This window comes from Eschscholzia californica, unplaced genomic scaffold, assembly GCF_041429995.1.
Source record: "Eschscholzia californica isolate CP2 unplaced genomic scaffold, dmEscCali1.0.p SCAF_3, whole genome shotgun sequence".
Classification (NCBI taxonomy): domain Eukaryota; kingdom Viridiplantae; phylum Streptophyta; class Magnoliopsida; order Ranunculales; family Papaveraceae; genus Eschscholzia; species Eschscholzia californica.
This window is the reverse complement of record NW_028238420.1, coordinates 9,170,302-9,228,572: the sequence shown is the minus strand read 5'-3', so window position 1 is coordinate 9,228,572 and position 58,271 is coordinate 9,170,302. Positions and strand designations below refer to the sequence as shown.

Sequence of the window (58,271 nt, the reverse complement as noted above, 5' to 3'; positions counted from 1 at the left end):
GAAGGGGAGGAGCCCCTTCGCCGGAATAACCAGACCTTCAAGGTCTGGTTAACGACCAGACTCGGTCTGGTTTGAAACCAGACCGGTATCTGGTTTCAACCAACCAGATCTCGGTCTGGCTGGTTGAAACCAGGAAATGAGAGAGAGAGATGGGAAAGAGAGAGAGAGAGAGAGAAATGAGAGAGAAAGATGGGAGTGAGAGAGAGAGAGAAATGAGAGAGAGATTAGTTAGAGAAAGATTTAAAAAAAAAAAAATTTGAAGGTTGCCGAAAAATTTGGCCGGCCGGCGACCTTCATCGGAGAAGATGATGAGGTGGCGAGATACATGATGTGGAGGAGAGAGGCGATGAGATGGAGGAGAGAGAGGGAGAGATGAGGTGTTTTCAAAAAAATTTTTATATGTATTCTATTTTGTCCCCCTAGTTTTTTCTAAAGTAGCTATAAGTTTTTGGAAATTGACCCAAATTCAAAAGGGGGTCAATTTTGAATTTTGAAATCATTCTTATAAGAAGGGTAAATATGGAAACAAAAAGATTAACCATAAAAGTTGACTAACGGTGTTAAGAAAAGGGGGCCATATTTGAATTTACGAAAAAAAAAGGGGGCCATAAAGGAAGCTGGTCACAAAGTAGGGGGCCATATAGGAATTAACTCTATTTTAAAGCAAAACAAAACACTTCTTCTTCATGGCTCCGACCACCAACACTCAATCCAACCACCACCAAAACCATTTCTCCCCTTTTTTTTCTTCTCTCCGTCCAACTCCACCTCCATTTCTCTCATTCTTCTTTCCCTACTCTTTTCTCACTCTCTCCTCAGTCCTCTCTATCTTCATCTAATCCGGTGAAGGGGATCTGGGGATCTCCCAAACCAACGCTTTTTCCAGACGAGATTTTCTCTCTAGAAAACGACTAAAGAGAGAGAGAGGGGGTGGGCTGGAGGAATGTAGAAAAAAAAATAATAGTGGTCATGGTGCATGGAAGAGAGGAGAAAGATCATAAAAACATTTGAAGGTTGCCAGCAATGGTCGTTTCCCGACGACCATTGCTGGAGCGGAAAAAAATAGTTGTGGACTAGTAGAGAACAAAAAATATAAGCATAAATATTACACTCAAAACTGTTTCCATCTAACAATTAGAAAAAAAAAAAATCAGTCAACTAAAGTTGACCACTTTTTTACAAAGTCTTTGCACCCTGATAAATTTTCTTATTTTCTCGAGCGTCGACCGTCAAAATAGAGACCCACTAAGTTTTTGTTGTCTGGAAATCTCTAAAATAACTCTACTTAATACACACGTCACTCTTAAATTCAATAGAAAAAAAGTAGTTAAAGAACAAAGTTTTCTATTGATTTAAGTTTTAGACTGGCATTTAAATTAGAGTGTCTATTTTGAGAGTCTCTATAATAAATGTTTGCACATCATCATGGAGGGTCTAAGAGCATCTCCAATAGAGCACTCTAAGAAAAACTCTAACGTCATGTTTGACACGTGAGAATCATGTGAAAATGTAATGTGATTCCTGGGAATTACAATCCTGATTATTGTTTGACTTGCGGGAATGCAGGGGGGAATAGGATTCCCTATAAATAGTGAAATAGCAAACCCAGGGTGAGGGTGGGTTTGTGATGCCCATTCACAAGAATGATTTGTTTTAATATTTATGAACAAAATTATCCTTCATAAAATGTCATATTAACTTATATAAAATCATTCTTCAAATAATAACACAACTAAGAAAAATAAAAACCTAGGATCTCAGGCCACCAGAGAATCTCCCTCGCTCGAATGTAACTCTCTCTAGTATTTTTTTCCTTCTCCCTCGTTCTTTTTTCTTTCCAATCGATTTTATTATGTTTAAAAAGAAAAAAAAATTAGTCGAGACCTTTATTTTTTTAAATAAATCTTTGAATACTACATAATTTTTTTTATGAAATTTGAATACTACATAATTGGTGTATCGCGTTACGATTTCATATTTACAACTTTAAATTGATAATATTGATTAAAATATATAACAAGTTGACATATAATTTCTGTAGTTTAAGTAAAATGATATAACATGACTTTTACAAAAATTTACATCCTATTCCCATACGAACCAAACACCAACTTAGGAATCTGTCTAGAATCGAATTCCTATTCCTGGTCAAATCAAACATCAAATTAAAATAATATGATTCTAATGAACCACGTTATGGGAATGTGATTCTCAGGAATCACGTCACAGGAATGCGATTCTCAATAATCATGTTACAGGAATGCGATTCGCAAAAATCACGTTACATGAATGCGATTCCCAAAAATCACATTCCATTCCCGCGCACCAAACATGGCCTAAAGTTTTAATTGTCAAGTGTGAATTAAGATTATCTTTCCGAAGTGTCAAAATAGAGACACTCCAAACTTTTTTTTTTGTCTCAGATGGAGATAGAGAGTAAAAAAAAAGACACTCTAATTTTAGCGTGACTCTCTTGACAGTCTCTATATGACATGCTCTACATCATAATAGAGTGTCAAATAGAGTATCCTATTGGAGAAGGTTTTTTGACAAAGTCTCAAAAATTCTAAGTGACACTCTAAGTTTTTAGATTTTTAGAGTTTTAGTGTCCTGTTGAAGATGCTCCAATAAAGTGTTCCATTCGAGAAGGTTTTTAGTATAATCTCTAAGAATCTTAAATGACACTTAAAATTCAGAATTTGAGTGTTCTATAAGAGATGCTCTAAGTTTTCTTAAGAGAGAGAAAGTGGCGTGAATCCAACAGTCAGATTGAGTTATTCACGCCCACTTTTTGCAGTAGTTTGGACATTTTTCAAGAATTAATTGTAATTTGTATACATTATTAGCCAACACTACATGGATGCATCCACACATTTGTAGAAGGCCGCTGCTTTGGGGAATAAAGAAAATTCTCTGGGGAATAAAGACTTTTCTGAAAACTAGTCAAATAAGATTGACATTTTATGTTTCTTTTTATTGCTAAGGGGCTTCTAATTTTAGAAGATGCTATAAAAAAGGTTCCTCCATCTCATCACCTCTCTCTGCCACTTCATCTTCTCGACACCTCATCATCTTCTCCGGCTAAAGTCGCCGGTTCCGGCCGGCGACCTTCAAACATAAAAGAAAGTAAGGAAGAGATCAAGCAATTTGAAGGTTCAACTAGGGTTTTCGTTCTTCCAACAAATCAATGGCTACCTCCGAATACAATTCCTTCATCATCCTCAAATAATCCTAACTCACTGAAATTCGTCAATTACTTGATTGGAACAATCCATCATCTTCGAGAATCTAGCAGGTTTTTGGGAGAAAATTTGTTAGAAATCGGTTTCCGAAGGTTTGTAACTTGATAGATTTTTATCATTATCTTGTACCAATTCTGATTAAAAGCAAACATCTTGCTTAAAGCTGTTTTATTGGAAGTTTCTTACGAGTTCTTAATTTGTAGTTTCAATCATGACAGAAACGGTTAAAACTAACAAGAGCGAATTTCTAGTCTGAACAAATCTTGAGTAGCTTCAATTTGGAAGAAAGGAAAGAAATTTGTTACCTTTCCTGCAATTTTAGTATGAGCTCCCTCCCACCCAAATCCCTAAAAATGATTATTTGTGTGCCAAATGATCCAATCTATGAGTGAATTTTATGGTGCCAAATTAGTTGCAATTTGACGGTAACTTGTTTGGTTTCACTGTGTAATCTAAGTTCAATACTTATCTTGATTTAGAAGAATCATCATTAGTTAGGGTTTTCATTTTGTTATGATTAAGTTACTTATTAGACTCTTCATCAAAAAAAAAAAGTTACTTATTAGACCAATATTGTTTTGATATTGCAAGTGAAAACATCAAATCTTAAACTTAAATATAAATTCATGCGAACAGACTTTCTCTCTCTCTCTAGATCTGTTCTAGAGAGAGAGAGAAAAGAAAAAAAATTAGAGAGAGAGATAGGAGAGAGAAAAATAAAAAAAAGTTTTTTTTTTTTATGTTTGAAGGTCGTCGGCCGGCCAATTTTCCGGCCGGCGACTTTCGCTGGAGAAGATGATGAGGTGTCGAGAAGATGAAGTGGCAGAGAGAACATATGAGATGGAGGAGAACTTTCAAAAAAATGTATTTTGTATTCCCCATAAAAATTTATTCCCCGGAGAATTTTCAAAAAAATCTGGATTCCCTCGAGAATTTATTCCCCGGAGAATTTTCTTTATTCCTCAAAGCCGCGACCTTGTAGAATGACATGTTTTATACATGTGCCCTTCATAAATTGACTTTTACCAACAAAATAAGCCTTTTAACTTCTTTAGCCTGACTCAAATGTGACGAGGAGCTTTCACATATTTGACATGTCTCTTTTGAAGTATGCCACATTTTGTCTCGTTATGCTATAGACTAGTTCTCATTCAACCACTAGTTGATGATCATTAGTTTTTTGACCTCTTATGATTTTTCTAAATGCAAAGTTTTTTTCTGCATCCACTGTTGTTTTAAACGCAAAGTTTTTTTTTACGACTTCCATATCCATTCAACTTCTAGTTGATGATCAATAATTTTAAGAGAGAGTAAGAGAGGCAGTTTGAAGTGAATAAATTTAGAGTAAATGGTCAGATTGGGAGAGGTAATGGGATATTGAAGATAGAGATGCGTTAGGGAGGGAGAGGAGATGAAGCGAGGCGTTACGGTATGGGGAAGATCAAGAGGAAGTTAAATTTATATAACAAAAAACCCGAGTTTTGGGTGAATTTGATCTGAGCCAGTGAATCATGGTTTAATGACGCAGATTAAGAAATAAAGTGGGGGTCTTTAACGGTCCATGGATCGAAATACGAAGTGTTAATATACAAGGACTCAGATTAGACGGAAGTTTATTTCAATCAGGCTGGTTCAATCCTGATTAAACGGTCCTAATTGATGGGAATCTGGGTGCTTTAGAGAAAACATGCAGAAACAGAGAGCTAAATGAAATAAATACTTAAACCCCTGAATAATATACATACATTATTATAAAAAATAAAAAAAAATGTTTGTCCCAGTCAGTCTTTTCCTTCTGTTTTATTATATAGTATATAATAATATTATTAGATATTATTAATAATCTATTTAATAAAATGATTAGTTTAATTAAGCATGAATTTTTTAAATAATTTTTGTTAGTTCTATGTAGCATATTGTGTGGGATCATGTGACCCTCTCTCTCTTAAACTAATGAGAACACTGAATAACAACAAAAATTATAAAATAATACTAGAAGAGAATATATAGCTAAAAGAATATTAAACATATTGGTCTTTAGGACTTCCAGATTGGTCTTTAGGACTTCTAGATTGGTCTGTAGGATTTTTCATATTAGTTTTTAGGATTTTGATCATCAAGATTCAGGCTATCATATTCACTATGACGGATACCAATTCAGAGATGTCAAATCAAGAGGATGAGTTTTTGGCTAAATTGGCGGCGCTAACTACAGAAGAACCGGTCATACATACGATTCAGGGGAGTCGGGAGGATATTGGGAGGTTTGATTACAAGCACTATTGTGTTATTAAGGTACTCTCTTACAAAAATCTATCTCTAGAGGTGGTGCATACCAGGGTGCAAGGGGCATGGAATCTTCCATATCCTATTGAAATAAATGAGCTACAAACCAACATGTTTCTCGTCAAAATGAGTACTGTGGGAGAAGTGGATTTGGTTTTATCTAAAGCCCCATGGATTATCAGAGAAGATATTTTCCTAATGGAACGTTGTTGTCCAAACAAAACCCCTTAGCAGCACAAGTTTGATAAAGCGTGGTTCTATGTTCATTTCCATGATATTCCTTATTATATGCGTACCGCCAAGACGGTGAACTTACTGGCAAGGGGAATTGGGGCTTTTGTCCCAATTACCGAGAAAGAAGTGGATAAGAGGTGCAACTATGGAAGAACGAAAGTAGAAGTTTCAATTTTAGACCCACTACCGAAATCCATTATGTTGCAGATTCAGGGAGGGGAAACAAAAGAAATTTATCTCCGGTTCGAACGACTGGGGAGATTTTGTTTCCATTGTGGATTTCTGGGGCATTCACTAGATTTCTGTCCGAAACGACTCAAACTACTGGAACTTCTATCAGATAAACTCACTCAAGCACAACAAGAAGCAGTAATGGGGAAGGCAAAACCAAATTATCCAGATGTGTTCAAAGTTCTACCAGCCTGGGAAAGCAATCGCCGGAGTAAACTTAGGATGCCGGAGATCATCGCCGGCGAAGAGGACATCCAGACGGAAACGGCTATTGGGAATTCAGGAGGACGGGAGAATCCATCGGTTACAAGAGAAAATGTCTCGAATCAGGAGGAGGAAATTGAAAGGCAAAATAAAGATCATTCAATTGACCCCAAAGGGGTGGGGCAGGTTTCCAATAGTCAGGCAAGTATAATTCAGCTGGAAATACCAAAGGTAATTAGGAAATTTAAGTCTGTGGCCAGGTTGGATAAACCTTCACGTAGGAACTTAGAAGGGCCCACTGGGCAGCTGGGTTTTCAACCGTCGGAAGTAGAAAAATCACTAGTTGTGGGGTATGGAATTAATGAAGAATCAAACCATCCATCTGCTAGCAAGGGAAATTTGAAACGTCTAGCAAGAGGTCACAATAATATGAATCTCACCAACCAAAAAATATCCAAAAATACTAATTTAGATGTGAAAGAACATGAAAGGGTCGTGGCGGCTGCTCCCGAAGAGCCGCAAGTCAAATGTTAGTCTTCTCATGGAATTGTCGTGGATTGGGGAACTCCTCGACAAAATTCACCCTAAATCAGTTCCTCCGGTCAGTTCAACCGAACATTTTATTTCTGGCCGAAACTAGACAAAACAACAACGACCAACCAATCGTACTTGATCAGTTCCAACTAACAAACAAAGTGACGGTCCCGGCAAATGGTAGAAGTAGCGGGTTGGCAGTTTATTGGAAACAGGATATGCATATTGAGGTAATTTCTAGAAACAAGAATTTAATCCATTTACATGTTGCGCCTACAGATAGTGAGAATCAATGGGACCTTTTGTGTGTGTATGGGCCCCCTACTCTATTGGAAAAGAAACCTTTTTGGGATAAGTTGTCGGATCTCGTCCTAACAATTCAGCACCCATACTGCGTCATTTGTGATTTGAATGTACTTAAATCAAGGGCTGAAAAATGTGGTGGTTCTTCGGATATGCCGTTTATGTCTGAATTTAATGAGTTTTTACATATCTCGGGTCTCATGGACTTGGGCTACAACGGTCCGGCATATACTTGGTCTAATAACCGGTCCCAAAATGCACTTACAAGAGAAAGACTAGACAGAGCACTGGCCTCAACGGATTGGGTCGACGTATTCCCAAATGCGGGGGTTTTTCACTTGCCAAGATACAATAGTGACCATTGCCCTATATTATTGAAAACAGAGATTCAAGGACCACCTGCTACTGTTCACAAAAACTTTGAATCTTTCTGGTTAAAACATGAGGGCTATCGAGCCCAACTGGACCAGGTGTGGTCAGGGGCAAGTACTGACATGTTCAATAAACTGCTTGAAGTAAAAAACAGCCTCAAGTCTTGGGGAAAGAAATGTTTTGGACATATTGAAGGAAGACTCACCAAACTCAGATCGCGTTTACAAGTTATCCAGTCAAAGCCCATCACGGAATGGACTATTCAAGAGGAGTCCAAAATCCAGGAAGATCTTATCTATTTGGAGGAAATTCAGAGGACAAAAATGGAGCAAAGAACAAGGAAATTGTGGGCTCTCAATGGGGACAGGAACACCAAAGCGTTCCATGTCGCAATGGCATCAAGAAGACGAAAAAACCGGATTCATATGTTAATTAATCAGGAGGGAATTCGGTTATCTTCGGAGGAGAGTATAGCTAGGGCTCTTGAAGCTCACTTTAGGAACTTATTTACAGAGGAACAGGTCCAACCAATCCCGACTGATGTCCTGCAACAATACTATCAAATTCCACAGGGTAGACTACAGGAATTGTCGATGGTACCTTCAGCGGAGGAGATCTCAGAAGTGGTATACAAAATGGGTGCCCTTAAGAGTCCTGGGCCTGACGGGTTCCCATGCCTATTTTACCAGAATGGATGGAATATAATCGGACCAGATATCATCAGGTTTATCCAAAATTGTTTCAGGCAAGGCCACTTCCCAACGGAACTGAATGATACCAATCTGGTTCTCATACCAAAATCCGACCATCCTACAATAGCTGCAGACTACCGCCCGATAGCATTATGCAATACCATCTATAAGTTCATTACAAAGATTATCGCCAACCGATTGAGGCCTCTACTAGATTCATGTATTGCCTGGAATCAAAATGCTTTCGTACCTAATAGGCAAATCATTGATAATATTGTTATTATCCAGGAATCAATGCACACAATGAAGCGTTCAAAATCCAAGAAAGGGGCTTTCACCCTTAAACTGGATATGGCAAAGGCGTACGACCGTGTGAACTGGGGCTTTCTCAAACAGGTATTAGCATCTATTGGGATTTCAGGTAACCTTTTAAATCTGATCATGAGCTGCGTTACGAGTCCAACTTTTAGTATTCTGGTGAACGGGAAACGGTATGGTCATTTTACTTCTACGAGAGGACTACGCCAAGGGTGTCCGTTATCTCCATATTTGTTCATTCTAGTGTCGCAATCTCTATCCCTACTATTTGATAAATTTGAAAGGGAATCCCTTTTCACAGGATACAGAGTCAATAATCGAGCTCCCAGGATATCACATCTATTATTTGCAGATGATCTCATTGTTATGGGAGAGGCTACTTTGAAAAACTTACAAGCTTTACAGAGTATTATGGAATGCTATTCGGGTTTTTCGGGTCAAGCTGTTAATTTCAACAAGTCGTCTATATACTTTAGTAGGGGTGTCCAGATGGCAACCAAGGAGGCTTTTGTGAATCAATTAAGAGCCCCCATCATGGTCAACTCAGTGAAGTACTTGGGGTCTCTGATCTTGAAACCAAACTCGAGAATTCAATCCTATGATTTTTTGGTACAAAAATTTCAATCGAGGTTGGCGGGGTGGAAGAGAAAATTCATTTCTCAGGCAGGTCGGACCACACTAATTAAAGTCGCATTAAGTCCAATTTGCACGTATTTTATGGGTCTTTCACTCCTCCCTATTGGTACAATAAACAAATTAGAAAAATTAGAAAGGGACTTTTGGTGGAACCACGACGAGGAAGGCAGAAAATTGCATTTCCTCCCATGGGAGATCCTTCAAAAACCAAAGGAACTGGGTGGAGTAGGGATTAGACATCTCGGGAGGGTCAACCACTCGCTGGTGGCTAAGCTAGCCTGGAGACTGCTGGTCCAACCTAATTCTATATGGGCACGTATCATTTCTGCTAAATATTACAAAATAGGTACATTTTGGAATGAAAGTAAGAACCTTGATGCTACCCCACTCTGGAACGCGTTAATGGAGGTGAAGGAAAAGCTTCGTGGGCAATGTTGTTGGCAAGTTGGAGATGGGTCTACACTTCAAATCGTTTCTGATCCATGGCTCCCAGATCTACCAAACTTTGTGCCGGAAATCATTGAACCACTCCCTGCAAATGTGTGTTGGGTGTCAGATTTAATTGATGCAAATACATGCACATGGAAAGTCGAAATTATTCAAAGACACTTCTCTCTACAGACGGTAGACGCAATACTGGGTATCAATATCTCTCGGTACAATATACTGGACAGACTATTATGGTTACCAACTAGTACTGGAGCTTTTACTTCAAAATCTTTTTTTAAAGGGATTTCCCCTTCTCATCCTAGCCCAAGAGCATCAGCAGACTTCCCATGGTCAAAGTTGTGGAAAATGGAAGGTATTGAACCTAAAGTGTTACATTTCATATGGAGATTGGTGAACAAGGGTTTACCTGTGTTGAATAGCATAGCAAAAAGGAATGGACAAATATCGCCCACATGCAGATTGTGTAACCAGGAAGAAGAAACATCAAACCACTTATTTGGGTCTTGTGAAAAGTTCAAGGACATGTGGAATCAAGCTCAAAGACATGAACAACACCAATATATGCAAAATCCAGAAGATTTGATCAGGAGTTTGATTGTAAGTAGAAAGGAAAACGAAAATAGATCAAAATTTTTTCTTTACCTTCTTTGGAATTTCTGGAAAGCAAGAAATGAGTTCCATTTCCAACACAAGCAGATCCATAACCCAAGCATAATAAGAAGAACGATTAAGAGCCTAAATGAAATGCAGGGACACCGATCTAATCCACAACTGATACTAGAGTCAGGGCAACAAGTAGAGCCAGTGGTTGAAGAGATTCCGACAGATGCTTATGTGGTTTACTTCGATGGAGCATACTGTTCTCGGGGAGCTTCGGTTGGAGTGGTAGTTCAAGATTATGAGGGGGAGGTGTTGGTTCAAGAGGGAAAAACTATCAACCCTAAGTCGGCGTTAGAAAGTGAGGCGCAAGCTTTGTTAATGGCCTCCAAGATGATAAATGATTTAGGGTTTAGAAAAGTTATATTTATAGGGGATTCCCAAGTCATTATACAGGCAGCAATCAACGGTGGAGATATGGTTCCATGGAGGGTTAGAGTTATTATGGCTGAGATTGAAGCACAGGTGGCGCAACTTCAGTGGATAAAGTTTATGGTTGTACCTCGCGTGGAAAACGCACGTGCCCATTTGGTGGTAGCTAATGTTCTCCCATCCCATGTGTCTTAACTATTAAGTTACTGTAATTCCCCTAATAGATGTTAAATCAGTTAGGGTTGCAGCTCTGACTTCATTACCTTGTAACCAGTCATTCTTATTAAATGAAGTCTTGTTCCCAAAAAAAAAAAAAATCTATTTAATTACAAATAAATATATTCTTTTGTTTAAAATGTACGAGAGCCCACACAAATTCCATCAAATGTCTCTAAAACTATAATGAAGTTGTCGCTCATGTGGATTAAAATCCACAAATTGTCCTTGGACTGTCTAATAACAATAAAAATGTTGAAAAATATTTATGGACTTGAAGTCCATGAAAATCCCCACCCACTATCACACCTCACAGCATCTTCATTTGGTGTTTTCTAGTATGACCCCCTATTGAACGGGATGGGTGGGCCCCCACTTTTGGTGTTTTATTTAGTCATTTTTTTCATTTTTTTTTTTGGTCCCTTTAGTCATTTTAATATTTGCGTTTGGTTCTTATAAAATATTTCTGTTTGGTCCCCATAAAATAACAAAATGTCGTATTAGTTTTAATTTGTAATTTAAGTCTTGTAATTTTAATTACTATTTTAATAAATTAATTGTTATCTTATTTTATTTTAACAGTGAGAGTTTAAATTGATAAAAATGAAATTTGGTGTGATGAGTTAGTGATTTGGAGATTTTTAAAATTTTGTCTTTGGAATCAAAAATCTGAAAACATCAAAAAAAATTGATGAAGATTCTTTTTTTGATGTGTCTATTTTCACAAACTAGAAATGCTCTTAAAAGTGTAACTGAAAATTTTAACTTCACATGGAGAACAAATAGAGATTTTTTAGATTTTGAGCAAACCGAGGGAGATAGCCTCTCTACGATGTGAAGTATCTAGGACTGGTAAAAAAGCCCCAAAACCTTTAACCCGTCACGGGTACCCGAAACCCGAAGGCGGATTCAGCCCGACCGACCCGAGCTCGAGTTTTGAAGTGTTACCCTACATCCTGCCCGAGCGTTAATGTTACCTGACATAACCCGCTTAATAATGTTATCCATTTACGATAATGCCTATATATTGTATGTATGTTTGTTTGTATATATTTATGTGTATATGTATCTATATAACAAAACAGAGTGGGGTTGTGCTGATTGGGACAAAATAAATGTTCCTTAATAGTGAGTTGGATGTTGACTGAGACAACCACTTAGATCCTTTTTTTTAATGCAAGCTGACTGGGACAAATTTAATGCATCATATTCAAATCCCATCCTTGTCAACTCTTGAACCGGAACCCTTAGACCCCTCTTCAATGGGTGAAACCTTGCATTAAATCATAATTGTTCCTACATCCTTTCACATTCTCCCTCGATTTTAATTTTGCTATGGATGCAAATGGTTGAGTAGTGGAATGTGGAATTTGGAAACAACGGGAGAAGGTCATCTGTGATTTATTGCTTATGAAATCTCTCATTAAATCATTATGTATGGTCTATTATTAATGGTGTTTCCCCACATCTCATCATTAAAGTTTATTAATTCTCCTTCAGTTTTCATGTATGGCCAGTTAAACTAATATCTTAACTAAGTCAAGATCTTTCCTATGTTTACTCATTCAAAGATTATTGATAAGAATGGTTGACTCATTCAAATCAGATTTTGTAAACAGTTGTAACAGCTCATTGCATGAGCTCTATATATTCATTGTAAAGCCTCAACGAAATATATTTTCTACATGGTATCAGCAGCCCAAAGTTCCTTCTTTTCAAAATTTTGAATTCTCTTTCTTTTCATGGCTTCCACTCTAGTAACTACTACTACCACTTCCTCTACCATCACTGCCCCATCCTCTTCCACTGCAACTACCGTCTCCCCTGCTCCACTCAATCTCAACTTCCTCATTCAATTCGTCTCTGTTAAGTTAGAAGCCGAAAACTACCTTGTATGGCGGAAACAGATGCTGCCTCTCATTCGCTCCCAAGATCTTTTTAATTTTGTTGACAGTACCTTTGTCCCTCCTCCTTCTCACATACTTCAACAGGACAGTGATACTTCTATTCCCAACCCTGAATTCCAACAATGGGACAGACTTGATCAGACACTCTTAACTTTTCTCCAAGCTACTCTTTCTGCCTCAGTTCTCTCTCAAATTCCCATTTTCAATTCTTCTCGTGATTTATATAATTACCTAGAGTCCTCATTCTCCTCTCAAATCACAGCTCGCACTCATCAGCTTACTCATCAGCTTCAAACGATTAAGCGAGACAACCTTTCTATCAATGAATACCTAGCTAAAATGAAATTTATTTCAGATTCTTTGGCGAACTCGGGCACTCCTGTTTCAGACGTTGTTCTAGTTCAGAATACTCTTAGGGGTCTTGGTCCTTCCTATAGTCAGTTTGTGACTGCCATTGAAACTCGAGAGACGCTTCCCACCTTTTCTCAATTGTTTCCGCTGCTTCACAACCAAGAAAAGCGTCTTCAACAAACTCAATCTACTAACCCAGAACCAGCAACAGCCTTTCTCGTTCCAACTCAAGGTTTTTCTTCAAATCAGAATCCAAATACCAAATCCAATAACTTCAAAGGATATTCATATTCAGGTAGAGGAAGAGGACGTGGTGGTTACTACCGAGGACGAGGCCGTGGAAATGGCAAACCAAATGGTTATCAAAATCACCAAGAATCTGTTCTTGGTCCATCACCCTCTAATGCTTCCCAATATGTTGTTTGTCAATTATGCAGGAAACTTGGACACCTTGCTACAAGTTGCCCATTATTTGCTTCACAAGTTCAGCCTTATGAAATGCCACAAAACTTTGCAGCAGTTCAGATGAATGCATTTCCACATGATACAACTCATTATTTGGATTCTAGTGCAACTAACCACATGACTGCGGATGCTACTCACTTGATGAATCGAACTCCATACTTGGGGACAGACCAAGTAACTGTTGGGGACGGTAATCTTCTTTCTATCTCTCATATGGGTAACCTCCAATTTAGAACTTCTAATAAGTCTATTTTTCTTGAACGTGTCCTTCAAGTTCTAAATATTACTCGTAATCTTATCTCCGTTCCTCAATTAACTCGCAATCTCAAATGTCTTGTTATTTTTTATGAATATGGTTTTGTTGTTCAGTGCAAGCGAACATGGATGCTACTGTTGTGCGGCACCAATGAAGGGGGATTGTATCGTTTACAAGAAACGCCATCTCTCCCATCTTCTCCCTCTTCTTACATTGTTGTTCGAACCTCCTCTGGTGTTTGGCACAAGCGGCTGGGGCATCCTCACTCTCAAGTTTTTCAGTTTTTAGTTTTGAATAAAAACATTTCCTTAGCAAATAAATTTGATAAGACTAAGGTGTGTGAAAGTTGTGCAATGTCAAAGCACCATCGTTTTCCATTTGATTTACGTAGTTCTCATTCAAATGTTCCCTTAGGTGTTATCCACTCTGACTTATGAGGTCCTTCACCTATTTCATCTACTTCAGGTTTAAAGTATCTTTTGTTATTTATCGATGATTATTTTCGGTTTACTTGGTCTTACTTTTTAACAGATAAAAGTCAGGTTTTCCAATGCTTTATAACTTTCAAATCCTTTGTTGAAAATAGGTTTCAAACAAAAATTCGAGTTTTCCAATCGGATGGTGGAGGAGAATATAATTTCAATAGTTTCAGAGATTTTTTGGCTCAACATGGTATATTGCATCAAAAATCGTGTCTGCATACTCCCCAACAATATGGAGTAGCGGAACGAAAGATTCACCATTTAGTCGAAACTGGTCTAACACTTTAGCACCATAGTAAACTTTCCAAAGCCTGTCTAGAAAACTCTTCCTCTCCTCATTTGCTCCAAATTATTATTCGGTTGCCAATTATGTGAAGGGAATTTTGTTACAATATTTAGACTCTTTTCATCTTCTTCCATAAATCTTTATAAATGTATTCTACAATATTGTTAGTGGAATCTAATTGTTATCTATCTTCCATTATAAGTATCGTCTTTCCTTTTTGTTACAATCATGTCATTTTTTCCCCCTTTGTTCTTTACATTTTATGATCTTGTCAAAGAAAAATAATTCTTCACGTTGTTTTCTATGTTAGATGACAATGATAATGGTATTAGTTTGATTGCTTCGCTATTAATCAATTCTTTCTATGTTACTCTTGGTTATACCAGCTCAAATTCCTTCATCTTTTTTTTAGTAATACCTATGTTTTTCTATCTATTTTGATTGTGGGGTTCCTCTTCCTCCTTTATCTGAACGACCTCTATATTCCGGTAAGTTGAATTCCTCATTTTTGCATTATTAGGAAAACGAAATATTTTATCATTTTTTTCCTTACTAAATCAAAAAATTTAGTTCTTTATGTGATCCTTTTGAAGGGGATTTTTCCATGTGAACTATAGTTCTTTATCATATTTACAAAAACTTTAATTGATCTCTCTAGTTGAAACCTGAATCTAATCGTAATGACCCCACTCAGAACTAAATGACAATTTCTACTTCAAATCAGAATCCAAATACCAAATCCAATAACTTCAAAGGATATTCATATTCAGGTAGAGGAAGAGGACGTGGTGGTTACTACCGAGGACGAGGCCGTGGAAATGGCAAACCAAATGGTTATCAAAATCACCAAGAATCTGTTCTTGGTCCATCACCCTCTAATGCTTCCCAATATGTTGTTTGTCAATTATGCAGGAAACTTGGACACCTTGCTACAAGTTGCCCATTATTTGCTTCACAAGTTCAGCCTTATGAAATGCCACAAAACTTTGCAGCAGTTCAGATGAATGCATTTCCACATGATACAACTCATTATTTGGATTCTAGTGCAACTAACCACATGACTGCGGATGCTACTCACTTGATGAATCGAACTCCATACTTGGGGACAGACCAAGTAACTGTTGGGGACGGTAATCTTCTTTCTATCTCTCATATGGGTAACCTCCAATTTAGAACTTCTAATAAGTCTATTTTTCTTGAACGTGTCCTTCAAGTTCTAAATATTACTCGTAATCTTATCTCCGTTCCTCAATTAACTCGCAATCTCAAATGTCTTGTTATTTTTTATGAATATGGTTTTGTTGTTCAGTGCAAGCGAACATGGATGCTACTGTTGTGCGGCACCAATGAAGGGGGATTGTATCGTTTACAAGAAACGCCATCTCTCCCATCTTCTCCCTCTTCTTACATTGTTGTTCGAACCTCCTCTGGTGTTTGGCACAAGCGGCTGGGGCATCCTCACTCTCAAGTTTTTCAGTTTTTAGTTTTGAATAAAAACATTTCCTTAGCAAATAAATTTGATAAGACTAAGGTGTGTGAAAGTTGTGCAATGTCAAAGCACCATCGTTTTCCATTTGATTTACGTAGTTCTCATTCAAATGTTCCCTTAGGTGTTATCCACTCTGACTTATGAGGTCCTTCACCTATTTCATCTACTTCAGGTTTAAAGTATCTTTTGTTATTTATCGATGATTATTTTCGGTTTACTTGGTCTTACTTTTTAACAGATAAAAGTCAGGTTTTCCAATGCTTTATAACTTTCAAATCCTTTGTTGAAAATAGGTTTCAAACAAAAATTCGAGTTTTCCAATCGGATGGTGGAGGAGAATATAATTTCAATAGTTTCAGAGATTTTTTGGCTCAACATGGTATATTGCATCAAAAATCGTGTCTGCATACTCCCCAACAATATGGAGTAGCGGAACGAAAGATTCACCATTTAGTCGAAACTGGTCTAACACTTTAGCACCATAGTAAACTTTCCAAAGCCTGTCTAGAAAACTCTTCCTCTCCTCATTTGCTCCAAATTATTATTCGGTTGCCAATTATGTGAAGGGAATTTTGTTACAATATTTAGACTCTTTTCATCTTCTTCCATAAATCTTTATAAATGTATTCTACAATATTGTTAGTGGAATCTAATTGTTATCTATCTTCCATTATAAGTATCGTCTTTCCTTTTTGTTACAATCATGTCATTTTTTCCCCCTTTGTTCTTTACATTTTATGATCTTGTCAAAGAAAAATAATTCTTCACGTTGTTTTCTATGTTAGATGACAATGATAATGGTATTAGTTTGATTGCTTCGCTATTAATCAATTCTTTCTATGTTACTCTTGGTTATACCAGCTCAAATTCCTTCATCTTTTTTTTAGTAATACCTATGTTTTTCTATCTATTTTGATTGTGGGGTTCCTCTTCCTCCTTTATCTGAACGACCTCTATATTCCGGTAAGTTGAATTCCTCATTTTTGCATTATTAGGAAAACGAAATATTTTATCATTTTTTTCCTTACTAAATCAAAAAATTTAGTTCTTTATGTGATCCTTTTGAAGGGGATTTTTCCATGTGAACTATAGTTCTTTATCATATTTACAAAAACTTTAATTGATCTCTCTAGTTGAAACCTGAATCTAATCGTAATGACCCCACTCAGAACTAAATGACAATTTCTACTTCAAATCAGAATCCAAATACCAAATCCAATAACTTCAAAGGATATTCATATTCAGGTAGAGGAAGAGGACGTGGTGGTTACTACCGAGGACGAGGCCGTGGAAATGGCAAACCAAATGGTTATCAAAATCACCAAGAATCTGTTCTTGGTCCATCACCCTCTAATGCTTCCCAATATGTTGTTTGTCAATTATGCAGGAAACTTGGACACCTTGCTACAAGTTGCCCATTATTTGCTTCACAAGTTCAGCCTTATGAAATGCCACAAAACTTTGCAGCAGTTCAGATGAATGCATTTCCACATGATACAACTCATTATTTGGATTCTAGTGCAACTAACCACATGACTGCGGATGCTACTCACTTGATGAATCGAACTCCATACTTGGGGACAGACCAAGTAACTGTTGGGGACGGTAATCTTCTTTCTATCTCTCATATGGGTAACCTCCAATTTAGAACTTCTAATAAGTCTATTTTTCTTGAACGTGTCCTTCAAGTTCTAAATATTACTCGTAATCTTATCTCCGTTCCTCAATTAACTCGCAATCTCAAATGTCTTGTTATTTTTTATGAATATGGTTTTGTTGTTCAGTGCAAGCGAACATGGATGCTACTGTTGTGCGGCACCAATGAAGGGGGATTGTATCGTTTACAAGAAACGCCATCTCTCCCATCTTCTCCCTCTTCTTACATTGTTGTTCGAACCTCCTCTGGTGTTTGGCACAAGCGGCTGGGGCATCCTCACTCTCAAGTTTTTCAGTTTTTAGTTTTGAATAAAAACATTTCCTTAGCAAATAAATTTGATAAGACTAAGGTGTGTGAAAGTTGTGCAATGTCAAAGCACCATCGTTTTCCATTTGATTTACGTAGTTCTCATTCAAATGTTCCCTTAGGTGTTATCCACTCTGACTTATGAGGTCCTTCACCTATTTCATCTACTTCAGGTTTAAAGTATCTTTTGTTATTTATCGATGATTATTTTCGGTTTACTTGGTCTTACTTTTTAACAGATAAAAGTCAGGTTTTCCAATGCTTTATAACTTTCAAATCCTTTGTTGAAAATAGGTTTCAAACAAAAATTCGAGTTTTCCAATCGGATGGTGGAGGAGAATATAATTTCAATAGTTTCAGAGATTTTTTGGCTCAACATGGTATATTGCATCAAAAATCGTGTCTGCATACTCCCCAACAATATGGAGTAGCGGAACGAAAGATTCACCATTTAGTCGAAACTGGTCTAACACTTTAGCACCATAGTAAACTTTCCAAAGCCTGTCTAGAAAACTCTTCCTCTCCTCATTTGCTCCAAATTATTATTCGGTTGCCAATTATGTGAAGGGAATTTTGTTACAATATTTAGACTCTTTTCATCTTCTTCCATAAATCTTTATAAATGTATTCTACAATATTGTTAGTGGAATCTAATTGTTATCTATCTTCCATTATAAGTATCGTCTTTCCTTTTTGTTACAATCATGTCATTTTTTCCCCCTTTGTTCTTTACATTTTATGATCTTGTCAAAGAAAAATAATTCTTCACGTTGTTTTCTATGTTAGATGACAATGATAATGGTATTAGTTTGATTGCTTCGCTATTAATCAATTCTTTCTATGTTACTCTTGGTTATACCAGCTCAAATTCCTTCATCTTTTTTTTAGTAATACCTATGTTTTTCTATCTATTTTGATTGTGGGGTTCCTCTTCCTCCTTTATCTGAACGACCTCTATATTCCGGTAAGTTGAATTCCTCATTTTTGCATTATTAGGAAAACGAAATATTTTATCATTTTTTTCCTTACTAAATCAAAAAATTTAGTTCTTTATGTGATCCTTTTGAAGGGGATTTTTCCATGTGAACTATAGTTCTTTATCATATTTACAAAAACTTTAATTGATCTCTCTAGTTGAAACCTGAATCTAATCGTAATGACCCCACTCAGAACTAAATGACAATTTCTATGAAAACTCAGCGATAACCCCAAAACGCTGCTCCAAATAATTGGTCATCATTGGTTTTATCACTAACATCAGTATTGGAATTCGACGCCAGATCGGATTTGTCTGGCTAGAAATATTAACGTTGGCTTTGAAAAACAAGGAAGTTTGGCCATCAGTGTTATCAGAAGTGGTGGTTGATATGCCCGAAATGGTCGTGTATGTCTCCATTGTTGCACCAACAATACTTCACATGGCGGGCTAGACTAATGGGTTGTAATGCTTCTAAAGTCCAATGTAAATCAGGGATTAAACTTCGAGCAGAAAATCGATATTTTTTTACTAGAATCGGCTTTTCATGAAGAAGATGGTGATGATTACTCGATTTATCACCATATTTGATTCGATTTAGGTACCTTCTGTAACTTTATTAACTATTAGAGTAGCAATAACTTTGGATGTTGTTAGTTTCACTCTCTCTGATTCATCACCATATTTGATTCGATTTTAGGTAGCTTATCTAATTTTATTAATTATTAGAGTAGCAATAACTTTGGATGTTGTTAGTTTCACTCACTTTGATTCATCACCATATTTGATTCGATTTTAGGTAGCTTATCTGATTTTATTAACTAATAGAGTAGCAATAACTTTCGGATGTTGTTAGTTACACTCTCTTTCATGTTTTTAGAATTTTCTTGGTGAAAAACCCCCTAAGAAAGATGGTAGAAACATGAGGGTGATGTCTTCTTTTATGATACAAAGGTAGATGTTCTCTAATTTGTTGAAGTAAAAAATAAATAATGTAGTATTAGTACAAGTTTTGGAGTTTTGAGCAAGTTCGAGGCAAAGAAAATAATTTAATTTTGCAATTCAATAATAAAGACACAAAGGTACTTCATATTGTACAGGGACTCAACCGGTTAAGAATGACAAAATAAATAATTTATTTTTCTATATCTATTTTCTTCACTTTGATCAAGTAAAATTAGATGACTGATTATATAAGTGAATGACAATTCTATATAAGAATTAAGCTAGATTACATAAAAAAAAAAAAAATGGAGTATATGAACAAGGAAAACTAAAAGGAGTTACATGTTCAAAAATATAGGTTAAATAATCATCTTTTCTGGAGAAGAAATTGCACCTTTGGTCACTTCACACGCAAACATTTATGTACTTGTGTATAATTATTTTCCTCGTATATCCCATTCCAAATTAATTTCTCTCAATCTTCTTGAAAAATACTACAAATACTGTGGGTGGTAGAGATGATCGTACTATAAGCGAAAGCAATGGAATGAGTGTTTGAACTGAAAAGTTTGGACTTGAGAAAGGGAGTCATAAAGATGGGCACGAAGTGCTTGAATTGTTTGTTGCACAGTATAGTATTCTCACTTTGAACAAAAATAAATAAGTTATAGTATTCTCAAGATTTGTATAGCCATTAATGTAACTATAACAATCTTAGAATTAGCATATTTGTGATCTTATAGTACCCAATCTTTTCAATTCAATGAGTTGCATAGAAACTAATTTCAATGTTTAAACTCAAACAAATTTAGTTGTAGATAAGTAGCTGCCTGTTGTAATGAAAGAACCCGGTATTTTGTCGATACGAGGAAAATAAAAGTTGGTTCCAATTAGCTGAATAGTTTGAGTAATTTCAACAATTAACAAGCATCTAAACATTATAGCCTAATGGTTGTACATAGCCTTCTTTACGAGGAGGTCTTCAGTTTGAATGGTTGAATGTCTCTATGATGGAGACCATCATCATGGGGCTCACACTCAAGTCATTGGGCCTCACGGCCGAGTCCATTAGGGTTAGATTTGAGAGTTTCGGGTTTAGAAGTTTCTATGTTTGAGTATCTTTGATATTTAGGAATCCTAGTTTGAGTCTATCTAGAAGTGTCTTAGTTCCTATAAAAGGAAGTCCAGTTTGTCTTGGTCATTCAGATCAGAGAATATTATGAATCAAGTTTATTGTTAATCAAGTTTATCGTTTTGTTCTTTACTTTATCAGTTTATTTACGTATTTTATCATTGTTATAATGGTGGATTCCATTACTTTTACGCTTCCGCAACAATCTACATCACTCTATATGCAACATTGTGATAATTAGAGTTACGACTTCTGTCAACTTTTCTTTTTTAAAACCGTGCCTTATAATGTTAGCATCTTACAACACTTGCAATTGCATAATATGTTCGACATACCTCATCGTGCTTGAGGCACGGGTCATACGTAGTACTTATATATAAAACACATAATTATACATTACTACATATAAGTATGATGGTGGATCGTGGATCTGACGGTTGTATGGTGATGGTGATCAAAATAACAAAATATGGTAGTGACCCGGTGAAATGATGTATAAAATAGATTAAATATACTTAATATTTTATATACATTTGTTGTCGTCCGAGGAGTCCTTTGACAAGACATTGTTAAGAGAAATTTAATTAAATTTCAGTTTCGATGGAAATTTCGATAAACACGAAATAGAAATATTTTGATCAGTTCGGTCGAGATATTTTGAAATTTTGGTGCAAAACCCAACTGTCTGATACCTGAGAAGTCCAAAAGATTTGACGAATTTTTTAAAATAACACGTCCGATTAAACCCGGTCGAGAATCCGAATGGAAAGATAGTTTCAAAGCCCAACCGGGCCGATCCAATGAACGATATGAACCCAGACCGGGCCGGACCCATTCCCACCTCTAGAAGTACCCCTTAAATCCATGGGCACGTGGTGTGATGGTAACTTCTCCACTTTCGTGTCTTTTCCCTTTCCAATTGAGGAACAAAACCATATTCACAAGAGAGAAAGAAGAGTAAGAGTTTTCTCACACAAGCACACACCCCTTAGGCCCTGACCCCCCTATTCTTTTTTCTTTTTTCTCTCTCTCTCTCTCTAAAAGAAAACAAACAATCACAGAGAACAAAGAAGAGACAAGTTGGGATTGGAATGAAAGAGAAGAAGAAGAGTCTACAATTTTGCATTTCTAGGGTTTTGTCTCTCTAGATCTTTTAACATTTGTTGTTTCAGTAACACAAGCAGAAAGAAGATATGCACCCAGCATTAAATCGAATATCAAGTAGTGGTCATAATACACCATCACCACCATCATCACCACTTAGGTCACCAAGATTAAGACATGTTAGAACCAAAGGAAGTGGAAGATTACAACCTAAAACTCTTCCTCAACGAATCGCTTGGATCATTCTTTCTCTTCTTCTTCGTCGTCAAGGCATTTTTCTATTTGCTCCTTTAATCTATATCTCTGGTATGCTTCTTTATATGGGTACTGTTTCTTTAGATGTTGTTGTTCCTGATATCAAGTCTCGTCCTCCTCCTGGCTCCGTTTATCGATCTCCTCAACTTTATCTTAAGCTTCGTCCTGAAATGGATTCTGATAATTCCTCATCTGATGCGGTATGTGTTTATCTTTTCATTGATTTGGTCTGGTTTTGAGATTTGGGTATTCATTTTGTTGCACCAAATGTTGAATCTTAATCAGTTTTTTTTTTGTATGTTCTGTTTCCCTTGTTCTATGAACTTTTTAGGGTTCTAGATAGATTGGGTAGAGATCTGATACTTGCTTAAGACAATGCCTGATTTTAGTAGGATCATGAAAAATGAAAAACTGAAAAACCTAATTATACATGTATCTACTTTTTGGGTAAGTAATTGAGCTTAATTCAGCTGAAGATGGATCTTATCAGATTACTTTGTCCTACTTTAATACTGTTAAACTCCTACAGACATTTACTGATGAATCATAATCCGTTACAATGATTATTGATTAGACTATATCTCATTCGAAGAAATTGATAGAATACATAATAAGTTCTGCTTGACCAATAGACATCTCATTCTCGACCTCGTAACATTAAACTGATTAGGGCCAACTGCTAGGGCTTGAACTGGTCGCGATTTGATATGGCTTAGGTTGGTTAAACTAATTTTCACAAATTTCAGCCACGCAAGATGCATCCAACCTTCTCTGGCAATGACATCTCTCTCCGTGATCAAGCTCTGCCACCATTTTTTTTTTGCAATGCATTATCCAACTTAGTCTTTTGTAACTTCTGCTGCATTGAGCTGGTTAAAGACTACTCCTTGCATTGTAACACTGGTTTGCTGCAATTGGAACTCACAGGCAACATTATCAGCAAATCATGGTTCTTACTTCTTAGGTCTAGATTTTTGGAGATGGGTCATTGGAGGTTTGGAGATAGATCTAGTTGATTTGTGTGATGGTGTACGGATGTACCAAGTTTGAGCCCTTGTTAGTCAAAAGCAAGGGGAAGATCAATTGGGGGCTCAAGCAACCAAGAGTGGGCCAGGTTGAATAAAATCAAGTTTGTGTTTGTTGACATGATTTCTGGATTATAGCTTCTGAATATACCTATATTCTAACTTTCGAGTTAGTTGTGCTTGGACTACAATCACGTGGCCATTTAATTTTTTTTGGTCCTGTTGGATTTGGAGACTGAAGTAATTCAACATATCCAAGAGTTGGTTTGATGTCCAACCAAGGGCGGAGCTATGTGGAGGCTGCTCCTAGCTGCAGCCAGGGGTTAAAGTTGTAGTTATAATATATAGGGAAGGGTTATTCATTACATGGGACACAGCTCAGTTGGTGTAGCACCCGTCCAACGCCCAACACATACCTAGTTCGAGTCCCCACTTCCTCAATTCCTTCTTTTCATTTCATTTTTCTGTATAGTTCCATATTGGCCCCTTATATCATATATACTTCGACTTTTAGTCCCACATTATGCTCTCTAATTTTGGACCGAATTCTATTTTGACCCTTGGTCTTTTTGCTAAGTCAAGTTTTAACGGTTTTGTTAGGTTCCATCCAAGCTATTTCTATTTATTTTTTTGTCTCCAAATTATCAATAATCACATACATTATAACTTGTTAATGGTTACGTTTTCTTAAGTTCTTTCTGTTTGAACTATTAACGAAATTTTGACGCATATCTTATTTATTCTAATGTGATGTTTTGGAATAACTTGTTTTGGATTGAAAATTAAGATATATGATAGAATTTTGATGGAAAAATATCATATTCGGCAAATAATTGGTTTTAAAATACTGCTTGTGAGCGCATATGCGTTGGAAATGAAAATTTTGCTCATTAAACAATTTTAGGCTAGTCCGGTCTAACTTAAAATTCTGGCTCCGCCCTTGTGTCCAACTGCTTTCATATAAAAGTGGGATGATGTTTTATCACACTACGCTATTGATGGTCATGAAACTTATGAGTTTTGAACCTTTTGTTGTAGCATCATTCTTTCATGTTCTTGTCTTGATGTCATTTTTTTGTTGAATTTCGTGCGTTCTTTAATTGCTTTGATTTCAGTTGATGTTGGGTTGTTAATTATTTCCGCATCTTTTGTGAACAAGTTTTATGTTGTTCTGTAGTTAACAACTGTGTGGAAGCACCCTTATAGAGGTGGGGAATGGAGGCCTTGTATAAGCAAGTCCGAAAGAGGTACGAACTTTCTGAAAAGTTTAAGCTTTTGAAGATTTTTAAGGGATTGCTTACCTGTTGGAAAATAGTATTAAGATTAATATGGCCGTTATTATGAAACTATGGTCAATATCATAAAGATTTAGAAAGAAAATTTAATCTTTTTTATCAGATATTGATAAGACTGACCAAAATAATACTCTATGCACCTTATTGAAATATATTTGGGGATTCACTCAGTATATCGTGCAATATAGCCATTGGAATTTTGCCCTTCCATTATCTCCGTGGTGCTTTTTTGAAAAGAAAAATCTGTCATATACTTATATTCCTTAGATATAACTTTTTCCATCTTTTATACATTAATTAGTGGTTTCTCATGAAACTATTTACTTTGCTCTGATTCACATTGAACGCTGCTCTCTCTAAAACTTTGAACATATTGACTAGTGACTACGACATATTGTGGATGCATTAGGCCAATCTATATATGTCCAGTGTTAACTGATACCTTTTCCTTCTTCCTCTTTGACAATGCCCCTGATTTCTGAACATCCTTATCGAATACAGGTTATCTATATACGTTAGCTTATGGCTGTTCATTTCTGATATGCAACATTTTTACGGCGATATGTTGTTTATCGTATAGGTTTGCCTGAATCGAATGGTTACATATATGTTGAGGCGAATGGTGGCTTAAATCAGCAAAGGACTTCGGTTGTTATTATTCCTTACAGATACTTCATTTTATTTAATTTTTCATTCTGTACATATCAAATTCTACAGAAAATGAATATTTCCTCTCGTGGCTTATATGTATAAACTGTCACTGTCTATGTTTCGTAGATAGGCAATGCAGTAGCTGTTGCAGGCTATTTGAATGCAACACTTGTAATTCCTAACTTCCATTACCATAGCATCTGGAGAGATCCTAGGTTTGTTATTCTATTGTTTCTGATGCTAGAATTTATGTGTACTAATTTGCTTACATAAAATAACATATTTTATGTGCTAAAACTGACTGATCATTGTTATTTTACAGCAAATTCACAGATATCTATGATGAGGAATATTTCATTACAACCTTAAATAATGATGTAAGGGTGGTCAATAAGCTACCCGGATATATCATGGAAAGATTCGATCACAACATGAGTAATGTTTATAATTTCAAAATAAAGGCATGGTCTTCCATTCGGTATTACAAAGAGTCCGTTCTACCAAGACTTCTTGAAGAACAGTAAGTTAAATATCCTGACTACTTGTTTATATCTTTTACCAAGTTATCTTAATTATGCCAATATAGAACTTGCAAACAATAAGCGCCTCTTTGGAGCTGGAATTGTCAGAACTCCAATTTGTCTGGACTCTGTAAGTTTTTTTCAATTAACAATAAAATAAATGGATCAAAGAGCTTAAACCTTTACCCAGCATTCAGCAATGTGATTTTTTCACCTCAATATTCGGAAGTGCGCAAAAGAGAGGGACGATAAAAGAGAAGCTCTTTACGAAGTAACTTATTAAGGCTGCCAGAATTTGATAATCATTGATAAAACTAGCGCTGACACCTAGATGACATTTAATACATTACTTTTTGCATCTATTACTCTCATAATGAAGCTGCCAATTTTCTCCATAATACCTTTTTTCTTCGATTTGTGGTGACCCTGTTAAACTGAAAGATAGTTGTTTATCTAAATGCATCAATCAGGTTAATAAGAATTTCTCCTTTTGCCAATCGATTATCATTTGATGCACCTCCAGCAGTTCAACGTCTTAGATGTTTGGCAAATTATGAAGCACTGAAGTTTTCAAATCCAATTGCAACACTGGCAGAAAGTTTGGTTGCAAGAATGAAAGAACATAGCGCGCATAATAATGGAAAGTATGTTGCAGTTCATCTCCGCTTTGAAGAGGTTAATTCTGCATACTTGATTAATATAAATTTTCTTTCTTTTGGAATCAGTAATGTTTGAACCTTTGCCCCCCCCCCCCCCCCCCCCAGTGGAGAGACCCACATGTTACGACTTAACCAAATAGAAATTTCTTAGATTTTGTTTATAGCTTACTTGTTATAATCTCCTGAGGAATCTGGTAGTAATCGTAATTCTGCTATTTTAACACCCAGGACATGGTTGCCTTCTCTTGTTGCATATTTGATGGCGGAGAGCAAGAAGTTACTGACATGAACGCAGCAAGGGAAAGAGGTTGGAGGGGAAAGTTCACTAAACCTGGCCGTGTCATCAGGCCCGGGTCAATCAGGATAAATGGAAAATGTCCACTTACTCCTTTGGAGGTAATTCTGCCCTTCCTTGTTGTGGGAAAGTTCTAGTATCTTCCTAACAAATGTCTATAAACAGATTTTAGGCCCCGGGGCAGATTGTTTTTTAAGTGGGATCATCAAGGAGCCTCAAGGCGTGTATGCAGTATTTAAGGGTCAAAAAACTTATAAATGTTACTTCAAAATCTTTTTGTTCATCTTGTTTACTGGTTGCGATAACAATATAATGGAAAACACGATAAACATGTAACAGCACAGGCAAGAGATTGCAAAAAAATGCAAAATGTATCAGTAGTTCTTTCATCATTGGGTAGTTCAAGTAGTCATAGAGAGGCTGTGGCAAAGGCGTTTAAAGTCGTATTAGATGGTCACAACAAAATGTTCATTTTTTTTTGTCACTTGCTCAACCATGATATAATTATAATTGCATTAGTAGGTGACAAAGAAATGTTGAATGGTCTTCGTTATGTGCTTTTATGATTTACTTGCCATAATTGCTTGGGGATGTAGAATTATTTTTATTTGTCACATACTCTTCAATTTGAACCAAGGAATGAAACTTCCCGAGATTTCACCGAAATTTCGCGAAACGTTTCCTAAAATTAGATTAGGTGCATAGTTTCCACCGACATGATCAATATTTCCACCGAAATGGTTGGAAATATTGAAATTTCCACCGAAATGGTTGGAAATATTGAAATTTCCACCGACATGATGGAAATTTCGACCGACGTAGTAGAAATCTAGCAAAAAACCTGGAGAAACTAATACTAGAAACATATCCCTTCCTTCGTCTTTTTCATCTTCATTTTTCTTAGATCTCTCTCGATTTTTATGTTATGTTTGTAATGGTTTTTAAACCTATTTGAATGATTTACGCCTTGACTTACTGCCTAAATTGTTTTTATCTTAGTAAGACCCCTGATATAACTGTGTAATTGACAATACCTTCTCAAACTAACATAGTTTGTTAACTATTACCTATTATCAGTAAGAATGTTAACTTTTGGGGTGTTATCGCCAAAAAGTTATTCAATTTACCCCATGGAAGTAACTGTCTAATTGTTAATACTCCCTCAAACTAATAGATAATGTTAAACATCATTTTTATGCTTAATTATGGTTTAATAATCTTGTTATACATAATTGCATCATATTTCTGTCATTACTGTAGATTTGTAAGATTTCCACACTGGCCGAAACGTTTCCACTTTTGGATTGACCGAAATTGCCACCGAACTGGAAATTTCATTCCTTGATTTGAACTGAAGGCAACGTATGCTACTGAGTTGTGCAGGTTATCAGGCCATGCCATTCTTCTAGGCCCGTTGTATAAATTTTATCTTCCATCGAGTTTTTATTTTGGTTTCCATTCTGTAGTGGTTTCTTGTTTTCGGTCCTGGGATGATATGTTCTTCATTCCCTTGTTACTGTCAGCTGACCTGACCAAATGTTTTTTATTTTGTTGAGGAAGTGTTTAATTGAGATCTTCCCTATCTAATATTAAATAACTCCTTGTGTATGGCATCAGGTTGGGTTGATGCTTAGGGGCATGGGTTTTGATAATAGCACATCCATTTATTTGGCTTCTGGAAAGATTTACAATGCTGAGAAAACTATGGCTCCACTTCTTGAAATGTTTCCTCTTCTGCAAACTAAAGAAATGCTTACTTCAGCTGAAGAACTTGCTCCATTTCAGGTTTTGTTTTCGTCTGCGCCTGTAGTTAAGAACATGAGATCATATGCAAGGGCTTGACTTTAGCTTCAATTTTCTGTTTCTAGAATTTTTCTTCCAGGATGGCTGCTATCGACTACACTGTTTGTCTTCACAGTGAAGTCTTTGTTACGACCCAAGGTGGAAATTTCCCTCATTTTCTCATGGGCCACAGAAGATACTTGTATGGTGGACACTCGAAAACAATTAGACCCGACAAGCGGAAACTGGCGTTGTTGTTTGATAATCCAAACATTGGGTAACTATTCAACACATCATTTTTTTTTCAGTTATATGCTTGAATACTGTTTTAAATTTGTTCCACATCCATCTTTTTTTGCTTGTCGAGATTGACTCTTCATCTATGTTAAAAAAAAATTGACATCAAAGTATATTCGAAAAGTATAACTGTTGCTTCTATCTAACACAAGTATATCTGACTTAACTTTAGAAGCACTTGCGTCTGTAATATATATAGCTCAGTGAAATTTTACTTGTGCAGATGGAAGACCTTCAAGCGTCAGATGCTGAATATGCGAAGTCACAGTGATTCAAAGGGCATTGAACTCAAGAGACCAAATGACTCCATTTATTCCTTCCCCTGTCCAGATTGTATGTGTCGGGTTAACAAAACAGACGATTCCAAATCACGACCCGGTCCGTGAAATTAGCTCGAGAGCATATTCAGATGACTCAGTGCCGTTGTTTCCGTAACCTGATCAATTTTGTTATTGATACCCATTTTTCCATTATTGTAATTCTTTCATTTTTTTTCTCCCATGGAAGCATTCCGCGATTTCGGAGCTTCAAGGGTTCTACGGAAACAACACAACAGTTTTTCATGGATAAGAAGGAAAACTCAAATTACGGATTAACGCAGAACTCATGGGGCATTTAACTGAGAACAATTGGCAACACTTCGACGGAGCTGCTGTATTATCTGGCAATTAAAATGAGAAATGCAATTTTGTGGTAATTGTATTATATTATTTAATTTACTTGGAAGTGTATCAGTGTTTGTGAAGACTGAAGAAGAATGGACCTGTGTATATGTAGTCACAACCAGGAATCCTTTTTCTATAGTTAAATGCCCCAACCATTTTTTGATGTGCAAGTTCTCTCTGTAGTTCTATTATTGATTAATCTATATATTTAAGTTTCCGAAGAGTTCTTTTATTCGGTTATCAACTGTTACTGTTCTCGAAGTGCATATTCAGCGCACAGAGAAACAATTGTTTTTCTTCATCATTAAATAATTGTTTTATCACAGGAATTCAGCTGTTACTGCTAAACCCTGGGCAGATCCTGGTTTCAGGCCAGACTGGGATTCAGGCTTAGACGGGCCGGCCTGGCCTGGAACTATCGGAACTGGGGGTTGGCTGACCGGCTAATAAGAAAGGGGTATATTAATCTTTTCACAGCGTTTCATACGGTGTGTACTCTTTGTGGTGCACTTCATTGTACAGATGGCTAATAAGAGAAAGGGGTGTATTGGTCTTTTTACAGTCGCTTCATAATGTGAAAAGACTAAAATATCACTCGTCCTAGGAGTGTACAGGCGAGTCCCCCTGTGAGAGTTGTTTCTTTTATTGTTTTTCAACCCTAAATTAAAAACATAGAACTCATGCAACTTCTGAGGTAATAACAATTACAGTACTGTTGCTTCACCCACAAGATTAGAACACAAGACTAGTTAAGTTGAGGGTGATTCTGTTGGCGCCCTATCTTTTTGGCTCTTAGTCTACTCCTTTTGGCACTCTCCGTGAGAAGAACAATGCAGTCTGAGCTTCTGAGGGCACTTGGATTGGGCCTAATCTTCATTGTTCAGAACTATCACGAACTAGGCCCAACTCGAGCGCCCTCGGACTGCCATTTTTTTTTTCTCTTAGTCTATTCTTCTTTTGGCTCTCTCTGTGGGAAGAACAATGCATTATGAGGGCACTTGGACTCGGCCTAATCTGCGTTGTTCAGAGCCATCACGAACTAGGCCTAGTTCAAGCGTCCACGGACTGCCTCAATCCGTGGGAGCACTAAGAGTATGGGTGGGATAAGAGTAAAAAAGAAGGGTGCCTATACATGCCAGTTGATTACTTCCTCTTCCACCTTGATTTTGTGTGAGATTAATTATTAGTAGTCAGAGAGTAATGAAAGTTTATTACCATAGATCTAAGAGAACTTAGGAGAAAGCTAACCTTGGTTTTAGACTTTTAGGGGAAGCTAGGGAGGCTTTATTAACCACATTTTAACTATATGTGCTTTGTTAGATCTATGTGATTAAACAATTAAACACCCAAACAAAAAGTAGAAATATAATCAGCATTAAATTATTAAAACGACAACCATTCCAATGGGAATCTTATTGATCGAAGTTTTTTGTTTAACTTGCTTGGGGCAGTGTGAAAGAGAAAGTGATTAGGGCACTCAGTTTCTCTCTCCTGAGTCCTACCAAAGTTCCTTGTCTGGATCTCCCTAGATTATATATATTTTTTGAATTTGGCACTAGGCTATTTAGACATTGGCCTATTTTTACTACACCAATAAAGGTTACACAATTTAATGTTTCATATAAGTTTGGATTGGTTACTCTCCCTTTCAAACGAAAATAGCACAATTTAATCTTTTTTTCTAACATGACTCCATGCAGTTCAACAAAAAAAAAAAAACACGACTCCATGCAACCTTTTGAGTAGAAGCCGATTTAGCACGAGATTAAATTTGCCCTTTTTAATAAGTGTGCTACAATCGAGTTGACATAGTACTACCACCTGAGGCCAACTCTAACCAAAAGAATTTTTGGGAGGTCGGCATGAGTATCCTAACCTTGAACCCTACAGTTGCCCAGAGGCAAGCAAATAGATGGATCCCAATCAGTTTTCTCCCTAACCCTACTTGAGCCTTGAAACAGAGCAGGGAAGTCCGCAAAAGCAGCTCAGCACCGCACATGAGCCTTGCTCTGACTAGAAAGGGGTTGATCTGAGCTAGTTCCGCACCTGAGCCTTGCTCTGACCAGAAAGGCATAGTAGGGAGGTCTGCGGAAGTCAACCCAATATCTCGAGCTGTACCTTGCTCAAAGAGAGCAATAAGCGTGCAGAGGGTTAGATAGTGTCAAAGACCTCTTTTCAAACACGAATTGTTGTGTCGGAGGATCTGTCAGTGCTAGAAAATGCGCACACAAGCAGATGTTGTCCTCTAATGGCTATAACATATGGCGCTCATCTAGTCGGTGTCCTCATACCGCATTACCTCAATCGGGTCTTGCCACCGCTTCCTAAACCTAAATAGGCATATCAGGTTTGCTATAAAAATGAGATTTTCTTAGATACTCTCAATGAACTATTTCATTAAACACAAAAAGGGGGTTTTCTTAGACACTCTCACTGAATTACTTCATTAAAATCGCAACACTTGACTGACTAGAGCATCAGATTGTCTTCTTTGCAAGTCCCCCGATCTCCGATTATTATTCATTAAAGATGAACATTCAAGAGAGTTACAAGATCAATTTTTTGTGAATGTATCCAGAAAATCATATTTCGATATCATCACTTTATGAGAACTAAAACTAACCGTTAGACACTTATAAGAGCCAAAATAATCAGCTCCGTTACAAATTGTAAAACAAAACGGAATTAATCAAATATAATAAGAGTAGGACTATTTATGAACTTCAAATGCAAATAAAGAAGCTTCACTAATTTTCAATTATAATAAAAGATATCCCTAATTAGATATTAGATAGGGGAAAGATCAATGCAAAATCTCTCACTAGTAATCAAGAGGACCCCCTAAACCATCCAAATAATGGTTATAACATAAGAAGAAAGTAGTGAATGGTAGTGATGGTCTTGTCTCTTGTGGGCCTCAATGCTGATGAGTAAACTGAATCATCAAATCAAGAAGGGTTATTGACCTTCTAAAATTTGATGGGTGTGGTTCTGGCCTGCTAGGTTCTGTGATGAATTTAAAGCCTTTTTTGTTAGTATTTAGAGAAAGGCAACAGTTCTGTACATTTGATTCCTTTTTAACATGTGAGTCTGTATGCTTTTCTTTCTTCTTTAACAATGCAGGTTCTCACCTGGTGTAGACACACTCTTTCCCTCCCCCACTGACCTCTGACATCTTTGATATTTGAGCTCTCTTTGTCATCATATACCAACATACCATACTCACCACCACAAAACACACACACTCTCTCTCTCTCTCTGTTCTCTCTCCCTGCCAGATATCATCAAAGAGAAACAACTGTAATTTTTTAAGGCCGCTCCTTTGGGGCAACCAAAAAATATGGGGGCATGAATATTTTGGGTTCATCCCCCTATTTTAAAGGGTTATTTCCCAAATAGCCCCTAATTCATCCCCCTATTTTAAAGGGTTATTTCCCAAATAGCCCCTACCTTTGTGACTAGTTTCCTGCCTAGCCCTTAACTAAACTTTAGCAATAATTCCCGTATGACCACCTTTTTCCGTTATCTTTAACTTTTCGTTACTCTCTCTCCTCCATCTCATTTTCTCTCTCTGCCACATCATTTGAACACGCCACATCATCGTCTTCACCTCTTCATCATTATCTATAACCCTATTTTAAAACAAGGCCGACCTAAAACAAAACATCTGTATTTCTTTACTTCTTCATCATCGCCATTACCATTTCTTGTCACTGCCCACTACCACCTGGCCACCACCATCTCCGACCACCGATATTTTCCCTCTCTATCTCTTTCTGCCTCCTCATCTTTCCCCTCTCTCTTTCTCTCTAAAATCATCTCTCTAACTTTTTCTTAAGAATTTTTTTTTATTCACTGTTACTATAAGAGAGAAATGCAAGTGGAGAGATGTACGAACAAGGAAAGAGAGAGAGGGAGAGTGTATGAAAGGAAAATGGCAAGACAAAAAGAGAGGAAATTGATGGTGGTCAGTGATCAGAGATGGTGGTAGTGGTCAAAGGTTGTGGCGATTAATTAACACGAAGTGACGTTAAAGACAAAGAGGTAAAAATAAAGTTAAAGACAAAGGAGGTAAAGTCCTCAGCCTTAGGTCACATTGGGTAGGCGGTAGGCCTAAAATCTTTATCCACCCAACAATTTTTGGTTGCCCCAAAGCAGGGTTTTTTAATGGGTTGTTCCTATTTAACCTCCCTGTTATGACAATTTCATCTTTAGACCATTGTGTTTTGACTAATATTAAATTGAGTCAATTCTTATTTGGCCCCTATTTTGTGACCAACTTCCTTTATGATTCTTTGTTTTCCGTAAATTCAAATATAACCCCCTTTTCTAATGTAAATGTCAGAACTACCCTTCATATAAATATTTTTTCAAAATAAAATTAAATAAAAAACATGAATTTCCACCTCACCTCTTTCTCCACCTCACATCTCTTTCTCTCTCTCTCCACTTTACATCTCTCTACAACTCACCTCTCTCTCTCTCTCTCCAAGTCACATATCTCTTCTCCGACGAAGGTCGCCGGTCAGAAAATTTTCCGGACGACGACCTTCATTTGAGAAGATATAGGTGACTTGGAGAGAAAGGTGAGTTGTAGAGAGATGTGAGGTAGAGAGAGATGTGAGGTGGAGAGAGATGTGAGGTAGAAGTGAGGTGGAAATTCATGTTTTTTATTTAATTTTATTTTGAAAAAATATTTATAGAAAGAGTAGTTCTGACATTTACATTAAAAAAAGGGGGCCAGATTTGAATTTACGGAAAACAGGGAGTCATAAAAGAAGTTGGTCACAAAGTAGGGGGCCAAATAGGAATTAACTCTAGTAAATTTGACCATTTTATCATCTTATCCATATTCTTTTAATGTTTGCATCCAAACTCTCTTTTACTTTGAATTTAACCTTTCATTTCTTTCGTCAAACTGTAACATAATAGCAGACAAAAAAAAATTTAAAGAGAAAAAAAATAGATTACTGAGTCTAAGAAGGGAGATGGAGATAGTGTTGTCCACTCCTTTCTCCTTAAACAGTGGATTGTGCAGCGGGAGAAGAGTAGTGGTCCCTGTCTCCGTCACCCCCCTCCCTGCCTTCTTTTACCGCTTTCTCTCCCTCCCTCTTTCATTTCACCAACTTCTCTCCCTCCGTTTGTCATCGCCAACTGCGACACTACAACCACAATTTCTCTCGCTCCTCACCACCACCTTTCACTCCTCATTTATGTCTTTTAATGGTATTATCTCTCTCCCCCCCCCCTGTCTATTTCCACTCAATTTGAGTACGATTAGACAAATGAGGAACTAAACAGATTGAGTGGACGAAAAAAGATGGAGCATGTGTAACAAAGTAAACTGAGGAAGAGGGAAAGTTGGTAATGGTAAACGAGAGAGAGGGAGAAGCGATTGCCCTATCCCTAATAGACATCAAAGCCGATACAAGCATTCCCTCGATGACTCCCCTGGTGATAGGCTCCAGTAAGACAAGGAGTATTTTAGTTTTTTCACAGTGTGAAAAGATTAAAATGTCCCTTGTCTTCTTCATGTAAGCGAAGCGGTCACCAAGTGGATCATCATGAGGGGTTTTCTATATCTTTTTTGAATACACATTGGGGTTTTCTGACAGTCTTTATCGTTGGATGTGATTGACACCCTTTTTGTTCTGCCTATTTTTCTTTCCAACCTATCAAAGTCTGACAAAAGACAAGGAAGAGTTAATTGGAAAGAATGCAAATTACAAGATTTGTGATGTAAACATAATGGAACAAGTGAATTAGGAGACCAAATTTGCTTTTGGTCAAAATATGGGGGCAAAACAACAACTTCAACACAAAATGGGGTCAAATAAGAAAGTTTTAATCTCTGCAGATTTCTCACCTATTCATCTCCAACTTATTGGACTTTTTCAACTTCACTCATTTCTTTTTTAGTTTTCTAATTCTTTTTTAGTAAAATCTCCCAATCCTTTACTTTCTCACTGTTTCTTCTTTTTTCCTTTTACATCTTTACCCTCTCATTTTCTTTTATAAAATCACCCTCAAGGGGTTGTCAAGAAACTGTGAGAGCAATTCAACAAAGAGTACACTCTTTCTTCATTGTTTCTCTCAAAGTTTTCAACCATGAAGATAATGCAACTTAGACCTCTACTCCTCTTTCTTCTCTCCTCTACTTTCTTCTTCTCTCACATTTCAGGTATTACCATTCTCTTTCTCTCTATCTTTCTCTATTCATAATGTTAGTTAATCTAAACAAACCATTTATAACTAATCTTCTTGTTTTTCTTTACTTTCTTGATCTAAAACAGTGAGAGTATCATCAACAACAATTGCATTCTTCAACAAATGCCCACACACAGTATGGCCAGGAATTCAACCAAGTGCAGGACAACCCATCTTAGTTAAAGGTGGGTTTAAACTAAACCCTAACCAAGCTTACTCATTGAGAGTCCCAGCTGGTTGGTCAGGTCGTTTTTGGGGTCGCCATGAATGTGTATTTGACTCAACTGGTAAAGGTCATTGTGCTACTGGTGATTGTGGTGGTACCCTTTTCTGTAATGGAGCTGGTGGTGTTCCACCAGCAACCCTAGCTGAGATTACCCTTGGTGATCTTGATTTTTATGATGTTAGTCTTGTTGATGGTTATAATTTAGCCATTTCTATTACCCCTTTTAAGGGTAAAGGGAAATGTAATTATGCTGGTTGTGTTAGTGATTTGAATCAGATGTGTCCAGTTGGTTTACAAGTTAGATCTCATGATAATAGAAGAGTAGTTGCTTGTAAAAGTGCTTGTTCTGCTTTCAACTCTGCAAGATTTTGCTGTACTGGTAGCTTTGGAAACCCTCAAACTTGCAAACCAACTGCTTATTCAAAGATCTTTAAGACAGCTTGTCCTAGAGCTTATTCATATGCTTATGATGATCCTACAAGTATTTCTACTTGTAGTGGTGGAAATTACTTGGTTACCTTCTGTCCTCACCATTAATTAGTATCCCATGGATCTTCATCTTCCTACTACCCTCTTTCTCTCTCTCTCTCTCTCTCTCTCTCTCTCTCTCTCTCTCTTTCTTTCTAGATCTTATTAGTATGGGTGATGGGGTATTATTGTAATGAGTTTAAGAATGTAAAAGCATTGAGAAGGAATATGATTTAGTAGTGTTTTTATTTGTAGTAGATAGATTGAACTTTGAAGTAGTCAATATATATTTAGACTCTTATGTGACTTCTAATGGGGTTGTAATAGATAGAGAGGCCAATGAAGTGCTTATTTTTGGTTTTAAAGTTTGTTGTACTTTTTATTGCTATAGCTTCTTACTTTTATCTAATAAAGTCTAGTTGATGTTTGGGATCTACCTAAAGTAAAGAGCATACAATGTGTACTTGTGAGCTTCTACATCTCTACAAAACGTGAAAAATACTTTGACATTAAAAAATAGTACTATTTATACCTCAAATTCATTATAACTTTGTAGCACTATCCATACATGTTAGACACTGATTTCTTGAACCGAGTTTAGATATATGACGTTTTGCGAGACCTCTCAAAATGGATCGATACTACAACACCAAGTTTAAATATACTTTCGTATCATTACTCCACCGAGCTTGAGCTTATAACAATTTTATTGAGTCCAAACATACAATAGTCTTTTAAATTTTTTTTGAAAACAACTATGATTTAATTGGATTGGTTCCACATATAAACTGTGAGCGCCTTCCATGGGATACTCTGTTTACAATTGAAATCTCTAAAATAACTTTACTCAATGTATACGACACTCTTAAATTTAATAGCAAAAAAAATAGTTAACAAGTAAAATTTTTTATTATTTAAAATTTTAAAGTATAATTAGTTAACACTTATAAATACTCAAGAGAACGCTCTAAATTGAGAGCGTTTTCTTGAGTGTTTCTTAAATAACTACATCTATGTTCGCAACGAATGTGGAATAAATTGTTCTTTTTTTATGTTAAAAGTGGAATAAATTGTTCTAGTGGAGATAATTTTTTAACGAAAACTCTAAAAGTCCTATGTGAAGCTTTGAACTTTAGAGTTTGAGTGTTCTTTTAGTCATGGAGACTTCCCAAAATGGACATTGGGGGGCCTCCTTACCAATTTGGCAATTCCTAAAATGGGATTTCATAATTTACACACCATGTAGTCATGTACATATATGTATTGGTAGGACTTGACTTCTACTTTTTTTTTATGAGATGACTTCTACTTTCCTAGGTAGGATTTATTTAAATTCAAGAAGAAATCCCACAAGGTGAGGAGTGATAGTTACATTTCATCTTCTTGAGAAGTAGGCCCACCTTGAGAGTTGAGAGCATCTCTCACAGTTGGGTTGGGCTCCCAAATTTTCTTTGGGAGCCCAGTCCCGGGTCGTGGTGTTCCAGGATGGGAGGCCTTCAGCTGCCAAAGGGGAACCCTTTGCTAGAGTGGGGAACCAAAGGGGCTCCCAAAAATTTAAGTCTCACAAAATGGAATGAGAGCCCCACTTTGGGAGTCTCTTGGAGTTGCTCTCATATAACTTTTCGAACGGCCAATAACTTTTGGTTGGAGTGGTAAGAGGTTTCGATCTTTTCACTATGACAATATTAATCTTTTCACTGAAGAAGACTAACTAATTAATGTCTTCATCTACTTGGCTAAGAAAGCATGATCTTGGTGCAGTCCATGTATATTCATTCATCACTACTAAACTTCTAGTTTGCGAAAACCTTTCCTTTCCCACCATTACAATTCTCCAATCTGTGACCAGATCCAATAAGAACACCTTTTATTATCCTTCCATAGTTTCAGATGACAAAAAGTGTTGTTCTATTGAATATGGTTTGACCTTGCTAAACAGTAAGTATAACCTGAAAATTATGACATCTCTACGAGTATGACCTCGATATGGAGCAGAAATACAAAGACTTACTCTATCTGTAATAGTGAACTAACATTATTTGCGACAACGAATCACACGAGCATTGGACATTGGGTCTGTAAAACTTGGAGCAAAGAAATAGTTAACCCCTTGATATGCATTGATCAGGCTAGCTTGTGTCGACGGGGCATCTTTTTCATTCCTGAGTTACCAAAATCAGAGAGGATCCTGAATGAGCTAGACTCACTTGACATGATTCTCTTTTGTTCATCCATGATCCAATCGTGAAGATCAAACTTGTGAGCTTTTAGAGTTCTTCAAGAAAAAGTTACTCTGTTTCATTTTGCTGTTATAATTCCAAAATGTATTTTACGAAGCAACCCAACTACTCCCCGCTTGTTTTGTTAATCCATTCAAACCCAAACTTTCTCTCACCTTTTCCTTTTCTTCCCACAATCCTTTATCTGCGTATATATTCGCTAATAATACGTAAGGTCCATTCCTATTCGGTTCTAATTCCTTAATTTTCTTAGCCGATATTTCTCCCAATTCTATCTCTCCATGAATTCGACAAGCACCAAGCAATGCTTCCCATACAAATGCTTCTGACCCAATCCCCATTTCTTCGATAAATATCTCGGCTTCTTTCAACCTCCCTGCTCTACCCAACATATCAACTACACAAGCAAAATGTTCCCTCCTAGGTTTAATCCCATGTAACTCAACCATGGATCGAAATACTTGCAGACCCTCATCAACAAATCCACCATGGCTACACGCAGATAAACATCCAATAAATGTAACGTCATCTGGTTTAAATCCTTCAATTGTCATTGTTTTTAATAGTTCCAAAGCTTCTCTTCCTTCCCCATGTTGGCCAAATCCTGTGATCATCACTGTCCAAGAAATAACGTCACGATTCTCTAAGGTTTGGAACACCATTTTAGCGTCCATTAAGCTTCCACACTTGAAATACATATCGATAAGAGCATTTCCTACCGATAAATCTGATCCAAACCGTGATTTTACTATCCTAGCATGAATTTGCATTCCTTGTTCTAAACTTGCTAAGCTACTATAAGCAGGAAGAATACTAGCAAAACTAAACTCGTTTTCCTTCATCCCAACTCTTATCATTCTCCTATAAAAGCCAATTGCTTCTTTGTTTTGCCCATTCTGCATTAACCCAGCAATAATGGCAGTCCAAGAGATTATATTAGGTTCCTGAATCTTCTCAAAAACTTTAGTTGCAGAAACCATCTCATCTTCGCATTTCGAGTACATGGTGATAAGTGCATTACAGTTTGCTGTTTCAAAAGCCAATCCAGCTTTTATTACACACCCATGAATCTCCATTCCTCTATTCAAGTCTTTAGAATCCGAACACATTTTCGTCATGCTTGCCAAAGTAAAACAATCGAATTCCACACCTTCATTTCTTAACCTTAAGAATACTTTCATTGCTTGTTCTTTACATTCATTACGTACTAAATTATCGATCATTATGTTCCAAGAAACCAAATCCAATTCCGATATTTCATCAAATGCACGAATAGCTTTATCTAATTTATGTTGTTTCGAATAACTACCAACTAAAGAGCTCCCCACAAAGTGACTAGAGCTAAACCCATATCGAATTGCTTGACCATGAATTACTTCAACTAAATATGAACTAACAGAAGAATTAGCACAAGCACCAATTAATACCGATAATGTGATATAGTTAGGTTCGATACTCTCTCTTTTCATGTTGGAAACAAGGCGAAGACCTTCGGAAAGGCCACAATTACAACGAAAAGAAGTTGAAAGCAAAGTATTATAAGAGACTACATCTCTTTGAGGCATTTCATCAAACAGTTGAAGAGAGTACTGAATTTTCATGAATTTGCAGTAAAGACTAAGAAGTTTGTTCCAGATGGAGATAAAGCCATTAGGGTTAAATTTTATGAGATGGGTATGGACGGAAGAGCCTAAAAGGATATCACAGTTGTCCACTGAGCTCAGTAAGATATGACTAAGATGGTTGTAATTGAATGAATTGTCGGATTGGAATTCAATTTCTTTAACTGGGTAAGTTTGAATTTGAGGGTTTATGAAGATGGAGAAGGATTTCAAATTGTAATATAGTAGTGGTTGAAAGTTGTGTTTGGGACAAAATTGTGAAGGTGAGTTTAAGTGGTGGCATAGGTTAAAGAAGAACCCATGTCTTTTGAACGCCATACGTCACTTCTACTTCTAACAATCGGGTTCATGTTGTTGTATTTGGAAGAAAATGGCATTCATTTTGAAATGGAGTTTTTTTTTTTTTTGATGAAAGAATTTTGAAATGGAGTTAGAGAATCACTGTTCCACTAGGAACTGTTTTGGAGTTAGTTTTTAAATTAAGTGTGAGAAACAATACCCAAATGATCTTATAAGTCTAGATCTTATAATCAAAATTAGGTTACTTAATCTATCCTCAACAAATTAGACATCCACCAATAACCCGTGGCCATCTTGGTTTTAACACGAAAGAAAATGCTATACTTGTTGAGAGTGTCAGGCAGTTACGCTACTTGGTCGACCTAAGGCCAATCTCGCCTTTGACAAGATAGTGTCGCCATACAAAGACGATAATCTGCCGATCACTATTCCGACTGGGGTGTGTGGCCGATCAAGATTTAGAGAGAGAAAATACAACACTTTCTCTAAATCCTGTCCAGCCACATATTCCGGTCGGGATTCAGCCGAAATAGGGGCCGGGCAGAGTCTCATTTTTGTCGTCGTAAAAGTAGTCATACTTTCATTGGGTTAGCTTTGAATGTGTTGCACAAGAGCACATCCGTTATAGAGTTTCCGTAAACAAGCCTCCCACACAAAATAAGTAGGCAGGCATTTGCCTTCCACAGGTCCATCCATGGGTAGGGGCATAGGGCTTTGTGAGTTCTTTAAACCCTTCCTCTTCCTCATGTGACATCCAGAGTCTTTTGCCTACTTCATCTCCTCTGCCTGTTTATCCTGGACATGAACAATATAAGCTTCCCGGTCAAATAGATTCCTTATCCGTCAAAAGATCCGAACATCTCCCCGCTCTCGGTGTGGCCTTTACTCTCATCTCTTTGATTGCAGCTCCTCCCTAGACACTCGTACAAGGCCTGAGAAGAAAACATAAGAAGACACTGTTTGTTCTACCAAAATTTATTCATATCCCATCTTCCTAGATAGAATTTGACAAAGCATGATATTTATAATTTATCCTACAAATCTTCCCATTACTTTTTTCCTTTTACATCTTCGATTTTCAACAACCTTGTCCAGTAATATATTGGAGAGTAAATTACAGGTACTGCAGCACTCTTCGGCTTCTCACTGTTAACTTCAATCTGACAACCTTCTATCTTCCTCTGATTGCGATGCTAGATTTCTCGCGTCAATTGTGATAACGAACATACATGATACTACTTGTTAAGATATCTACTTTACAGAGATCTCTTTTGTTGCTTTTTGCACATCATAAACTTCTCTGTTGCTAGGAAGTTTTTCTTCAACAAAAACTCTTAACTGCTAATTCCGTCTCTTCCTGTCAAGATTGCACCTGAAGTCTCCTAACACTAGAATCCTTGTCCGGGGCTTCTTCAAAATCGCTGGATCGAAAAATCAAGTTATGATCTTTTACGTGCTTCTTCGTATTTCCATGTAACTTTTCAAGAATTCTCCAAGTAACTGCATCTGGGACCAACCCATTCTTTCTCATCTCCCCAACAATCTGGTAAGCTTCTTTCTTCAATCCTAGCTTGCAAGCTTTATCAATTAGAATGTTATAATTCACAACATTTGGAGCAACCCCACAATCAACTAGTTCGTATAAGAAATTACATGCCTCATTGAACTTTTCAGAACTGCACAATCCTTTCAATATTGCTGCATAAACAAAATCATCATGGATTTGAGAAGGCCAAACTACACTATCCCAAAAGCTCTTAGCTTCATCAATTCTATTGGTTCCACATAAACCCTCAATCATTATAGTGTAAGTTTTACTGTTTATACCTACACTTTTGTCGTTCTTCATTTCGTTGAAAATCTTCATCGCTTCATCGACTTTCTTAAGCTTCCATAGACCACTAAGAATTCCATTGTAAGTTACAATACCTGCCTTAAGACCTTGTTCCGGCATTTTGATACGTAAAAGTTCAAAGGCTTCATCTATTCTTCCTTCACGTAATAGACCTGAAATAACAGTTGTGAAGGTTATAGCATCTGGAGCACAGAGACTCCCGGTTAACATATCATTAAGAACCTTTAACGCTTCATCGATTCTGCCCATTTTGCAGAACCCATTAACAATGGTGTTGAGGGTAATCACATCAGGCTGGCATTGGTTTTGAAGCATCAATACAAGTGTGTTAAGAAGCTCACTTGGGTTATCCATTTGACAAAGTGCTCTTAAGAATATATTGTACATTCGAGTTTTGTCGATTCCTTCTTTGGTTAACATAAATTCTAGTAGGTCTTTTGCTTTAGAGATATCGTTTTCTCGACAAAGAGCCTCTACTAAGACTTTGTAAGTCGACTCCGATAAAGAGAACCTGAACTGAATCCCTTCTTTGTACAACTGATAAGCTCTCATACAACCTCCATCTTTGCTAAGACCATGAACTATAGAATTATACGAAACAAAACTCGGGAAAAATCCTTTCTTTCTCATTATATAAACAATCCTTGACGCCCCATGATTTTTACCAGCTTTACAAAGTGAATCAATCATCTGCCCATAAGCAAATTCTTCATTTACATTCTTCCCTTGAGGCATTTCATCAGCAATTTTATAAACTTCATGAAAAAATCCTTCTTTGCATAAAGAATCAATGAGATTAGCAAAAGCCGCATTATTTACAGATGGGTCTTTCTCATAACTCATTTTGTCCCAAAGTTGATCCATCAATCCCCTATATTCTTCAACATTTCTCTTCCTTAAATAACCTCTAAGTAACACACTATAAGTAAGTGAATTAGGCAAAATCCCATTCTCAGACATTTCATCGAACACCTTTCGAGCAATACCCAGATCACCAATTCTGCAAAACCCATTAATGAGAGTAGTATAAGAAACTGAATTCGGAGAATGACCCCGACTTTTCATATCGAAGAACAATCGATGAGCTTCAATGGGTTGATTAAAACAACAAAATTGATCAATTAAACGATTGTAATTGATCAAAGAAGGAACAAATACAGGGTTAGCAGAGATCAAACTAGAAATCACACTTAAAGTTAGTTGAGGAGATTTAGAATCTAGAAGACGAGCAATTAGAACATTACAAGTGCGTTCATCAGGTATACAATTTGAATTGATGAAATGAAGAAGGCGTTGATGAGCTTCTTGGAATCGATTTGAATTACAGAGAGCATGAATTATACTATTGAGGTTTAAGGAATCAGGATGATAGCCATGGAGACGGAGATTATCGAGAAGACGAAGAGCTTCGTCAACATTACCTTCTTTAGTGCAAAGATTGTGGATTTTTCTGGTCCAGTGTGATCTGTTTTTAATAGTTTCTTCTTCTTCATGTTCTTTTAGTTGTTGATTGTCAGAGAAATGGGTTTGTTGTTCTTGACGTGGAGAGAGTTCGATGTTAGTATTGAAGAAGGCAAAGAAGGGTATATGGTTGATTGGATGTTTTGATCTTCGGATTGATTTCAGAAACATTTCAAATTGCGCTCACTAGTTCATCATCTTGTTTCGATCTTCTTCCAACAGGGGTACTTGTTTCTTGGGATTTTATCACTTTACACCATGTTTTAGAAATTGACTTTCATAAATCCCCATGTTTTTTTTGAAATTTCATTCTCCACCAGGTTCCATTATATTTAACACCACAAACAGTTAAATTTTTTAAAATGACTCTACTACCCATTTTACAAAATGCACTAGGTAATGTTAATTAAATTTCATATTACACCAATGTTTTTGAGCTTAAGGTTCCATCAAATTAATATTAACTAAAACATAGTGTAAAGTGATAAAACCCCAAAATTAGGGATTTTATCACTTAGTTTGGCACAACTGCTTTCCATTAAACTTGATGGCAGCTTTATCATAAGCTCTAGACAAGATGAAAACAACCCAAGATCACAAAATCAAATAAGTATTTAGCATAGAATTGTATCAACAACTCACATTTTCAATTCTTAGTTCAAGACGATTATATTTTACTACATATTGATAAAAAATCTAAAAGAGAAAGCTTATGACCTATTTCAAATCATCTTCATAGTCATTAAGTGAGAGGTTCATATCAGCTTCAACTCCTCTCAATTTAATAGCTGATCTGTCACAAGCATTAAAACCCCATTTTTCTTGTTTAATAAACAATTGAAGCTAATAAAACTTTTCCATCACTTCTCACAATCAAATTAGAAAATTTGGGTTTAGACATAAGCTTACCGAGCAACAGAATGAGTTGTACCAAATCCACCTAAATAAACTTGTTTTCCCACATCCTTACAATCAAATTAAAATTAAATTGCACTTAAGCATCCAAGTTAACATCCATTCGAAAAAAAATAACATCCAAGCATACACCCAAAAAAACATGTTCTTTTCGAAAGACATGTGCAAAATCAAGCAAGTAAAAATTAAGCGTTAGGTCGAACATTTATGGTAATGTTGTTCTGCCTCACATCTCGTCCTGTTATGGTCTGATTTACAGACACATGCATGCTATGTTTAGATGTCTTTGCATTAGCTCCAGGCTTGGCAGTTGATGTGGAGCATACAACTGGACGTGATTTTGATGTTTCCCGTGATGCTGATGCTGCTCGTGATGCTGCCAACTCATTTAGTGATCGTGCCGCAGGTGTTGCTCTTGGAGGTACTGATGGTGGAGGAGTGACAGACTCTCCAACCTGTGAAACATTACCTACAACTGCACCTTTACTCTTTCTCGGGTTACTTCCAACCTCTCCTCCCGCACATTTTCGGATATTATGACCAGTTTGCTTGCATCTTGAACACCTTTTAACCTTGGTTGTGGACTGTTGTGGGGGTTCGTCGGCAGACCTATATCTGTTCACCTTTGGTCTACCAGGCCTTCTTCTCAATGGAGGTGTGTTGACAATTTCAGTTGTAGGCTGCATTTGTAAAAGAAGAAGAGATTGTAAGTAGGTAGTCTAACACTTTGTTATATAAGAAACCCTAATGGCATAATGTAATTAACGTTAAAGTATAAGACATTCATTCATTCACACCTCCAAAGGACAAAAAAATAACATATTAAACAATAATAAACCCACTTTAAATAATAGCTAGACAACAAAATAAAGTAACAGTAACATTTGAAAAATATTACCTTTACCCAATCACTGGAATCACCAATTGGGTGCACACTACCACGGTAGGACCTTTTGTATGCTTCACACCTATACAACCCACTGCAAATACTATATAAACAATCAACAATCACTTAGTAAGATTAGTATTTCTTAACAAATCATAATAGTATTGATAAAATAAAGTGTAACTACATACTTTTCATATATTGTGTCACCCCAATCAATTGTTGCACGCACACCATGTACACAAATGAATTTTCTTAATTGCCATTGACCACAAGTGCAAGTCATTTCTCCAAGATTCACTGACCAAGACTTCTCTGAGTTAGTCAAGGTGACTTCAGCCTCTTCGAAAGTAGTCCATCCGAGACCATACTGTCCAACTGTAGATTCCATAGCAAGCACTTGTTTTTGCATTCTAGGGACTAATGTGGTATCATCCCAGGAAATGCTCTTTTCCCTTCTCTTTGTATGCATAACCCTGAGCATTTGATTATGTTTGATAAATAAAACACATATTGGTTTGTCCCTCAAAGGTTTAGCCCAACTATTCAAAGACTCACTCATTCCATTTGTTGTGTGCTCTGAAGCCGAATCTTTATCATAAAAAGCTCGAGCCCAAGTATACTTTGACTCTCTCATCAAGTAATCATAAGCTTTAACGTTCAATTCTCGAATCTTGTTAATGTATTTTTCAAAGTCTACCTCTTTATAAGCTAATCCTGCCTTCCACATAAGACCCTGCACAGATTGATCCTTAAAATACTTCTTAAAATTAGCAAACAAATGTCGTAGGCAAAATCTCGAAGTAGCATCAGGAAATACTCGCTCCACTGCATTTACGAGACCCTTGCCTCTGTCACTCATAAAGGTAAGTCTCTTGTCATGCAACATCAAGTAAGGCTTCAAAATATCAAGGAATATTGTCCAATTCGCTTCATTCTCAGAATCACAAACCATAATAGCTAATGGGTATAGACCTCCCATAGCATCCAAAGCAGTGGCTGCCAGTAAATTGCCACCATACCTCCCCTTCAGAAAACAACCATCTATTCCTATAATGGGTCTACAAGAGTCTTTAAACCCTTGGAGTGAACATTGGTATGCCACACAACAATATCTAAACTCCCTCGTTACCTGATCTATCCCATATTGTGCCACATTCCCAGAGTTTGTTTCTAAAATTTTTTGGCATAACACTGGTATAAATGCAAAGGAATCTTCGAAACTCCCATAAACCCTATCTTTAATAAGATTGCATGCTCTATAACCTTTTATATAAGGAATTCTCACCCTGTAATGATCCCACATATAGTTCACAACATTTTCTGGCTTGAAACTCAAAATGTTCTGCCTGGCATATGTCTCTGTTACATCAGCACAAAACACATAAGTGGCACTACGGTTCTTTTTACCACCCCTAAGTCCACAAGTATGAACATTATGAACCCTCCTCACTTTGATTGTTTTTGTACCAGCAACTTGAGACACATAAACATGCCATGGGCATGAAGGTGGTTTATTCGTTTCAGGATTCACCTCGTGACAAAGGGGTTTTTCGGCACAAACACACATGATCCTATCACCATCATTCCTTGGAGTCCGCATATAAAAGTTATTCAAAATAGCATATTTTTTGGCAATCTTTCTAAACAGGATAACAGAAGAGAATTGCATACCCTTCTGAAATGCAGTGGGAACTTGACTTTCATCATTGAACTCCATCTCGTACTCTTCCAGCACTTCTGTGTCGCGAACAAACTCACCAAACTCTTGTGCTCGATCAAAATGAAGTGGAGGTTGAGTAGGAGGATTAACGTCTTCAGGTGAATCATGAATGTCAGCGGCAAATTCGACATTGGATTCAGCCACATTACGTTCACCCTCATCAACAAACCCATTTTGAGCCCAAAAGCTATCTTCGTCTTCTTCAGGATCATCTACACAAATGTCATCTAATCCCAAAACATTGCCGGTTATCGGATCTATTTGAGGCTCAAAAAATATAGGAAAGGGATCATTGGGATCATTCTGAATATATTCCTCATCATAATTGAAGGTAGCCTCACTGACACCGGTAGTAGCACCTATTACAAGACAAGGATCATTAGTTTCATATATAAACTAATCTAATATGAAATAAGAGAAGAACAACAAAACCCATTACTTGATGGTGGTGGAGGTGTTTCAAACTGTTTGTCAATTGCTCCCGAATCAACTTTGTTATTCTCAACTTGGATGACTTCTTCATTAGTACCAATAGCAGCATAAGTATCATCCTCACAAATTAAAGCCGAGTTATCAGCCATTCGTTTACGATGACCCTTTCCTCCAACTGGGACCCTGTTGTGCAAAGAGTTATACATTAACAACCATATAGAAAAATTAAAGAAACATTTTGTTAAACATCCGTACACAAAAGAATTGTCGGATAACGAAACTTACATTTTGTTTTTCGAGCTCATTACGTCGTCGGACAATCGTATTTCACAACATGAACTGTAACAATAACAATAAGAAAATGCTTGAATACTCAAAAGTTCCCATAAGGATAACACAATAACAATAACAATAACAAAAAGCTTGGTACTCAAAAGTTCACATAAGGATAAACAATAACAATAAGCTTGAATAATTAAAAGTTTACGTAAAGATAAACAATAACAACAACACATGAGAGGGTTACTATGAAAGTGAGTATTTTTTATGATTATGAGTTACTTTATTCATTTAATTTAAAAAAGAGATGGTTACTGTGAAGCTTGTCTCCATTTATCTTTGTTAGAGAAACCTTTATATAAGGAATAATTTATATAAACCAACAATGAACTGACTTGTTAAAGAAACCTTTATATAAAGAAAACTTTATATAAACCACTAATGGAACATTGGAACTGACTTATTAAAGAAACCTTCTTATATAAACCACCAATGAAACTGACTTGTTAAATGACATAAGATATTATAGTTATCCATGAAATTCTTAACGTGGTTAAGAGACCAATAGAAATTAGGTTAAGAATTGATTGTTAAAGAAACAGCTTAAAGAGACCTTTATATTGAGAGACCAATGGAAACAGGTTAAGATACCAATGGAAATTCTTAACAAAATAAGATATTATAGTTGCCAATGGAACTGACTTGTTAAAGAATTCTTAAGGGGTTGATTTCTTTAACAATCAGGTTAAATATATCCCCTTAATTGATTGATATTATAGTTATCCATGGAAATTAGGGTTTCAAAAAAAAACTCACAATTATGCTAACCTGATTATAGGTACTTGATTAGGGAAAGAAGATTCGTTTCAATGTTGATCCCAACCAGGCTTCTTGATCGTCGGTGAAGGAGTAGAGAGACAAAGTCGACGTTGGTTTCACCGTTACTCGATTCTGCTTCTCTTCCTTCTCGTGAGGGAAAAAAAAAAATTGGCCCTAAAGAGTTGGGGATTCCTTTTAGAAATTGATGTGAGGGTGTAAATTGACTTTTCACATGCACTTAACTGTTTGTAGTGTTAATTATAATGGAACCTGGTGGAGAATGAAATTTCAAAAAAAAACATGGGGATTTATGAAAATCAATTTCTAAAACATGGTGTAAAGTGATAAAATCCCTTGTTTCTTTTATTTTGGTTTAATTTCAGTTGGATCCCAAATGTTCTATTAATTCAACTACCTTGTTCACATATTTTGACCAATTGTAAATCCGGCTCCTAAGGTCGCTTTTCCATGACTTAAGCAACTCCGACGTGACTTTTTTTTTTTTGAAAATCAAACTGCATATAACGGCCAATAAGCTAATGAGAATTACATCATGAAGTTTAAGAAAACAAAGACACAACCAAAATCGGACAAACAATACAAGTTATGTCCATATGGGATACCTCTAGAGCTGTTTGATCTAATTGGTGCGCTAATTCTGGTGAAGTCGCCACTAACCATCTGAGGATAGTTATATAACCGATGCTTCTTTCACCTTCTTCTTTTCTCGCCATCAACCGTCGGCGTGCAGAACTCCGGTTAACGCCTCTGATTCCAGTACATCGGTAGAGAGAATTGTAAGTTGATGAAGAGACTCCCAATAGTGGGACTGGAGTTTCAACCCCGGAGCCTTCCGAGCTCCCAGTTGGAAGCCTGGGTTGAGGGGTTCCCAGCCCCCAAAATGTGACCGTTGGAGGTGGATCCCTAAAAAGGGGATCCACCTATTTGTAAATTTTTTCTAATTTATTTATTGTTTTAATTTTTTTTCTTTTTTAATTTTTCTCAAATATTTTTTTTATCTTTTAAAATCCTCTCTCTGGAATAATATCAAAGTTTATATTTAGAACTAATAATAATTTATAGTTAAAAATTGAAATCAAAGTTCCTCACACGTACACATTTAGATATGGTAGCCCGACATTGAAGTTGAAAAATCAGGGGCTCCCAAAATTGAACGCTCGAGCCCTTACTTTGGGCAGGCTCCTATAGGCAATAATAGTTGCGTTTTGTACGTCTCCAAGACTACAATCTAGTGTTCTAAGCGGAATCTCAAACATCATATGTTAACACTAGATATCCAGGATCATAAAGCAAGAACTAATCAAGGAACTAGAAGAGGGATAAATACCTTAATCGCGTTTTCCCTCGAACCTTTCCAATTCGCGTGTGAATATCCAGAGCTTCAAGTGTAACTCCTCTACTTGAGACACCGAGTAGGTTAACTTGACCTCCCTTCCTTAATGTCTGCTAGGACTTAATGGAAGGTTGAAAGGAACCCTTCTTCTTAACTAGATTGATAGAATGAGAGTTTTTTCTCTAACTTCCTCTCTCTCCATTAGTTGTCTAAAAGAGATAGAGAGATGTTTTTCTCTCGGAGAAAAATCCACACCTTTTATGTTCTCTAATAAAGAAACCCTAATTAGAATCATATTCACTTTAGGTTTCTATTTTCCGGGTTACAGAAAAGATAATACCCAAAATACCCTCTTTGGGTATTTAGGGTTTCACCCTTTAGTGTGGTCGGCCAAAGCAGCCCACTATGGGCTTGGCTTGGCCGGCCTACTTACCTTGGTCGCCCATCTCATGGTAGGCCCAATGAGCCTTGCTCCGGGCACCCTTTTCGAGCTCGGTTCTTTCTATCTTGTTCTGACCTACTTAGTTGGATCCAGTCTATCTTAAGCCTAACTCCCACTAGTCAAATCTCTCTGATCAAGTTATCACTCTTATGTGTAACCTGTTGTAGGATCCGGTCTATTTTAACCGCGAATCACCGAAGTGATCCGACGATCGTAAGCGGCTTCTAGCAAAGCATTGCGACCCCTAATTGGACCGGACTGGATCATCTTCAGGATGAGTTCATCGTTATCCTAGCTGACAAATTGATTGCATTACCATCTTGGTCGAAGGACACTCTTTCAGAAGGACATCTCCTTCAGACTGAACGGATATATCCTTCAATAATTACAACTAATTGTAGTTCTAAGGAGTTTGAACCAATAACAAACAAGAAATTAGTGAACAAACCAAACCCACTACCTCGGAAATAAGGTCGTGGCTATTATCGAGCCCTTTCTCGTGGTTTGTAAGGTGGAACTCAATCTCGTCGTAATTTTTATGTCTTTGGTCAGTTATACCACATGGAGTTGGACAAGGTCAATTATCTACCGCTTTCGATCAATCGCTTCTTACAATCTGCCTCCTAGTACTTAATTTCTTCAATTATGGCAATTCTTCCTAGTCGTTCAGCTTTAAACACCGGACTACAAATTCTCGCAATATTTCGCAGATTGACCCAGAGAAAGTCCACATTGTTAATGAAACTCTCTCAACCAACTCTGCTTAATCTACTTCATTGATAGGTTCTTCTGTTGCTATATAGGGTTCTGCAAAATTCTTATAACGTTATTGCATCTTCTCCCCCATCGACCACCCCTCATCAACCCTCACACTTTCTTGTGTTAGTTTTTCTCTATTTTCTTTTGGGGTGCTTCCGTTTCATTCTCAACAACAACATTTGTATAAATTTGGTATTTAGTACTTTGATTCAAACTCTTCGTGAACATCACCAACTTTTCCATGATTATTATCATGAGGGAATGGACGAAAGGCCCAAAATAAGAACCCAGTCCAAACTCGGCAAAAAATGTAAAGCAGGTCCAATGCGTCAGACGAGGAGATGAAATTTCTGAAACGCCCTTCTTCTTTTCGAAATTTACGAAACTGGCATAAATTTTTTTCCGGAAAACGCGAAAATTTCTGAAAAACAATCTGACACACATCTAATCAGACTTTGTACTTTTCAGCCATTTACAACATTGCCACCGAAAAATTCCCGCGAAACACGAATTTTTTTGAAAAATAGTATCACGCACCTGACATTAAACCTTGTACTTTCCACGAATTTACAGAATTGTCATTACAAAAATTACCAAGCTGCCATTTTTCGTTTTTTTGTAGATTTTTTTTTCTCTCACACATATTTCTCTCTTCAATCTCAACAAATTTCTCTCTCTTTAAATTTCTCTCTCCAATCTCAACATATTTCATTCTTTTCTCCAGATATATTTCTTATCTCTTTAAAATTAAATTTTCCTCATTTTTGATAGTTTTTCATTGATTTGTTTTCATATATTATTTTTTTTACAATTGTTTTCATATATTTTTTGGTAGTTTTTGATTGATTTGTACAAGGGAATTTTTTGTGTACCGGGAATTGTTCTGTGTACTGGGAATTTGGTTATGTACTATACATTTTTGTACTGAGAATTTTCTTGTTTATTGGGAATTTTCTTGTGTGCCGGGAAATGTTCTGTGTATCGAGAATTTGGTTATGTACTAGACATTTTTGTACTGGAATTTTCTTGTGTACTGGGAATTGTTCTTTTTATTGGGAATTTGGCTGTGTACTAGATATTTTTGTACTGAGAAATTTCTTGTGTATTGGGAATAGTTTTGTTTACTGGGAATTTGGTTATGTACAAGACATTTTTGTATTGGGAATTTTCTTGTGTACCAGAAATTGTTCTGTGTACTGGGAATTTGGTTATTTACTAGACGTTTTTGTACTGGAAATTTTCTTGTGTACCGGAAATTGTTTTGTGTACAGACCAACTTTGAAAAAAAAAAAAATTTATTTTGTTTCCAAATCTTTCCAGATTTTTTTCCTTTTTTTTTTCTTTCAAACTTTGAACCAATTTTGAAATTTTTTTCTCCAACTTTCCAGATTTATTTCTTTTTTCTTTTTTCTTTTCTTATTTTCAGATTTCTCTCTCTAGTCTCAACATATTTCTTTCTCTTTTAAAATATTTTTCTGTTTTAGTAGATAGTTTCTCAAAAAAGATAGAGAGAGCAATAATATAATCGATTTTGGAAGATTTGTAAAGAGAGATGACGATAAATCTTTGAAAAAGAACATAAAATTTTAGAGAGAGAAAGAACAGAAATTTTTGATGTTTTTAGAGATTGAAAAAGATGAAGAATATAAGATGTGAAACAAAATAAGACTGATGAAGATATTTAATTGGATGTATAAATGAGAAGAAAGAAGGAATTGAAACAAAATATAATGGGCGGGATACAAAAAAATTGGCCAAAATTGCACCAGCTTTGAAATTTGAAAAAAAATCTGAATGTTTTTCTGTCGTCACGTCATGTACGGGAAATTGCGTCATGTACGGGAAATTAATTAACTTTCTGTCGTCGCGTCATATTGTCAGGAAACACGGAAATTTCCCGTCCAAGGCAAGAAGGGGAGGAACAAAAAAAGTTATGTTTCTCTGACATTTGGACCTGCTTCACATTTTTGGCCGAAAAAAGATTGGACTCTCATCCCCCCCTCCCCCACCCACCCCCCCCCCCCCCCCCCCCCCACCCCCCCTCCCCCATAATTTGGATCTCTCACTCATTTTTTGTATTATCATCCACACCTCAAAGAATGTGATGAAAGAGATAATGGTGTTAACGTCAGGGCCGGCCCAAACATTTAGGAGGCCCAAAGCGAAATTAAATTTTGGGGTCCCATGTTAGAAAAAAGTAAATAAAAAAAACTGTTTTAATGCGCTTACAAGAGAAATCAAACCCCTGACCTTTTGTACATAAACTAACCTCTTAACAGCTAAGTTACAACTGCATTATGTAATAAATTTGTTTAGAATGTAATTCTTATTTAAAAACAGACATCGAAACCCAAAATTAGAGGCCCTTCATAAAGTCGGGGCCCAAAGCGACCGTTTTGGTGGCTTTGGGCCCAGGCCGCTCCTGCTTATGTTCAAAAATGAGAGACAGTGGAAAAGAACAATAAGAGAGTTAGTAGAGAAAAATATTATTTGGTCCGCAGTCGTAACCGTACTTTTGCAGAACACTAATGCAGACGGCTCCGATCTAAACAAACTCTGTAGGGAGAGAAATGAACCACCACAACAGTGTTGATTTTTTTTTTTTTTTTGTTGTTGAAGGACAGTTTTGGACTTGTGGTGGACTTTATTTTTCATGCCAAATAGTAACATTTTAACCATTAATAGCACCCTTCACGCCAATTGGAAATTTTCCGCCTGGATGATGGAAAGTTTTTCAATAACTTGGGAAGAACTCACAGAATAGGGTAGTAGGCTGGAAGCGTGGCGTGGATTGGTGAACTTTCCCTGTTTACATTGGTCAGAATAATAAAGAAATATCTTGAAAATAGAAAGAAAACCCTAAGACCTAATCTTTCTTTCCTTTCTGTTACGAATTACGATCCGTATCCGATGATAACGCTTTCCTTCCTCATTCCTTCTCCAATTCTGATTTCAAACTCTATTTATACGAAGAATCTCTCTCAACCCTTCATTCTCTACCTAGCTTTCAGCAATCTTGACAAGAGTAGTAGAGAGAAAGAGAGAAGAATGAGTAGTCGCAAGAAACCCTCGGTTGCTTTAGAAAACATGGATGAAATAAAAAGAGTTTTTGATCGATTTGACGCAAACAAAGATGGAAAGATCTCATCAACAGAATTATATAATGTTTTAAAAGCACTTGGATCTGAAACTTCACAAGATGAATTAAAAAAAATGATGGATGAAATGGATAGAGATGGTGATGGATTTATAGATCTAAAAGAATTTGCTGATTTTCATAAACGTGGTAATGGAAGTAATCAAGATGGTGGAATTAGAGAATTAAAAGATGCATTTGATATGTATGATAAAGATAAAAATGGGTTGATTTCTGTTTCTGAATTACATATGGTTTTGAAAAGTTTAGGTGAAAAATGTAGTGTTTCTGATTGTTCAAGGATGATTAGTTCTGTTGATTCTGATGGTGATGGTAATGTTAATTTTGAAGAGTTTAAGAAGATGATGACTAATACTAAATAGGGAGTAGTAAAGTTTCAACTACTACTAACATTATCTAGAAATATAATCTTGATTCTCTATCTATTTTGTTTAGGTTTTTTTTAGGGTTTTTTGGGAATAATATGAGGGGTAGTAATGTTTATGATGATTAAAAAGCTAGTACCGATCAATCATTGATGGATGGTTTCTGATTTCTTTAGGTTTACTTAAAATAAAATAAACTTTGTTTACTTTGGATTATAATTTTTTGATTTTGCATCTCTGTTTTTTTTTGTTGAAAGAATTATGCATCTCTTTTGATGGTACATTCTGTGATTCTTTGACATATTTTGTTAAAAGCAACCTTGGACAGAGTCGAGACGAAATTTGTCTGACCCGGTTGAACTTTGTTATAAAGTTGGTTCAATGTCCACTGAATTCAACTCCAATGTTCTAAAGTTGAAATCCGTGGACCTGATCAAACAATTGTAATGAAATTCGTCCTACTAGTTCTATTTAACTGTGAGGTAGAACTCAAAACACAAAATCAATATGAAAGTCCACGGTTTTGGGGAATAAAAGAAAATCTCCGGAGAATAAAAACTTAGTCGACTATGATTGACTAAGTTGACATATTTATTTTCTGTGTTCAAAAATTAATTAACTTGTGTCTCTTCCACAAACTTCATCCCACCACAAAATCTAGTTACCAACTTCATCTCTCACCTTTTTTTCTTTCTTTCTCTCTCTCTTCTTTCTTTCTCTTCCTCTCTTTCCTCTTTATTTCTCTCTCTAAAGCTTATTCATTCGACTCATATCTAAGTTGAAGAAGATGATGAAGGGCAACCCCTTCATCTCTTCCATTAATGGAAGACTAAGAGGAAAACCCGATTTTATTGGTTTAGACAAGTTGATTTCAAGATTAGAGATGAAATTTCTAAGAATCTAGACAAAAATTTCAGAAATCAGTAAAGGGAACCCTAATTATTTTGTAATGTGATCTGCCCTAATAAAATTTCAGAAAAATACTTCGTTAACTAAATTAGTGATTAAAATATGAGGAATTGAAGTGTTTATGATTAGCACCTTTCTAAAAGTAGTTCCATCTTCTTCAATAGTCCAACCAGCTGCATCAAGTTTATAATTTTAATAGGTCAGATCGCAAATTTTATTAGGACTATTGAAGAAGATGGAAAAAACCTTCTCTTCAATAGTCCAACCAGTTGTAATCATCTCCTTTCTATAAGTAGTTCCATCTTCTATCTTAGATAGAAAAGACCTTTGATGATATTGCTCTCTCCTTGTCTTTTCTTCTGTTATTTTCTCTTTCTTTCCATGTTGGAAGCCAGGTTCCCGACTTCATATCTTCTCTCTGAATCAAAATTGGTTCAAACTTTTCATTAATCTGAAAACAAGATCAACCAACTAAAACTTGCAAATTGGCAAAATTTGATGGAAGAATTCCTAAATTTTCTAAACAGGAAGCTGTTCTAAGTCTAAAATCGGTCGAAATTCGGAAGATCTATGAGGGAATCAGTCTGAAAGTTATGGAAGATTCCGAGTTAAAGGGGTTTCTCCTCTTCGTCATCTTCTTCAACTTAGATGTGAGCTGAAGGAATAGACTTTAGAGAGAGAAAGAAACAGAAAAGAAGAGAAAAAGAGAAGAAGAAAAAGAGAGAAGAAGGGAGAGAAAGAGAAAGAAGGTGAGGGATGAAGGTGGTGGTCGGAGTTGTTGGTGGTCGGAATTTGTGGTGGGATGAGGTTTAAGGAAGATGAAGATTAGGGGGCAAGACACAAGTTAGTTAATTTTTGGATAAAAAAACAAATATGCCTCCTAAGTCAATCATAGTTGACTAAGTCTTTATTTTCCGGAGATTTTTCTTTATTCCCCAAAGCTCCCACCTTACTGAAATATGGTCTAGTCCTACCGTTTAGTCCATAATGGATCACTTTACAAACACTTCCCCAAATCAATTGTTATTAAGGTTCACCGTAGTTAATGTTAACACTATGACCAAGTTGTGCCAGACCAGGTCGTGCATGGCGGAGGGCCTTATGCAAGGCCAAGTCGGGCCTAGCCAACCGACATATGAAGTCTCACCGCTATGGGACTCCAACCGACTTAAGAGTCCCAAGCGGTGGGACTTTCCCGCCACCAAAGATATTGGCTATTTCTAGTCAAAAAGGTGTGTGTGAACAACTTCTTAGCCGTACAAGGGAAAAAGAACGATATAAAAATCAATAGTTCTCCTGATATTCGTCTTCCTAAAACCGTGAGATTGTCTTATTGGTCTTGTTCTAGCTACATTCGGTGGTGATCCAAGATCCATCCTCGTATGCCTTTCATGGGGAATCACAAGTGAGGTTCTTAATCTTCTTAGGGGATAAAACTCGGGGTTATTATCTTATAACTCGACGGAAGAATTAATAAAGAATATCTAGCCTCTACTCAATTCATTGTTGATATGTGCATGAGATCCAAGTTTAGACTAATGTTAGAGATAAAGATATCTGGTCTAGTCCAATGCATAACATAGATTTAACTACTTATAAAACTAGCATACTCAAGTTAAGCTTGTGCACCACTATTGTTCATCAATTTTTCAATAGTGGGATCCTTTTAATGCATCTGATGGCTTGCGTTCAGTTTGGTGGGTCGCTGCGGGCATCCTTTCAGAAGGTCCTCAGATGGGACATTTTCATGTCTCATCAAACATCCCCAAACTTAGATTTTGCTAGTCCTCGAGCAAAACAGAAAAATAAAACTAAGCCCAGTTCACCACTTTCGTAGGGAATCACGATTGCACTTAGCTCGTGCAACAAGCCGTTAAACCTCTAGGTTGCCCAAGAGGACGAGTTTTGTCTCGTGAGGGTTTGCAGTGAATATACCCACAAAATTCAAAAATCTCAAAAATGCAGAAGGGTCTAAATATGATATGGACTAAAAATGTTTATCCGGTAGATTTTCAAAAGTTAATAGAAATGAAATCTAAGTCGACCAAACCATACAAATGCTAAAAATCCTTTCACTAGTAATCAAGACCCGAAGTGCACGTGACCAGCCAATATGAATATCATTTCGGTTTAGAACAGACAAGACTTTGATTACCCTCTCAATACATTTCGCCTCGACTACTGCCTCACGGTCATACACTTAAAAAAAATTTAAGTCACTCAGAAATGGTTCACTCAATGTGCGAGTATGAGTATGAAAAAAAACTCAACACATTACAAAAGACGGACTAAATTTTTCGTAAA

At 36.6% G+C, this 58,271-nt stretch overlaps 5 protein-coding genes and 1 pseudogene across 9 annotated transcripts; 3 read left to right on the top strand and 3 right to left on the bottom strand.

Annotated features, from left to right (window-relative positions):
- The first annotated feature begins 21,872 nt into the window (after nucleotides 1-21,872).
- LOC147548226 (protein ESMERALDA 1-like) lies at nucleotides 21,873-29,769 on the top strand. Its single transcript, XM_086667885.1, has 10 exons — nucleotides 21,873-22,558; nucleotides 24,561-24,630; nucleotides 25,259-25,326; nucleotides 25,456-25,544; nucleotides 25,652-25,849; nucleotides 26,321-26,525; nucleotides 26,738-26,905; nucleotides 28,422-28,589; nucleotides 28,673-28,863; nucleotides 29,107-29,769. Exons 1-10 carry the CDS (start codon nucleotides 22,193-22,195, stop codon nucleotides 29,267-29,269), a joined length of 1,686 nt encoding a protein of 561 aa, XP_086524011.1. The 5' UTR covers nucleotides 21,873-22,192; the 3' UTR covers nucleotides 29,270-29,769.
- Nucleotides 29,770-35,450: 5,681 nt separating this feature from the next.
- Nucleotides 35,451-36,814, top strand: ATLP-1 (Pathogenesis-related thaumatin superfamily protein). The gene is made up of 2 exons (XM_086666950.1): nucleotides 35,451-35,729; nucleotides 35,842-36,814. The coding sequence occupies exons 1-2, from the start codon at nucleotides 35,657-35,659 to the stop codon at nucleotides 36,516-36,518; spliced, it is 750 nt and encodes a 249-aa protein (XP_086523076.1). The 5' UTR covers nucleotides 35,451-35,656; the 3' UTR covers nucleotides 36,519-36,814.
- Nucleotides 36,815-38,201: 1,387 nt separating this feature from the next.
- On the bottom strand, nucleotides 38,202-40,901 carry LOC147548224 (putative pentatricopeptide repeat-containing protein At3g15130). Its single transcript, XM_086666949.1, has one exon. It carries the CDS (start codon nucleotides 40,627-40,629, stop codon nucleotides 38,779-38,781), a length of 1,851 nt encoding a protein of 616 aa, XP_086523075.1. The 5' UTR covers nucleotides 40,630-40,901; the 3' UTR covers nucleotides 38,202-38,778.
- Nucleotides 40,902-41,570: 669 nt separating this feature from the next.
- On the bottom strand, nucleotides 41,571-44,229 carry LOC147548223 (Pentatricopeptide repeat (PPR) superfamily protein). Of its 4 annotated transcripts, XM_086666948.1 has the most exons (3): nucleotides 43,711-44,153; nucleotides 41,780-43,466; nucleotides 41,571-41,697 (listed from the first exon to the last, which is right to left on the bottom strand). In XM_086666948.1, exon 2 carries the CDS (start codon nucleotides 43,424-43,426, stop codon nucleotides 41,972-41,974), a length of 1,455 nt encoding a protein of 484 aa, XP_086523074.1. In that variant the 5' UTR covers nucleotides 43,427-43,466; nucleotides 43,711-44,153; the 3' UTR covers nucleotides 41,571-41,697; nucleotides 41,780-41,971. The 4 variants fall into 4 exon arrangements, with proteins under 4 accessions (XP_086523074.1, XP_086523071.1, XP_086523073.1 ...); XM_086666945.1 differs by having other exon boundaries at nucleotides 41,780-44,229; XM_086666947.1 differs by having other exon boundaries at nucleotides 41,571-43,466; nucleotides 43,888-44,218.
- Nucleotides 44,230-44,852: 623 nt separating this feature from the next.
- On the bottom strand, nucleotides 44,853-49,215 carry LOC147548222 (uncharacterized). Its single transcript, XM_086666944.1, has 6 exons — nucleotides 48,991-49,215; nucleotides 48,169-48,222; nucleotides 47,891-48,066; nucleotides 45,920-47,810; nucleotides 45,741-45,831; nucleotides 44,853-45,522 (listed from the first exon to the last, which is right to left on the bottom strand). Exons 2-6 carry the CDS (start codon nucleotides 48,186-48,188, stop codon nucleotides 45,028-45,030), a joined length of 2,673 nt encoding a protein of 890 aa, XP_086523070.1. The 5' UTR covers nucleotides 48,189-48,222; nucleotides 48,991-49,215; the 3' UTR covers nucleotides 44,853-45,027.
- A 4,920-nt stretch (nucleotides 49,216-54,135) lies between these two features.
- On the top strand, nucleotides 54,136-55,271 carry LOC147548221 (putative calcium-binding protein CML23 pseudogene; annotated as a pseudogene). Its single transcript, XR_015238860.1, has one exon. The product of XR_015238860.1 is annotated as a putative calcium-binding protein CML23 pseudogene (transcript).
- Nucleotides 55,272-58,271: the final 3,000 nt, after the last annotated feature.

Excerpts from the sequence above, each read along its gene's own strand:
- LOC147548224 (XM_086666949.1), bottom strand. The coding sequence starts at position 40,629 with ATGGCGTTCAAAAGACATGGGTTCTTCTTTAACCTATGCCACCACTTA.
- LOC147548222 (XM_086666944.1), bottom strand. The coding sequence starts at position 48,188 with ATGAGCTCGAAAAACAAAAT. Across the intron at positions 47,811-47,890 it reads AACACCTCCACCACCATCAA|GTGCTACTACCGGTGTCAGT; the intron begins GTAATGGGTTTT and ends GTCTTGTAATAG. Across the intron at positions 45,523-45,740 it reads ATTCCAGTGATTGGGTAAAG|CCTACAACTGAAATTGTCAA; the intron begins GTAATATTTTTC and ends TTACAAATGCAG.
- LOC147548223 (XM_086666945.1), bottom strand. The coding sequence starts at position 44,098 with ATGTTTCTGAAATCAATCCGAAGATCAAAACATCCAATCAACCATATA.
- ATLP-1 (XM_086666950.1), top strand. The coding sequence starts at position 35,657 with ATGAAGATAATGCAACTTAGACCTCTACTCCTCTTTCTTCTCTCCTCT. Across the intron at positions 35,730-35,841 it reads CTTCTTCTCTCACATTTCAG|TGAGAGTATCATCAACAACA; the intron begins GTATTACCATTC and ends GATCTAAAACAG.
- LOC147548226 (XM_086667885.1), top strand. The coding sequence starts at position 22,193 with ATGCACCCAGCATTAAATCGAATATCAAGTAGTGGTCATAATACACCA. Across the intron at positions 25,545-25,651 it reads AGCATCTGGAGAGATCCTAG|CAAATTCACAGATATCTATG; the intron begins GTTTGTTATTCT and ends GTTATTTTACAG. Across the intron at positions 26,526-26,737 it reads TTCATCTCCGCTTTGAAGAG|GACATGGTTGCCTTCTCTTG; the intron begins GTTAATTCTGCA and ends TTTAACACCCAG.